The sequence below is a fragment of the Cimex lectularius genome, unplaced genomic scaffold (assembly GCF_000648675.2).
Source record: "Cimex lectularius strain Harlan isolate CLEC.00 unplaced genomic scaffold, Clec_2.1 scaffold49, whole genome shotgun sequence".
In the NCBI taxonomy this organism is placed as follows: domain Eukaryota; kingdom Metazoa; phylum Arthropoda; class Insecta; order Hemiptera; family Cimicidae; genus Cimex; species Cimex lectularius.
Genome location: NW_019392644.1, coordinates 1 through 72089, shown reverse-complemented (window position 1 = coordinate 72089; position 72089 = coordinate 1). Strand labels below are relative to the sequence as shown.

General features: G+C 32.8%; 4 protein-coding genes and 2 non-coding genes across 16 annotated transcripts in view; 4 read left to right on the top strand and 2 right to left on the bottom strand.

The window, feature by feature from the left end:
* LOC106670059 (DENN domain-containing protein 4C) overlaps window positions 1-11761 on the top strand; it is a 20696-nt gene extending 8935 nt beyond the window's left edge. For 2 of the 3 annotated variants that reach the window (XM_014400058.2, XM_014400057.2), the window contains 13 exons: window positions 104-232; window positions 307-538; window positions 601-842; window positions 3646-4174; window positions 4527-4613; window positions 7954-8100; window positions 8180-8376; window positions 8442-8631; window positions 8697-9015; window positions 9096-9254; window positions 9354-9460; window positions 10794-10945; window positions 11000-11761. In XM_014400058.2, the coding sequence (XP_014255544.1) occupies window positions 104-232; window positions 307-538; window positions 601-842; window positions 3646-4174; window positions 4527-4613; window positions 7954-8100; window positions 8180-8376; window positions 8442-8631; window positions 8697-9015; window positions 9096-9254; window positions 9354-9460; window positions 10794-10945; window positions 11000-11136 (2627 nt within the window). In that variant the 3' untranslated portion in view covers window positions 11137-11761. The remainder of the gene's footprint in view (window positions 1-103; window positions 233-306; window positions 539-600; window positions 843-3645; window positions 4175-4526; window positions 4614-7953; window positions 8101-8179; window positions 8377-8441; window positions 8632-8696; window positions 9016-9095; window positions 9255-9353; window positions 9461-10793; window positions 10946-10999) is intronic. The other variant, XM_014400059.2, reaches the window with a different exon arrangement.
* A 761-nt stretch (window positions 11762-12522) lies between these two features.
* Window positions 12523-14151, top strand: LOC106670054. Of its 6 annotated transcripts, none has more exons than XM_014400049.1 (3): window positions 12523-12650; window positions 13511-13648; window positions 13794-14151. In XM_014400049.1, the coding sequence occupies exons 1-3, from the start codon at window positions 12646-12648 to the stop codon at window positions 14113-14115; spliced, it is 465 nt and encodes a 154-aa protein (XP_014255535.1). In that variant the 5' UTR covers window positions 12523-12645; the 3' UTR covers window positions 14116-14151. The 6 variants fall into 6 exon arrangements, with proteins under 6 accessions (XP_014255535.1, XP_014255536.1, XP_014255539.1 ...); XM_014400050.1 differs by having other exon boundaries at window positions 12590-12650; window positions 13514-13648; XM_014400053.2 differs by having other exon boundaries at window positions 12591-12679.
* A 269-nt stretch (window positions 14152-14420) lies between these two features.
* LOC106670081 (neurofilament medium polypeptide-like) lies at window positions 14421-18904 on the top strand. 4 transcript variants are annotated; one of them, XM_014400093.1, is made up of 5 exons: window positions 14421-14583; window positions 14733-14803; window positions 14879-15000; window positions 16618-17450; window positions 18170-18904. In XM_014400093.1, the coding sequence occupies exons 2-4, from the start codon at window positions 14762-14764 to the stop codon at window positions 17255-17257; spliced, it is 804 nt and encodes a 267-aa protein (XP_014255579.1). In that variant the 5' UTR covers window positions 14421-14583; window positions 14733-14761; the 3' UTR covers window positions 17258-17450; window positions 18170-18904. The 4 variants fall into 4 exon arrangements, 2 of the variants coding, with proteins under 2 accessions (XP_014255579.1, XP_014255580.1); XR_001341023.1 differs by lacking the exon at window positions 16618-17450 and having other exon boundaries at window positions 14427-14583; window positions 14879-15032; XR_001341022.2 differs by lacking the exons at window positions 16618-17450; window positions 18170-18904 and adding an exon at window positions 15638-15915 and having other exon boundaries at window positions 14427-14583.
* Window positions 18905-26007: 7103 nt separating this feature from the next.
* On the bottom strand, window positions 26008-66657 carry LOC106670056 (cytoglobin-2-like; the record flags this gene model as incomplete). Its single annotated transcript, XM_024230270.1, has 3 exons — window positions 26008-29364; window positions 29498-29618; window positions 66553-66657. Coding segments are annotated over 3 exons (388 nt in total), but the record flags the coding sequence as incomplete, so codon positions are not given.
* On the bottom strand, window positions 48256-48329 carry Trnan-guu. Its single transcript has one exon. It is a non-coding gene; the product is annotated as a tRNA-Asn (tRNA).
* On the top strand, window positions 58363-58435 carry Trnae-uuc. Its single transcript has one exon. It is a non-coding gene; the product is annotated as a tRNA-Glu (tRNA).
* Window positions 66658-72089: the final 5432 nt, after the last annotated feature.

Genomic DNA, 72089 nt, shown 5'->3' with positions numbered 1-72089 from the left:
TTATTATTATTTTTCTATCTACTAATGCTTATAGCATGTTCTTTACCATCAGGTCAATATTGGTTTTGTGCTTTGATAAAAATTAATTTTTATTTGTTTCCAGATAACCAAGTTGCAGCAAATAGTGAAGGTTTTGTTGCTTTTGATAACTTTAGATCTAAGGTCGGTAGTATCGTACGTCCAACAGGATTACCTCTGTTGAATCAATCTACCAACTTTAAACAGCATACATGTTAGTCAATTGTTCAAATTTTTTAAAAATGTTTATTATTATAATAAATTAAAACATTTATTTGCGAACATTAGTTGAAAGCAGTGCTGGGTTGTTGATAACTGGTGCAGGTGGTCCTTTAAAAGAAGAAGAGTTAGACTTGACTCAATTTAATGTCGTAACTTCTCCAAATGGACTGGTTAGTTCAAATAAAAGAAGATATCGCAGTGGTTCTTGTACAGAATTCAATAATCCGTTAAGGCAACCACCTCCTACAAGCCCGCCAATTTCTACAATAAATAAAAATTCATATAAAATCCTGACAAGGTTGGAAATGTTTTTAATTGTTTTTTAAACTTACCTTTAATTGATTTTAAAAATCTGTTTAGATCAGAGAGTTTTGCTAATGATGCAGGGATTTTGGCTAAACTTCATACGTTAAAGCTTGACTCGCTTCCGCTCAGCTCTTCGAGGGATTCGTTGAAGGAAAAACCAAAGATGCTACAAGGCCATGGGAAACCGTGGTCAAAGTCTCTTTTCGGAAGGCGAGGTAGTCTAAATCTTAGAAAATTCAAAGATCAAGTCACGTCTGACAGTTATGAATCTTCAACTGAAAATTTGGGATCTACAGGTAAAACAAAAATCTTGCCCCCAGTATATTTTCATAAACCTTTGAAATTAAGAAACCTGTGAAGGTGAATCTGTTTCTTGATGATCCAGGTAATGTTATCAATCTGCCCTTTTATTTATGTGTAAAATATATATTCAAATAAGTATCCATGATCTGAAAGCAGCCGGGTTTTGTACTGTAAAAGTCATTTGTAATTTTAATGTTTGGTTATCTGATTCATACTGTAAATGGTGTAAATGCTCCTTATCTGTTTTATTAAGACATTTAGCATGTGTTATGTATTTTTTGCGTAGAAGGAAGGTAAGGATCAAAAAATGCAAAAATCAGATTTATATAAGATTCTTAAGCATTTAAGTGGATGTGACCGAAGCCACCCGATGCAAATCCAATGTCCAATTTCCCATGCACATCTGCCTGATGCCACGCAACACTACCCTACTCGCTACCCCCAGATTTTCGTCAAGTAGCATCGAGTACAGTCGAAGACAAAACCCATTTTTATTTTCAATTATATATATAATTGTCGTTACATTAATTACATACTTATTTTAATATAAACCCAATTAAGCGAGATCAAAAATACATTAGTGTTTATTTAAAAAAAAAATCTAATAGTTTGGCAGGAAATTTATCAATACACCGTAATACCATTTATTGATAGAATGAATTTAACAACAATTTATTACATGGTTTTGCTCATAAAATTTAAAAAACAATTTATTACATAGTTTTGCTCACAAAATTTAACTTACAATTTATTTTACAGTTTTGCTCATAAAATTTAACTAACAATTTATTTCATAGTTTTGCTCATAAAATTTAACTAAAATTTATTACATAGTTTTGCTCACAAAATTTAACTTACAATTTATTTTACAGTTTTGCTCATAAAATTTAAATAACAATTTATTACATGGTTTTTCTCACAAAATTTAACTTACAATTTATTACATAGTTTTGCTCACAAAATTTAAAAAACAATTTATTACATAGTTCTGCTCACAAAATTTAACAACAATTTATTTCATAGTTTTGCTCATAAAATTTAACTAACAATTAATTACATGGTTTTGTTCTTAAAATTTAAATAACAATTTAGTACATGGTTTTCCTCATAAAATTTAACTAAAATTTGTAACAGTTTTATTCACAAAATTTAACTAACAATTTATTTCATAGTTTTGTTCATAAAATTTAACTACCAATTTATTACACAGGTTTGTTCATAAAATTAAACTAACAATTTATTACATGGTTTTGTTCTTAAAATTTAAATAACAATTTATTACATGGTTTTGCTCATAAAATTTAAATAACAATTTATTACATGGTAAATTTAAATAACAATTTATTACATGGTTTTGCTCATAAAATTTAAATAACAATTTATTACATGGTTTTGTTCTTAAAATTTAAATAACAATTTATTACATGGTTTTGCTCATAAAATTTAAATAACAATTTATTACATGGTTTTCCTCATAAAATTTAACTAAAATTTGTTACACAGTTTTGTTCATAAAATTTAACTAACAATTTATTTCACAGTTTTGCTCGTAAAATTTAACTATCAATTTATTACACAGGTTTGTTCATAAAATTAAACTAACAATTTATTACATGTTTTTGCTCATAAAATTACGCCATTTTTGTCAAGTAGCATCAGAACTGGACATTCATATTTTTTGTAGTTTGTTTGAAACTATGTATACGAATTTTGTTGTTATATTAATTATAACATGATTATTTTAATGTAAACCAAATTAAATGAGATCAAAAATTCATGAGTTTTTATAAAATTATTTAATTATGATGATTAGGCAGAAAGTTTAACAAAACACTGGAATAACTTTATTTAAAACAATTAAATTTAACTAACAATTTATTACATGGTTGTGCTCATAAAATGTAACTAACAACTTATTACATGGTTTTTCTCAAAATAATGTATTAAGAACAAAAGAGGTGTTGCAATTGTGATACACGCTGTATGACTGTACGTGGGGTGCGCTTTACGTCGAACAGATGTGCACAACCTACCAAAACGAGACAATGCATCGTGTCACGTGGCGTTGCGTTGGATATTATCGTATTGTGAAACGTCTGGATTGTTTCAATAATTATATTAATCAAATAGATATGTCAGCCACAACTCTTACTCTAGGGGTGAGCTTTATCATCACAGATGTCACTTGTCCACACCTTTCACCCTCTTGGATTCCAGGTCTTTCCTTGTCAACTCTACTTGGTTTTGTTTCCACTAGTCTCTGCCCTTTCCTCAGGTTTTGACTCTCCCTGGTCTTGGGATCTTTGTATTCAGTTGATTTGGTATTCCTTTTTATATTTGTCTCAAAACAAGGGTGGAAGGAAGGAAAAGCAAATTCTTTCGGTCAGACAATCAATGTCCTTCTTGGTACTTGTCTGTACCACGCCCAACATTCCTGGGAGCTTCCCCCTGTCCCAATGTCAATGATTCTCAAGTTTAGGGGCACAAAAGCCCATCCAGTTGAGGCAAAAATTTATGAAGACCCTAACCTGATGAGCTCTGTTTGCATGGAAACTTTTTGTATATATTGGTGTGTCCGTCATATTTACAGCCTAGCATTTAAAAAAAAAAAAAAGTAAAAAATTGCTTACAAACTATTGACCTGCATTAAAAATTTTACAGTCTAATATTCTATCTTACTTTTTCAACAAGAATAAGCAGAGTAATGTCTTTAAAACAATCAAGCTGCTAAAACTGCATCTAATAAAAAAAAATATATATTCCAAGTAAGTTAATTTTATTTATTGTTATTTTTAGGTAGTGGTGCTGGAGGTAGTTATGAAGATATATACAATATAAGTACACCAAAGAGGAATAAATTAAATAACTCTTTTGGAATGAATAATAAGTACAAACCTGAAAGACATAGTTCAACCAGTAATATAGTATCTGAACTCAATGAAAATCAATGCAGTGACAGCAAATCACCGATCAAGAGTCCATCTAGGACACCTGTAACTGAAAACGATCCTTTAGGAGCACTCCTTAATGAGGGTTCTGAACAGGAGGAAGAAGAAGAAGAAGAGAAGAAGACTGTCTCGAGGGTTCCGTCAGAAATTGAGTTAGATCACACAGGTGCTCCTTTATTATTTGAAAGAAGACTACTAGGGGATTACAATTCGGTCGTGAGAAGTGCGACATTCACCAATGAGGAATCAGACGAGGAGTATGAAACAGGTGTCAGAAACAAGTCGATGCACCGATCTTCTACAATGCCTATTAATAATTCGATGGGCGAAAATCCAAACCAGCAACCCTCAATTGGAAGTTTCAAGCTACCATTCACGTGAGTTTGTTTTAGCATGCATGCCTCAATATTAATTACACAATGGGTTTGTAATTATATCTAGTTGTTTTTATGTAGCTTCCTTGCTGTTACAAACTTAAGTTTTGTAATAATTTTAATTTTTATCGTCAAGAATGAATGCTATGTTATTCTAATTACTAAAATGTAATTTCAAATCTCATTAAGAATTCTTGTTTGAATTCACTTTTCTAACAATTTTATTAAAAAAACTGTTTTTCTTGCACTCTATTAAATTACACTTTTATTTTCCAGTTTTAATTTATTTTATTTTATTTTAAATTTTCAATCATGAAAAAGTAGTGCTTGATAGTGTGTGTGTTATGATCCACAGCCGTTATTCACCATCACGATTTAGTCTTCGCAAAGCTGCAGATAGGATCAATACTCAGATGATTGAGAATGCTATAACAAGTCTCAGGTAGAATCACATTTATTTACAGTTTTATATATTTGTTCTTAATCATAGTTGCAAGATATGAAATTTGAATTTAATAAAACTGTTGGTTATTTTGTATTTGGAAAATCTTGAGTATCGATCATTTTTAATATTATATGTGTGACAGTTGATTTAACAAGTGAAAATGTTTTTAAGTTTAATGTGTTTATTATTTCAAGGGTAATGGCATGAATCCAATTATAGTCATATCCAACCATTTTTATCGCATTAATAGCATGCTGCATTTATTATCCCCTACCTCTATGTATTAAATTTTAGTTACTTTTGAGAAAACTTTTTTTCTTATTAAAATGCCGCATTTTTAAACTTTATTTTTTAAATAATAGCACTTTATTTAGCAAAATAAGGGTAAGTGAAAAACAATCACCATAGTTAAGTAAAAAATAATAAAAACTATTAAATTTATCTTCATTTTCAATCATGGAAATACAGCCCTACATTGCTGATCAGTTTTGTAAAGTTTTAAATTTTCCCTTGGAAGGTGGGCCCTTCCTCAAATGTAGCCTGAAAAATCAAGGGCAGGATGGGTGAATTTGGTAGAAGCAGTTCCACTCATCGATAGTTTATGCCTTGTATTGCATCCAAGTTTATTAAAAAAAACAAAAAAAAAAAAACACTCCACTCACCAGAGCATGTTACTTTTTCAAAACCTCGTACATAAGGTTATTGTAGTTTCAAATAGAGTTCAAAGTTGACAGAACCTTATGGAACAAACTTACAGCTGATTGGGTGTGTGCAAAGTTTTTCAGATTTTCAGGGAAAAAATGAAACTTTAAAAATATACATTTATTTTTTTTTAATCCAAAACATAATTTCCTTCATTTTCTATAACATACTGACAACATTCTGGTAGCATCCCCTTTTTGTAATAGTTTGATTGAATGTCGGATTCGAATGCAGGGCCGCTGGATTCGAACCCGGGACCTTTACCTTACAGTAATGAGCGCCGTATCAATGCCTAAATCGTTGTGGCCACCGATGCCCTTATTTGATTGACTTAGATGAGAAATCTTTAAGTCTGATTTTCAGGGAGTTTTCATTCAAAAATTCCGTACCTTTTAAATGATTGTCTAGGGAGCAGAAGTAAAAATTAGATGGGCAAAGGTCTGGAGAGAATAGAGGATGGGGCAACTTAATCATCCTAACATAAGTGTTTCTACTCTGAGTGAGGTCATGGTCGATTCACCAGGGCTGGATATTTTTCCTTCCCAAGACTGGCTAGTTGGGTGCAATATATCTCTGATCTAAAGATGTGGTTTATAATAGCTCCCAATAAATTATTCCTCAAATAACACACCAGACATTAGAGTCTATCCTACTCTTGACTTCGAAGGCGGCCCACTTCTTATCCCCAGTGACGAAATAGTAAATAAGCCCTTCCAATTTATTCTTATTCAGGTATGGAATTGAACAAGTGATGTCACTGAATTATTTTTACTAGCTCTGCTACAGTTAATTATTCTCATACTCCAATGTCACAAATAAATTGTGGCTTTAAACTTGTTAGACCTTCCACTATGATGTTGGTTTTTGATTTGTCTCTTCATTATGAAAACACCAGAACAACTGTTAACACATGTGTTAATTATTACGTTATCACCCCAAATTCCACATAAATTTCAACAGGCACCTGCCGCTCTATGCCCAATTATAGGAAGGACTGCCACAAATGAATTTTATCAGCTTCCATGTTGTACGCTGTTTATTCTAGATCAACTTATGTGATCAATTACTCCTTTTTTAATAATCTCTTTCAATAGGGCTACTACTACTGTTGAGCTAACAGGACTAGAAGGAAATAAATCACATTTATAAAGGTGAAAGTCAAAATTTGAAAAAAAAAAAAAAAAAAAACCTTTTTCACACACCCTATATAATTTGATTTGAATATAATAATTCAAAAGATCTTTTTGTTCACATTATCTTTATCTTTGACCTTTGAGATCCTGATGTATTAAGATTGCCCAAGTAAACCACATTTTTGACACATGTAACCATTATTTTCATGAAATGTTCATCTCTTCTATTTTGAAGAAAACGTTTTATTACCATCCTCGTTTCTCTCTCTCTTGTGTAAATGATTATTCACGCTGTGACAAACCTAGTTTGTTTGACGTTGATGATTGGCCTCATTAGCCCCACTGTTCTGGCGTTTGCCTTGAACTTTGCCCACTTGGAAATTATTCGAACCACCTTCGCACACTTTGCGATTGGAGAATATTCTTACGAAATTTGCAGACCTAATGTTTTAGCGACTATATTTTCTCCCGTAATGACACATTACCAGAAATACATCAAAGTAATTTTTATTAAAAGAAACCCAAAAAAAAACTAAAATAAAAAAATAATAATAATATTGAATATTAGAAAACAAACTTGAAACTTCCATGTTTAAAATAAAACACCTTTAAATAGAATAATTAATAAAAGTTTACAAATTAATTCAACATAATATAAAATAATATCAATGAATAAAATTTCAAGACATAACGGGAAACAAATTCTGTAAATATGAACACTTGTTTAATTTAACTTAATTCATTTTTTATTTATTTATATCTTGCCACTTGACATTGGGGTTTTATTTAACATTAAGTCAATCTGATAAGAAAACGACTTCAGCAAATCTGCTCACCAACAGCAGCTTCGCCATACACTGCACTGATTTTTGTTTTCTTTCTTTACTACTAATTTTTTTGAATGTATATTATTAAAAAAGAAAATCATAAATTATTTTCTATACATTAAAAAATGAAGACTGTTTATATGAATGTATTAAAATAAATAACCAATGATAAAATAATCACATGCATATAATAAATTTATTAAATAATTTGTTGACCAATTTTTAATGAAATCCTTTGAAAAAGTTATAAAAATTAAAATCTTTGCTAATGATTTTTTTTTTATTCCATCAATTAACTTCATAATGTTCTTTTTCTATGACTTGTCAATTTAATTGAGTTCTGGTTAATCCCATGAACTATTTATTCTCAAAAACTTATCAAAAATAGCGGAAATGAGCCAAACAAACCAGGGGCGGAATATGAAAAAAATCAATTGTGTTGCTGCTTAAACCTTTTTTGGAATGTAATAATTTCACTGTTCACGTTTAGTCCTTTTTAGAAGTGGAATGATTTGTAGCATAACAAGTATTTTTTAAAAATGTCCTAGATTTAGAATTTTTTCATAAATTCAATTTGTTCTTTGTATTTTTAATGCATTTTATTTTATCATAAGTTTGAACTTGTGAGGATAAAAACTTGACATTTATTTAAAATTTATGTATGCACTGTTTTAGTCCAAGTTTAACATCAAAAAAATCCAATGAGCTAATTATGGGTGGACTTAGCAGCCTTAAATCAGCGGCCACTTCTGTGGCAAAGAAAATCGATGAAATTAAAGGTGCTATTTCAGCGAATACGACTCCTGTCAAATCTGCAAATCAGTATGTTTTTATTGCTCGGTTTTAATCTTTAAAAATGAGAATGCATAAAACAATGCAGCATGTTTTTATTTTCAAAAAGCTGGGGGACGCTGGAAAGGGATGCTTGTCTTTTAGAAGATGAGAGTGAGTATGGAGAAGAATACTCAGCGAGCCGAAGAAAAATATCTATGGATTCGCCTCAGAATCGTGGTCAGTTGAGTGGTAACAACTTCACCGAATGGCTCACAGAAGGTAGCAGAAAAGGCAGTTCTGTTAATCTTGGTAATGAGTCATCAGGTTCGTATAAAAACTACCAAGAAAATAAAAGAATTAAATTAAAAATCGCTCGTTTTTCTTTGCAGTTTTTGAAGTAATTGACAAGTGGGCTAATCGGCAATGTCTATATCCTAAATTCCAAAGAGATCCTAGTATTCCAGTTGCTTTACAGATAACAATGACAACTTGTTCAAAGTGCCACAATTGTTCTACTGTCTTATACGACGAAGAAATCATGGCAGGCTGGATACCTGAAGATTCCAATTTGAATACTAAGTTCGTATTGTCATATACTACCATTTAAATTTTTTTAACAATTTAAACAATGTAATTTTTTTTAGATGTCAATTCTGTGATAAGGCAACAGTACCATTGTTGTCAGTTTCTGTCGTCGATTATAGAAATTCACCAATGCCAACATTAGTCAAAGAAAGGAAGATCTCTTCAATTTCTCTTGGGACCAGCCAGACTTCGTTAGTCTCTGACAGTGGCTTTGTGAACGATGGTGTCCAACCAAAGACTTGTGATCCAATAACAGTGCCTTACCTTAATCCACTAGTCCTCCGAAAAGAATTTGAATCGATTTTAGCTGCTGAGGGTGACGCAGCCCTCATTCAACCAAAGTTTGTCGATGAGCACCCCATTATTTATTGGAACATGGTCTGTTCTTGTTTTTATTATTGAGATATTTTTGTTACTATCTTTTTTGTTTTTTATTTTAATAACAATGAATGTTTTAGGTTTGGATGTTCACTAGGATAAATATGGATTCTCATTTTCCGGGTTTAGCTTTAGGAAGCAACGCTACAATTTCAGATCCACATCCATCGTGGGAAAATGCCAACTCCTCTAATGTACTTATTTCTACGATGTGGCATAATCATAGATTAAATGATGAGGTTAGATATAAATTTATGGTATTTTTTAAATTTTGAATGATGAAATCCATTCAATTATTATACCATTTGCTTTATTTTTAAAAGATTTTTTTATTTTAGGTTGGCGCGCCGATGTATTTATCATGGAATGTCAATGATGACCATAGTTCTCTTGTCAGCGCATTGGTAACAGATCAGACCAGGGTTTCAGCCAAAGATTTACAAAGGTAAAGTCTTATTGTGCACTATACCAATATTGGATAAGGTGTACTAAGTCCTAACACATTCTTTATGGCATGGATTTGTAAAGTCACTTCAGAAATGGAACAATTTTATACAGTATTTAAAGACTGACCGTATATAGAGAAGGTCAGATTAGGTAAACCAGCAGTATATTTTACTGTAGCCCGCCCATATGTTATGAAAAAATTGACAATTGTACATTTCCACTTACTGACCCTTAATAAATTTAAAAGATATAGTGAGGAGGTAGTATGTATTCTGAAGGTCTGCTAAAAACAAAATTACATCTATTTACAAATTCAGTAATTTTTTCCATATTTTATTAAAAATTATTTACAGAATACTTAACAGTTTACGATTAATAAAAAAATTTACCAAACATAAAATCACAAGGGAGCAATAAGTCAAAAAAGACGAACAAAGAAATTCCTCTTACGTGCTTTTCTCAATTATACATTAAATGAAGAATTTAAAAAAAAAACCAAATGATGTACCATCAAGAAAAATTATTATCGGGAAAAAATTTCCAACAGGTCAAATTAAAAAACGGTAGAAATGTGTGGTGATTAGTGACCGTTAGTCGATGATTATTCAGAAATCGTGAGATGCGGTCTGGTCCGACTCCTTATACAAAAACGTCTTTCTATACCGACTTCCTTCCCCACCCTTTCAAAATCCAACATAATACAGCAATATCTCACTGGCACTCTCAACACGACACGCAATAATGGCACACTTACGCAGAAAACAAACACTGAGTGAGTAGAAATACTCTGATTGAATATAAAAAATAAATTTTTTGCATTGTATAAATTCACTTTTTTCCACATCCTACATGTATTTGTTAAATTTAAACAATGTTTGTAAATCCCAGGTCCTGAAGATGATCTCAATAAAGATCGAAACGTTGGCACGATAAAGAAAATGTTTTTCTNTTTAAACAATGTTTATAAATCCCAGGTCCTGAAGATGATCTCAATAAAGATCGAAACGTTGGCACGATAAAGAAAATGTTTTTCTGAAACCTACAGACCGCATCTCACGATTTCTGAATAATCATTAAAAAACAGTCTTCACAGTAACATTGACAAAGAAATGCTAAACTCCTGTGAAAGAGAGTCAATTTAAAAAAAATACTCCCCCCCCACAACAAGCCTTGAATGTTCAATGTTCTGAAACGTTTTTACATGAGGAAAGGTTTATTGCATTGTTCCACAACGATTCCCATAATGAATGTGTTAACTTTTAATCTTATTGTGCAAATAATAAATAACTTTTTATCCCAAAACTACTAAATAATTTTTGTTAATGTTTCAGTATACTTCATTGGTTGCAATACTGCAATATTATTAAACCTCTTGAGTTTCTGGCTGTGGAAAGAAAGAAATTAAAAGGCCGAGGTCATTCTTTATATAGGGAAATATTATTTTTAGGTATCACTGCTATAGGAAAAGAAAACATTGACCAAGGTAATATAAATATATTGCTTGTGAGAACACCCATCACTAATACTTTTTTTCTAGTTTATTTTGATAAAGATTATAAGGCTGCTTATGAGAAAGTTATAGAGAAAGATCCCAATTTGTATTTGAGGAGTGATCAACCGTTAACACTGGCTGCGATGTGGTGTCGGCAATATTTTCGACCTTTAGAATTATGACCCATGACATATTCTGTATCTTATACCGTCCAAATGTTATATACATCCCCCAAAAAAGTGCTTTATTAACCTAGTTGGAAAAACATTTATAAAATATAAACATTATTTTGGTTGTATCTGAATAGAATATGTTATTCATGACTAACATTGTTATTTAAATTTTTTTCTTGTAACAATATAATTGAATAAATATGAGAAGGCTTTTATATTTTTATGTGTATATATATATGGATAAAAACTGTTATAAAAGGAAAGATGCAGAATTATCAATAATATATAAGTCAATTAGATTGACACTGATTCAAGTATTTGTTTTATAATAAATTTTTATTCTTTTATTTTTCCTTGTGTTTAAAAAACATTGTTAACTAGTGAAATCAGTCATAAATTGTGTCCTATGATGGTAGTGCAATGGTTTTGTACAACCTATTTGTTGTGATTTATAGCAATTATTTTAAAGCAACATAGTCTGCTAACGTTTCAATTTTTTTATTATTATTATTGTTATTATTATTGTATGCTTATTGCTTTGAAATGCCGTAAAACAATACATTCAATGCAATGCACATTTGTTTAACAACTTTTCAAGTGCCAATTGCCCTTATAAATAGTTTTTTTATCTATTGTAAATTATTATCCTTTTTTTTGTAGGGAATTGTTTTTATAAGTAAACATTTAAAAACTACTTTTTTGTTGTAAAAAAACAATATACAAAACTGCCTTTCATTTTTGTGATAAATTTTAATAAAAATAAAATGCTCAATACACCATAAATTATCGTTCACCTAAAGTGAAACATAATTATTACTAAGTAGCGTTGTGACATTTTTGTTTCAACTATCATTTATATTTTAATTTGTAAATGAACATTTTCATAATATGAATTCTAGGCACTACTGTTATAGGAATTTTTTTTGCGTTGTAATGTTCATCACCTAACTTCTGACAATTGCTTAAGGAAGAAAATAGTTTAATCTATTTTATATTGTAAGTAAAAATAAATTATTTTAAACTGTTTCACCATTTTTTAATTTGTTTTTTATAAAAATAAATCAAATAAATTGTATCCCTTTTCCATATTTTTTTTTCTAAATGAGGATATTTCAACTACCCCTCAACTTCAACTATATGAACCCTCAGGGTGCCGATGTTTTTGAAAAGAAGCCCATTTGTATGTCGGGTTCAAATGCAGGGCTGCTGCATTTGAACCCGGGACTCTGGACCTTTGCCTTACAGTGATGAGCGCCGTGTCAACACCTAAACCGTTATGGCCCCCGATGCACTTTTTACCCACATTATTTTTATAAGTGTGTATGTATGCGTATCTTTGTTTAAAAACTTGGATGCTGATAATCAGATTAATCGGTAAATATTATTAGCCTTAAAAAATTCACATGTTTATTAAATAATTTCCATATTATTCTTGTTTCCACATGGGAATAGATGATATGTGTTATTTAGAAAAATAAAAAAATGACAAATTGCTGGGGGAAATTGACAAAATAGAGGATGAGGTAAGGGATCTTTAGAGCTCCAAATGAATGTAATACACATTTTATACTGTTGTAATATTTGTTGGTCATCTGTTTCTTGATCCAAATATTTTTTTATTTTGATAAAAGCTAAAAAGGATCAGTTAACGCCTGCCCATGTGAGGGGTACAAACAAAACTGAATAATTTCACAATCTAATACTTTGGCACTCTAGCTGTTTTTGTCTAGCAGGCTTTTTGTACCGCTGAAGTTGGTAATATAGAAACGTATGATAGATAAAACCAGTGAGAGTATGCAGACCAGGATGATAAAACTACAGGTTCGCCACTCACAGACTTCAATGCAATATTTCACAATTTAAAGTACATGCATTTGTTCAGCTATTTGAAGGAGTTTGTATAAACGAATATTTTTAGTTATAAAATTGTGTGATAAATTCGCTGCTTAAAAAAAAGGTAATTCCTGTTATAAAGGAGGGGTTAACTACTCGTGGGCGCCATGGACAAGGACAAACAACTTTACATTTTTAATATTATAATTAAAACATACATGGGCTATGCCAAATACAGGACTACTAGGAGGCAAATACGAATCGGCTTAACTACTCAGCCATCACAGTCCCTCAATTTGTTGCTTATAAAAAAAAAGTTAAACAGAAACTTTTATTATTTCTGAAATATTCAATATTTTATTAAAATACAAAAGAAAAACTAGGTAAAGATACCTGTATGTAGTCGAATAAAACAGGCATACCAAAAAATGAAGTACAATTAAAAAAAAAAATTTGTTATTATATTATCATTTTGAATATAGTAGTGTTATATGACCCCAACCAATAAATGTATATGATTGCTTAAACAACTTTTTTCTTCATCTGCCAGCAGACTCATGGATAAGAAAAATTCAAACAGCCAACAAACAATTACAGATGAGGGTGAAGAAGAGGAAAATAAAGTAAAAGCCTGTAGAACTCATAGCTACTGTTATAAATATTCAAATCCTTCAAGTTATCCAATTGGGTATGTTTTCTATTAAACACATTTGAATTATATATATTTTATAAAAATATGATTATAAAGGTAAATTAAACACTATTTTAATAAAAGATTTAAGGATTTTAACTAAAGTGTAACTAGTCATATTTTTCTTTTTGACACTTTTTAGACTGCCTTGGGCCTCAGGTAAACTAAAATGTTTGCCTGGTTATTGTAAATATGATGAAAATGGTTGCAACATAGCACGCAAAAAAAGTGATATCGGTGCTAAAGTGAAAAAGAAAAAGAAGGCAAAATTCATAAAAACATTAATGGATGAAGACAGTGCTACACAAAAGGAGCTTGTTTTTCTTTCTCAAATGGCATCTTTAGCTGGTGATTATGATATTGACTTGAAGAAAAGAGTGGGTGAGATTGTACAGCAGTTAAAAAATTCAAGTGACATAAGTTGGTCTGACTCTAATAGCAGCGAAGCAAACAATGAAAAATAATAAAATACTACTTTAAATTAAATAAACAATTTCTCTCCACAGCAATTTTTTATATTCTATTATTTATACATTATTTTACCCAAATTGTCTATAAACATTTATTTTTTATGGTTATTGCATCGGTAACGGACAATGATTTAAAGTTATCATACTTTTCAAAAAAATTCCAAATCAAAGATGTAGCACGGACATATATTTTCTATGCACGCAAAGGGATTATATAAAGTACCCTCAATAAATTTGAAACTTATATTTTTTAAATGTAAAAAAATACCTTTTAGTCTGTTTCATGTTTTTCTTAATTTTAACAGTTGTGAACCAGTTGTTTAATTGATAAATATGTAGATTACACATGTAAGTGATACAAGAATGCAAGGTGCAAGTTCATGGGAAAAATGTATGCAAGTTTAAATTAAAAATTCATAAATAGCATGGCCGGACAGAAAAGCCACAAAGACAATCGTGTAGGTAAGTTGTATTACCAATGTAGTGTAAAGGATAGTAAAGAATTTGCAATATATTCACTTGTGAGTCTGTCAGCGATCGCTCTATAATCGTATTTTCCTGTATTACTCGAACAATAAACAAACTTTAAATTAAGATTTATTTTATGTTAGGTTGATGATTGTATAAGAGCAAAAGTTTAATGCCACAAAAGGAAATGCCCTCGCGGCAGAAAAAAAATGATGTAAGGAGAAACATATATTCTTTACTATTTTTATTAACTGTTGCTGTTTCTAAACCAAAATTAATATTTTTCTAGCCTGCTACCGATGCTGAAGGAGGAAAAAAAGGAAAAATGGCAAGTAAAGCAGAAAAAATAAAATTACCTTGTCCGCACAGTTTCTGCAATGAACCTTCAGATCCATCTTATTATCCGAAAGGGTAAATACTTTTACAAATTCAAACTTTAAAAGGTAGATTTGTTTAAAAGTGGTCTTCATTATGTTTAATTTTTTCTGAGTTAAAGAGCTAGTTGTTTGCAATGTTTAATTGATTATAAGTAATATATTCTATTACAATCCTAGAGGCTTTTACCTGTTGATTGTTAAAATTATAACATTAAAATTATCTTTAAATGATCTTTTTCATTATATTTTCATGAAAAGGAGAAATAAAAAGACAGCAAACTTTAGTAACTTAATACAAACCAAAAGTTAGGTGGAGATTTTTAATTATTGTCTTATATAAAGCTAATAATGTAGAATGAATCTTAAATTTATAGATAACAAAACATAAATACATGTTCAATGATAAATTACAACGGGCTGTACTCCCATATGTTTCTTTTTAAGAAATCACAAAGATGTTTTGATGAGATCTACAAGATGACAAACCTTAGTTTTCAACTGGTTTTATTTTTCGGATACCACCTGCCTAGTTTGCTTGCTAGTTTTGTCTATCAGATGGTTGAAAATTTTGCCATCTTCAGTGATTGGGCTTTATTATTTTGTCAATTATTTCCTGTCTCGTAAAAAAAATTCCATGCTTGATTTAGTCTTGGAAAAATCTTTTTGTGCAGATCCTCGGCTGAAGATGCCAAAGTGATGAAATGAAACAAGGCTGATAGATCGATTACGATTAACCCACACTCCCAAGAAGTGAGTGTCTTTGATGAAACAAGTCAATGATCTCACTCAAATGGAAATTGCCACAGCTAATTACTAAATGCCAAAGCATCATCTGGCTGATATGCTGATACTTGTTTTACACTAATAACCACATAATAAACAAAAGCTTCACTGCCCCTTTTGCCCATAAAGTACCATGAATAAAAAAATCTGAGATACAATTTAATTTTTTTTGTTTTTGTTAAATGGACAACAATACAAAAGGGTTTTCTTAGTTTGAAAATGATATACTAAATTAAATAAGAGTTCAACTATTAGTTTTGTATTACCTATACAATAATATTTTTATGTTACAACCATATGGCATTTTCAAATCATTTTTAACTAGCTAAAAATAGCAATTTTAATATTAATGTCTCAATAAGTTAAAAAAAAAAAAAATAGAGTTAACTTATTTTACATTTAGAAAAACCAGAAATTAATTCATTAATGATATGAAATATATAATATTTCAATAAATTTAAAAATAAATTGGAGTAAATTAACTAACCAGTAGAAAATAACACCTTGACAATACAAAATAATGTAAATAACTAATTTGTATATTTTTCTAGATCAGATTTATATTAATAAATATTCTAGAAGCAATTGTAAATATATTAATATCAATTGTAATGAATAATTGATTTATTATGAAAAAGAAATGAGAGTGACACAATTAAAAATAAATCTTGATTTGTCTTATCTGAATTTGATATTGTTAGAACTGTAAAATCATAAATTGAAAAAAGAAGAATTTAAATGTAATTAAAGTGGGAGTAAAATCTGAAAACATTTTCTTTGTATTAATTCAGCTTTCATTAAATTAAAAAATTAGTTTTTAAAAACAACACAATTTGCCAAATAACCAAAAAGAATGTTAAATTTTTAGGCTTCCTTGGGCCTCTGCAAAACTAAAATGTCTTCCTGGTTATTGCCTCAATAGAAAGCAATGGAAAGAAAGGGAGGCAAAAGAAAAAGCCAAAGAATTAAAAAAGAAAGAAAAGATGGCAAAAGAAAAGATGGCGAAAAAAAAGAAGAAGAAAAAGATAGATGTAGAAGACAACATTTTACTTTCTGAAATAGAGTTTTTCTGGAGATGTGTGATGACGGCTGGAGATGATCTCGCCGATGTTCGTTTCCGCGAAAGAAACGGTCTGGAACCTAGAAAAGAGGAAGATGATTCAATGGATGGAGAGAGAGGAGACAATGAAAATGAGAAAACAGATGAACCTGAGCCAATTAAATCGAGTGAACCATCTAAATCAAGAGAACCATCTAAACCAAGTGAACCAACTAAATCAAGAGAACCATCTAAAGCGAGAGAACCATCTAAAGCGAGAGAACCATCTAAACTAAGTGAGCCAACTAAATCAAGAGAACCATCTAAAGCGAGAGAACCATCTAAACCAATTGAAACAACTAAACCAAGTGAACCAACTAAACCAAGTGAACCAACTACACCAAGTGAACCAACTAAACCAACTGAACAAATTAAAAAAGAGAAGAGGAAATCCAAAGATAAAAAATAATAATTGAAAGCAAGCAAAAAATATATAATGAAAAAGTAGAATCTAAAACCTCAAAGTAAAAAACAATGATGTGGCCCACAGTCTTCTCAGTGATTATTTGCTACATTCTAATAGAAGTTAAAGAAATTACCAAGGTGCCTATAGAAAAAGTTCTGGCTGGCAAGAACAACAGCGATTGGCATATAAAACAAATGTAATAATTTAAAAATTAATTCATGAAAATAATGGCAATTTAATAGAGGCTCATAAAAATTTCAAATAAATTTAATGCATTTGAATAATTTTTATTTCAGTGATAACACTGCAATTCACTGACATATTTACATACATTAGGCTGACACTGATACTACATAATAAGAAAATAAATAAATTTAAATGAACTATTTTAAGCAAAGTCAATATGCCATAAAATGATTTGATAATCCTATGATGTTTCTTTAAAACAACCTTTGACTATGTAATAATGATTTCCATTTGTGTAATAGCATTACTTTTTTTTGGTACATTTATGCTGTTTTTTACCAAATTTAAATAAAAATTTCACATGTAAAAATAAAATTGGTTGTTATTAGTTTTCCAAAAATGAACATATCAAACAAACTGTCTTCAGCTAAAGGTTGTCGATAATATATAAAGCATCTTGAAGATCAAAATGTAATCAAAGTATATAATATATATTTCAGCACATAAAAAATATTTATGGCCGTTTAAGTATTTCTTTAATAAGACATTGAAATATTTTAAATATTAGAAAGTTAAAAGAAATTAAATCATTATAAAAAGTTATGTTTGTTACAATTTCAATTAAATGTAGTTGAAAAAGATGTGCGTTAGTATATTTTTAAATATTATTATTAGGAATAAAAATTTTAATTATATTTTTTTGAAACCAATCCTCACATTTTGTTTTAGATTGCCATGGGCCAGTGGTAAACTGAAATGTCTTCCTGGCTACTGCCCAAAAAGTAACAAGATCCCCGGTACAGAAGAAGAAGGTGAAGAAGATCAAAAAAAAGGCGATGGCCAAGAGGAAGGAGTTTTTGATGTCTTTTTAAGGGAGCATAAAAAGAAGGTGAAACCAAAGTGTCAATGCGATCATTGCAAAACTGACAGAAAGAAGATTAAAGAAAAGAAAAAGAAAAGAAAACGAGAAAAAGAATCATCGTTGTTTTTAAAGAAAATGCTATGCCGTGATGATCCTGAGGTCAATGAGGAATTAATGTTTTTCTTGAAAGTTATAATAATGGCAAATGATATGGATGAACTTGAAGAAGAATTAAGAAAAAGAAAACAAGAGGAAAGGAAAAAAAGGGCAGAATCAAGAAAGAAGAAGCAGGCTGAGAAAAAAAATGCTGAAAATTCTGAAAAGAATCCTGATGAATCCAAAAAGAAAGATGAACCCCCTTCTAATACTGATGTAAGTCAAGCCTAAAATGGGAAGCAGTGCTCGGAACCCCGATGACACAGTAAACCCTACAAAATTGATGTGCTTATTACAGAAAGAAAGAGAATATTTAAGCTCTATGAACTAAAACATAGAAAAGCTTAAAGTATGGATGGAAAAGTAACCCATTTTTGAAAAAAGTCATGTTGAAGGAAAATGGATTATTACTGTCTTTATAAAATAAACTGTCTTGTCATGTAAAATGTTCTGTTTTTGCTTGAACAAAAAACACAAAATTGTTGACATTTCTAGAGTATAATAATATAGCACCAGGTCAGTATTATGTCTCTTTAGTCCTTTTACCTTTCTTCAGTTTTTAGTTTTGTTTTGCAAATTAAAACTATCTTTAAGCTGATAATGTCCAAATTTAAACCAGTGGCGCTCAATTACATTTTGTTTAAACACATAAAACCTTACTGATGTTAACCCTTGGAAGCATAAGTTTTTCTTAATGGGCTTTGCGTATTGGCCAAGGAACGTGATATATATGATCGTCAGGTTGAAGGGTTTCAACCTGACGATGAGCTAAAGGGCTCGAAATCTGGATTGTTGCGAAACAACTTAATGCGAGTAGGAACCATCTTTTTTAAAAAGGATTGAACTCCACATTCACCCTATCATTTATAATTTCTGATATATGTGATGTGTATTATTTTTTTTTTGAGGGAAGGGTTGCATAAAAAAGAGCCAAGGGTGACAGTAGGAATCGAACTCATGACAACAGGTTCTACAGCTGAGAGTCTTTCATATTGACCACTCGACTACTGCGGTCTCCCTAGTGATTAATAGTGATAGGAGATGAACCAAAAGTTTTCAAATGACAGTGTTAGTAGGTAGCTAGTCACAAAATTACATATTCTTCGCACCAACAAAAATATACAATTTTTTAAAATATATTTTTATACATTTTTTTAATAAGAGAGTACCAAGACAGTTTCAATTTTTTAATTTTTAATTGAAAATTTCGGGCTGTTGTTCATCATCAGAACCTACAATTATCATAATACATATTCAAGGATGGATTCTATATTGTTCTATATAGATGGATTAGTATATTGGATTCCATACTGTTATTATAAATTTAACATGCTAAGATTTTTTAATATGATATACGTAAGTGTTAAAAGATAAACGATCCATCATACTCTCCATAAAGAGTGTTTTAACTAGCAAAAATGTTATTTATTGAATTTTAGGTTTCTTTTCTTTAATATTCATCCTATTCATCCATGAACATTGTTTTTTTAATTTACTGAGAATTCCAGTATTTTTGTCTTTATTAAAATTAATGCATTTCGAGCTAATTCTAATAACCCCTCTTCACCTGATAATGTTTTGGCTAACACTTTTCAAGAATGTCAGCTGAGGAGGGGTTATTGGAATCAATTTGAAATACATTCATTGCTATAAAGAGAAAAAATTTCTGGAGTTCATCAATAAATTAACACCAATGTCCAAACAAATTTTTTTTATATGAACCAGGCCATTGTAAAAAAAATTGTTTGCCTTATAAAATAAAACTTTTGTTTTGGAATTGAATTTGCTATTAAAAGTCTGCTAAGTTAAAGATGAGTTAAAATATGTAAAATAACCAAATGGTAAAATTTGTTTTCCTAAATTCTCGATTCACTGTGTAAACATTATTAATATTTTATTTAAACTCGTATAAATAACTATGATAATGCTAACACATAAATTTTATTGGTTTTCACAATCTTCAAATTCATAAATCATTAAAACTCAAATCAATTACCTATACTGTCTATTACCACAAAATGTAACAGTTAATAAAAAGAATATGGACGAAACAACAAAACTACCCGATTTCTCAAGGCGTTATATATATACTAAACCATCAATACGGACCAATTGTGCGTTATGGTCGATCTATAGTGTTTTTTGAAAATAAAACTGAGTTAAATTGATAGAAATTCTTCTTATTTTAAAAAGAGAACACATACAAATTAATAATAAATATATATAAAATATATATAATTTATAATAATTTATATATATTATAAAATATTATATTATAATTATATGTAATTAATAATAATTTATATATATTTCTATTTTTTTTGGGTGACTTTGATAATTATTGACCAGGAGGTTTACAAATTTGAAAGGGGAAACCAGCCTTTACTAACCTAATGAGCCTATTAAAGCATATTAATTAAATAAATTAAAAATATAGTTATATGAATAAATAAATAAATATGCGCTCCATATTTGATTGCCAAGAATTTTCAGGCTTAATGTCTTGAGTGCTTGGAAGCGGTTTTGTTCCCAAACAAGTTCGCTTAAAGTTGGGGGCCAACTGTTGATGAAGAGGGGTTTTAGGCCTTTTCTTGCCCTTTCAAAAAGTCCACAAGAGAGAATTTTGCGGCGCATTTGGGGCATAAAGGGCTGTTGGACCTTTTGAATTTAAAGAGGTATGCTGAGAAGTTGCCACAACCAGTCAAGGTTTGCGTGGCCCAGAAATTCGGAGACACCCACTTCACTCGTGCTCTCTCCTCGATGTTTGGAAAGTATTCATTAGTCAATCTTCCTTTAGTGCTGCTTTCCCATCTGTTTTGCCATGCAGTGTCCATCTAATTTTTTATGAACTTAGAATGCTGTTTTTTTTTTTTTTTGGGATGTTCCTTGGCCATTCTAGCTCATGCTCTTCTACGCCTTGTAGGTTTGGCCATTGTCCCACTTTAATTTTTCTGATAGCTACTTTGCTTTGGAGGGCTATGTCAATCGGCTGGGCATAGCCAATTACTTAAAGGGTGTGCATCAATGTTGTCCTGTAGGCATTTGTGCTGCTAGGATACTTTTGCTCCAGCTTTCTAGCTTTTGTGCCTAAGCTGCACCTAGGCTCTTACATGCAATTGCCAGGGCTTTTGGGCTCATTCCCCTGTTGCTTTTGCAATTTCACTTAATTTGGAGAACGTGCATTGTGTTGCCTATCTGATTTTGATGCTAAGTTTTTCTTCAAGCATCTGCATGTATCTCCTCCCTGGTCTAGATATTTGATCGGGGTACCATTTAGACTTGGAGGTTTTAGGCTTCCTATTGTCCTCTTCCTTGTGAATAGAATCATTATGGTTTTGTGGGGGTGAATAGATAGCTCCTCCCTTTTGCACCACCTGTCCACCAGTTTGAAGGCTCGTTTGTGATCCATCACGATGTTCCCACCCTTTCCACTATGGCATGGTCATCCTGCATAGCCTAGACAATAGACTCCTTCTTGTTTCAACATTTGTAAGAGTTCGTCTACCAGCGTCGTCCCCAGTAGAGGTGACACGCCTGGGCATCCCTTTGTTGTCTTTGCACGGCTGGTCACTCCGCCCAAGTTGGATGTGATTTTCCTGTTCCTTAGGCCTTCTTTCACCCATTGGCATGTCTTTTCGGTTTTTAATTGCTAAATGTAGAGAGGCTGTTGTTGCACTGTTAAAGGCTACCTCTATATCCTTAAAAAATGTTAGGGCTATCTCCTTTTCATTTATGAACTTGGTATTTACACAGGTCATCATGGGCTCTATGGATCTCCATGGTTGGTGTGTGAATGGTTGCTCTCTGACAGGTTTGTTTTTCAGTGCTGTCTCATGAATGTGGCCCTATACCAAACAGTCTTTCTAATTTCTTCAACATGAATGATCTACAACTCATAGGTCTGTATGAATTGGGCTTGTAATTGTTAGGTTGTCTTAGTTTTGGTCTGTACACTACTTGGTATGTATCACTCGTCATCTTTTCGGTACTTAGCTCCATGCTAGGCAGGCTATGAATATTTTTACTAAGTATGGCATGAGAATCTCTTGACCTTTTTGTAGTAGTGTTGGGTATATTCTGTTTATACCTGGCACCTTACATGAGCTAAACTCCTAATTGTGGCTCCTTCCACTCTTCATTTGTTGTTTTTATTTGTTTTGAACATTCAAGAAGTATTTATTTCTTTGTGGATTATTTCTGCTCCTGGGAAATGATTTTCAATCAGTAGTTAGATAGTGTTTCTTCTTCCGACTGTGTGAAGCTTCCATCTATCTTTGTGAGGAAGCTTACCTGCCTCCCTGTACCATCCGTGGATGTTTTCTTATCAAAGAAAAAATATGAAATCTGATCAGCAGCTTTTAATAAATAAGTAATTTTTATTGAAGGTCTCCATGGAAACTTAATTTTGTGTGTTGACAAAAAAAAACAACGATACCTGGTAAAGGTGCAAATAATCTGAATACCCATCTATTCAGTTTATAATCTAATTAAATACTACATTGCGCTTTAAGCCGACAACGGAACAAATTAGAAAGGAGAGATTTATAAAGAAGGTAAGGTGAAACAATCATTTTCTAAAATTTTGAAGTGCATTTTTAAATTTATATCATGATGATGATGATGATGAAGATGATGAAACCAGGCCTTCTGGTATATTGTACCTTCCTAGTTCGGTACAATCAACTCAAACCTTCCTCTGATGTAGTTAGGTCATTGACTGTTGCTGTTACAATTTCACTCCCTAGGTTTTTTTCTGTGTGCTACGTTAAATCTCGATTGAGCCGTTGCTTCGCATGTTGTGCAGATGTTTTCTCCGATGCCAGTGATCGGTTGAAAATCCTCCTCTGGCCCGTGTATCTGCTTTTTCATTACCCGAAATTCCTTTGTGCCCTGGCAAGTATTTCTGCTTTAAAGGCCAAAGTGTAATTGCCTAATAAGTTCGATTGCTCATATTTTGGGCTTGTAGAAAAAATCTTTGTCTATTTTGAGCCATCCGTATTACATATCATTGTTTCTCATCTTCTACTGAGTTGTTCCTCTCATTTACAGTCTGTTGACCTTTATAGGATGTTGTAAAGAATGTTTTAAGGATCATTAGTCAGTCCCCATTTCTAAGAATCGGTGTCCGATTTTATTAGTTATGGTTGTGTGAGTGAATTGTTTTTGGACCTTCAATGAGATTTTCCTAGCCTCTCATTGTATAAATGTTTCGAGTGGAGGTAGGTTAAGCAGAGTTTCTAGTACACTTGTAGGGGTTGTTCCCATTGCCTCTGTGATACATAGGTTTGCTAATCTCTGTATGCTGTCTAGTGATTGACTAGCTAATTTTTGTTGAGTTTTGGTCCACCAGATTAATGATCGATAGGTTATTTTGTGTCTTATTATTGCCGCGTATCACCAATGGGACATTCCCCAAGATTTGTTTAAGGATCTTCTAGTCGGTAAGGTAGTCATAAGCGATATTTCACTTTTTGCTACGGTATGCTGCATTTGAGGGTTCCAAGTTAACTTCTCATCAAAGGTTAATCCTAGGTATTTAACCTCGTTTTTTAACTGCAGCATTTCATTATGGAAACGTATTTCTATGTTTCTTTTCTTGGTGAAAACAGGTCGGGTAGTTATTGAGGTGTTAGTCCGCATTGTGAACACCGTTGTTCCTCCCTTGTTTATTGCACTTTGGGTGAGCTCTTTTAATGTTGTGTCAAACTTTCCCCTGACACTAATATGACAATTTCCTCTGCATAGCCTTCGGGATAAATTCAGCTTTCATTTATGAATCAATTTCGATCTTCATCCAATTTTGCTAAACACATTATATGTGGAGGTATGAACATGAATTTGCTAACTTCCAATAATTTATCAATGGATTACTTTGATGTGCTAGCTTCTCATGGTTATGTATCTATAATCGATAAACCAACACGTGTCAGAGGCACTTAGAATTCGATGATTGATCGTGTATTTATTAAGTGGTATCATTTCCAACAATTAAATAATTTTATTGTTCAAACATGTATTNTGGATCGATAATTCTATTTGTAACTATGATTAAGTCGGGTGTGGAAATTAAGGTTGCTTTTCGAATTTTAGAGCTGAGATGAAGAGAGCAGTGGGCAGACAGCCGGAGCGCTGGACATTAGGCTGAATTTTAACTCTTTACCTGTATTCCTATTCTACATTGATAAGAATTTTTATTTAAATTTAAATGTTTATTACAAAGACACAGAGTCGTCAAACCACAGGTGACACACACCAGGAACACATCCAAATAGACAATGAACAGAACAACCAAGAAAAGTAGGAGAGGTAGCGCACAATGGTGTGCAGTTTTTCAATTCAATTGCATCATGTTGTGACAACAGAATTTAATACTCAACACTCCCTCCAATTATGTTGTCACTTTAATTATCAAAACAAATGGATGACAACCTCCATAATTAAACACGTAATACATTTCGATACAAATTAAGATCATATAGAAAATAAACAACAAAATAAGGATAAGTTTTTTATTATTACAATTTGAAAAGTTATTCAACATTGATCAATAAGTAGTTGGCCGCCCAGTTTTCACATTTATAATTTTAAGTTTAGCTGTTCCTTTAGTTTCTCGAATCTTGATTTGGGAAGGGCTCTTGTAAAAGTGTCAGCTAACTGCTCTTCAGATTTCACATATTTTATGATTACTGATCTATCAACATGATGGTTACCATGGAACCACGGATGAAATAACAAACATCAATGTGCTTTGTACGCTTGTGAAACACAGGGTTTTTGATCAACTTGATGGCACTTTGATTATCAACATAAAGATCAACACCATTTGCACACATTTCACTTTCACTAATATTTTGAAGACGTTGGCTTAGCAATAATATTTCCTTAACTGCAGTTTGACAAATATCAAATAAAGATGAAGCGTAAATAAATATATTAATTATAATTATTTGTGGTAGGTACATTTTAAAAAGGTTTTAGAATAAATAAATTATGAATTAAAGGTGAAAACAATAATTATAAATTTATAATTTGATAATAACTTTGTAGATTTGTAGTTTGATGTTGTCTTTTGTAAAGATGAGAGGATTGGAATAAAAAAAAGTTAATTTATTGGATTGAATTTAAACGGTACTGATTGTTGTTTTCATTTAATCTTTTGAGTTAAAAACCCCTCGAGTATTTAACAATATATTCAATTTATTCAACAAACAATAAAATAATGACATGTAGTTCCAAATTAGCATTAGTTCATATAATAAAAATTAGTCCATAATGTGATAATATACAATGATGATTTTTAAAATTAATAAAACCGTAGAAGTGGATGGAAAAAAGAAAAACTAGGAAAAGTTTATATTAGACATGATATATTTCCGAGTTAAAAATCCACAATACATTTTGCATAACATTCAAATTTTACCATTTTTTTGCTTTGTTTTATTTTTTACAATATATATATTTTTTAGTAAAGTATGTTATTAAAAAATATTATGTACACTGTCACAACAATCAACAAAATTAACCTATACAATTAATTAAGGAAGCGTGAATAAGAATTCTTATATAAAGAATACAAAAGATTTTGTATTTATAAGATAAAAGAATGAAAATATGAAGCTGTAACGTTATTACAACTAGTGAATATTTTGTTAATAATGTACAGCTATTATTAAAACCTAGCTGATGGTCGATATTAGGTTTAAAAATATTTGATCTTACTTTCATAACAATTTGCAAGAAAAAGCAACACACCGTTTCTTTACAATTATTTAATTTTATATCACATAGTCTAATTACACATAAGTTAGGCCCAAAACTGACAGTGACATACTCTTTGTATGTTCACAGGGAGAAAGGCCTAACAATTTACAGTCTACATCTAATTTTCTGTTAAAGCATTACCAATAGCCATTTGAGTCAACATCAAATACCTCTGCCGTTTGTAAAACTGGTTAATGATACCGATGGTTCATTGAGTCTTGCGGCATTGGAAAATTTATTTAAAATTTAAACATTTAAAAATAACGATGCTTTTTTTCTGCAAATATTGAGAATGATGAACTTCTAGAACCTGTTTTTATTTTCCTTTATTTTATATAGATTTCTGTTACAGCTATGCATTTCAGGGTCATTTTTCTGGCTCTTCTCTTTATGGCTCTCTTCTCTTTAAATACTATAAACTGCATATACTTCAATGTATAACCTCCAGAGTTGTAGTTTATTTATGACTCCAAAGTATAAACTCCAAATTATTAGTTTATATATGACTCTAAAGTATATATTCCAAAGTAGTAATTTATATAAGTATAAACTCCAGTATAAAGTACTCCAAAGTATAAACTCCAGGTTGTTGTTTATATAGAACTCCAAAGTTGTAGTTTATATAAGACTCCAAAGTATAAACTCCAAAGTCGTAGTTTGTATACTACTCTGAAGTATAAAGTCCAAATTATTTACTCAAAAGTAGTAGTTATATATGACTATAAAGTATACATTCCAACTCCTACCGGTACACTGACATCTCCAAAACCGTCAAGGGCAGGGGATCTGGAGTCTTCGGGATAAATCCACAGACTAAAGTGGCAGTAAACCTAGTTTTAATTTTCCAATCTGAAATCATGATTGAACACTATGGTAGGGAAATAAAAAGGCTAGGAATATATCCTGGAAGATAGCCGTCTTCTCTGTCAGTCAGGCAGCACTAAACGCCCTAGCTTCATGCAAGATGAAGGCAAAAAGTATTTTTGGAACTGCACGGAAGTTAGTGACACTAATGACCTGACCCTGGGGTCCCTGGGCACTTGGGGCATGAAGGCGATGAAAAGGTTGTCATGTTGGCCAAAGAGGGGTCCATCATGGACTCTCTGGGTCCTGAACCTTACTGAGACTTAGCATCTTGCCACAAAAGAGGATACATCTTAAAATGGATCCTTAATAAGTACAAGACCTTGTGGAACAATACCACAGGCACAAGGCATGCGAAGAGATCCATAGAAGGGCCAACTGCAAAACTCACAAAGAAAATACTGGAAGGCAACCGCAACTGAACCAGAATTCTGGTTGGACTCCTGACAGGGAACAGCCAGTTAAGAATGGACATGCACCAGATAGGAGTACAGACAAACGAAACACTGTGCAGATAATGCCAGGAAGGGGAGGAGACGGCAGAACACATTTTATGATTCTGTAAAAGTCTATGAAGGTGCAGGCTCTTGCGACTAGGAACAAACACAAGCAAGGACTTATAGTAAGGAGCCGCTGGCAAGGCTATGAAGGTTAGGATTAACAACCTGAAACTGGTCAGTGAGTTACAAAAAACAGGGGAGCACAATAAATTGACTCAGGTCGAGGTGCAGAAGGCCTTGCATACTCTTTTATCCAAAGTATAAACTCCAAAGTATTAATTTATATATGACTCTGAAGTATACATTCCAAAGTCATAGTCATATATGACTCCAAAGTATAAACTCCAAAGTGTAAATTCCAAAGGCAAAGTTTATGTATGATTCCAAAGTAGAAACTCCAAATTATTTACTCAAAAATTGTAGTTTATATATGGCTCTAAAGAACACATTCCAAAGCAGTAGTTTATATATGACTCTAAAGTAGTAGTTTATATATAACTCCAAAGTATTAACTCCAAAGTATTAATTTATATATGACTCTGAAGTATACATTCCAAATTCATAGTCATATATGACTCCAAAGTATAAACTCCAAAGTCATAGTTTATACCTCAAAACATGAACTTAAAAATCGTAAATAAATTCCTGAATCCATGACGAGGGGAGCTGGAAAAATGGCCCCAGAATGCATTGTTTTAAAAGAAACATACATAAAATAAAGAAAAGGAAAACAAGGTTTCTAGAAGTTCACCATTCTCATCACTTCCAGAAAATAAAATTGATAAGATGACCAAATAAAAAGGAAAGAATAAATGTGATAACCACGCTAATTTTGCTCATACCATTATGAATATACAGTATTGCACGTGTGATAGGCCTTCTACGATACATTTTAAATTTACCCGACCGCATCTCACGATATCTGAATAACTACCGATTAACGGTCACTAATCTCTACACATTTAAATTTATCCTTTAATTTTTACTATAAATTAGACTGAAATGGTTAAAATGTGGATTGTTTGTTTGTCGTTGGATTGATAAGCTAAAATTTCAGTACTTCAATTTAAAAAATGTACAGTATGTAGTGGTATCATTAAGCACTTTTGCAAACTGAAGCATGAGAGTTAAACCTCAAAATAAAAAATTAAACCAAAATTGATAACAACTTAGATACAACTCATCTCTAGAAATTTATTCCACAAACATTTAATTAATTAATTTATACATTTATATCTAACAAACACTCTTACTACACAAACTTATATGTGCCCAATATCTTTGAACACTTAACATTGAATATGTCCATTTTTTCGTTAAAAAAATTTAAACTGTAAAATTGTTTCTTCTTAAGTAGACGTATTATATTTCAAGAGTTAAGAACAAATGTACAAATAAAAAACACTTTTTTTCAGCAAAAAACACAGCCGTCCACTAATAAATTTATTTTAGTTTTCCCCTGATAGTGTGTTAATGTATCGACTGATACTTGTAAAGTAATGAAAATAGAAACAGGCCTATACAGACTTTTCTTTTTGATTTGTATTAAGTTTTATTTATTTCGGTGGCCTGGCGAGGCTCCATCTCCTCTTGGAGGTGGAGGCCCGCCTTTGTGACTGCTATTTGCTCTCTTTGGCTGCTTCCTCTGCAGCTTCGATCATGGCCCCTTTCATAATGTAGCCGACATGAGCAAACAAAAGTTTCCAGGCATCTGCTACCTCCTCAGTCCATTCGGAGTCTAAGGATGGCTGAATCGCCTGAATAAACTGAGGTCCAACAAGCTAAACAAAAACACAAATTAAATTAACATCTGAAAAAAATGATGTCATTGAATTGTTTTTAAAACATTGCTAAAATGTACATGTTTCAAAATAAATTATGAAATGCTTATTTATAATTAAAGATTTTACTCACATCAACATATTGGACCTTAGCTTTGTATCCGTGGTGTTTCTTTCCTAATTCTTTAAGCAGTTGTTCTAATTTTTCTGGTTCATGTAATCTTGCTATTGCTTTTTGTACAAACGCCATTACCCTGAAAAGGATAATAAAACATAAAGGAAATAAATAAAAGTATTATTCGCAATTTATTAGTGAAGAAAATGCAAAAAGTGACTTGTTATGGATCTAAGTAGATCAATGAAATTGTTTATTTCATATTTGTATGATAACCTCATTTTGAGGTTATTTAATTACTTTAATAAAGTCCAAACAGGAACTGAATTTTTCAATTGGTTTTGGTAAATAGAAACAAACAAATTTAAATTAAAAAACTAAGTTTAAAAGTTCATGAAGTTAGCATATGCACTTTCCCCAATACAACAATGGAAATAGTGGTCGCGACCTTCTATCCTTCTCTATTTTTGTACCAAAGTTGGCTTTTAAGAGTGTCAACATACCCGAGATACAAAGACCACAAAATTCTGGAAAGGATTAAAATAAATGAGTTGGTTCTATCGGTACCTGTCAAAATGAAAGAAAAACTCAATTTGCCAGACCCTTCTTAGTGGACATAGATGGTTTCATGAAAAAGCCAAAATATGGTGCAGAGATGAATCCAAAATGTAACAGAGTGTAGGTGTAGGGAAAAAAAGGCTGAACTATACCATAACAAAGCTCCTTGTACTAAACCCAACATTTTTCCAAGCTGAAGTCCATGTGATACAACTCTATTCACAGGAGTTAATAATATACTGACCTATATCTATCTATACTGACCTTTCCAAGGTGTTTGACAAAGTTAATCACCCACATCTTATAGACAAATTAGCAGTTATGGCTTCCAGGCACTATTTTAAGTTGGTTCTTTTCCTACATTACAAATAGAAAACAATATTTTAAATTAAAAACCTAGTATTCTTTTCTCTTTTCTCACATCTTCTAGAGTCCCCCATGGATCACACTTTGGCCCCTTTCTGTTTAACATCTTCATTATCAATATTGCATCTTAATGACAATAACACATATTTGCTCCTATTTGCATACAATCTTAAAATATTCTACAGAATCTGTACAACAAAGTTCATCAGGTGCTTCAACACCTCAAATGCAACAAAAAAATCCATATGAACCTCCGATTCACAGCCCTTTTGTAGATATTAAACATTTTAAGTTTTTTCTTTTTTTTAAATTATATTGAAAAGCCCATTAAATTTCCTTTAAGAAGTCACCCTTATAGAACTTTCAATTTAATTTTTGGTAATAAAAGAAATGCTACATCCTTCAAAAATCGCTAAATTTAAAATTTGTAAAAAAATTATATTTGCAATCTTGTTCAAAAACTTAGATAGTAGATCTTGACAAATTTCATACAACTTAATATGCTTTCTAGTGGTATACCCCATTCTTTAATTACATTGTACCAAAATGCAAAAATTTTATGGTAAATGGAGAAAAAAGTTGTGACGATGTGAAAAAGGGGGAGTGGGGTTAATCTAGTAATTCAACTTTTTGTCCTGGGCAAAATTTATTTACCAACTAACTAAATTGAAAAGCATAAAAAGGAAGAAAAGTTTTTTTTAAACTAAAAAATTAAGTTGAAAGTTCTAAAAGGGTGTCTTCTAAGAGTAATTATAACGGTTTTTTCAAGGGTTGTTTGAATTTCCCCTAAAATTAATAGTTCAAGAATAGATTTATGATGGGAACCATAGATAGTTGAAATAAACGTAAAATGTTCACTATCAGTGAAAGGCTTGACAGAGAATCAGACCATGGTTCATTTGAGCTTTTGGTATTTGAGGTGTAGAAGCACCTGACGAACTTTGTTGTACGAGCAGCGAATCACCCAATACAAGCTCAAATCTGCACATGCATGTACATGTGCACAGTTGAGCCTGTAACTTCTCGCACTCCACCAGCAATTCCAGCTTTTATACTTTACAGTTAATTTCCAGCAGACATTGAGACTCACACTCTCTAGCTGTTGGTCATGTGGGGACAGAACCTCATCCTTATCCATCTCGGTTATCAAGAGATAGGTAATTTCAACTTCCTAAACAGTCAGTTTCTAAATCCATTCACACTCTCATTCATTCAAAATACGTTCTTTCCTATTTACATACCATTCACTCAATTGGAATGGTGAAGTACTTAATATTCCTCCATCACCCTCTACACATATCATATAATTAATCTAATTAAATGGGATATATAATATATTATCGTCTTACATTACACATTCACTCTAATAAATACATTCACTCTCAATATACACAAAGAAACAAAATGGGAGATCTATAAAGTTTATCTAAGTAAAACAGTTCTGTTTCTTCTAAAAATTGTAACAGAGGACCCTGATACTCTCTGCCATTGTCACCCTTTAATTAAGTGGGACCCAACGAACAACTTTTCTCTAAACGCCGGACATATATGTGGGTTTTTGCCCAAAGAATGGTAAAATTAATTAGTTGAAGTAGTTCTGGGCAGTTTATACGATCATCTAATAATTGATGGAGAAATTTATTATAATTGTTTTAGGTCTGGTTTGAAGTGCATGTATATTTATTGTAATTATAATTTTAGAATAATTTATAGCGAAATCGTTGAATGAAACTCAATGTACATATCTAAAAATCCTATGCTGAGCACTTTCAAGAGAATATTAATTAAGGTTTTTAGTTGAGATAAAAATGTCAGTGTCACGAGCGGGATTCAAAACCACGACCTTCGGCTAGATACGCCGCTACCCGACCACTTGAGCTATCGTGACTTCGATCCACTCGGACACTAACTTCCCATTTCAACCTCACCTTTTGAATTTTCCCTCCTTTTGGCCATTTTTCAAATTAATTGGTCAAGCGTACCACGAAAACTAGTGAATTTAATAAGTTAAAATGAAGTATATCTTCATAAAAACTCTCCGTGGCGATTTTATTTGTCGCCGAGAATCAAATAGATTTAATGACATTTGAAAAATGGCAAAAAGGAGGAAAAATTAAAAAAAAAATGGTGGGGTTGAGATGGGAAGTTAGTGTCCGAGTGGATCGAAGTCACGATAGCTCAAGTGGTAGAGCAGCGACGTATTGAGCCGAGGGTCGTGGGTTCGAATCCCGCCCGTGACACTGACATTTTTATCTCAACTAAAAACCCTAATTAATTGAAAGACATTAATTGGTCAAGCGAACCTCGAAAACTAATGAATTTCAAGAGAATGTTGAAAAAATGATAATGTGGAGATTAAACTTCAGTTTATTTTTACGCAAGATAAGAAAATAATGTGTAGGATTGTATTAATGAGATTAGATATACACACATACTTTCACAAAACTAAACGATGCTTCAAGTAAAGTAGGCCAATTTTTTTAAGAAAAACAATTCAGTTAAGCTTCATTTTAAGCACCCTTTAAAGCGCTATAATACAAATTTTCACACTAAAGAAAAAAACAAACAATTTTTTGGCTGAATTAGCCGGAGGCACTTTTTTCTCTCCAATGTCTGGTGTTCCATTCCCTCATAAAAATTCATAACTCCTCCGGATTTTATCTAAATTCAGCGTTATAACAAGAGTTGGAAATCTGAATCTCTCTTCTTTTAACCTGGGTTAACAGAGTTCAGCTTTTATGTCATTATAAGTGAGATAAATAAAATAAAGGATGAAATCAACAAAATCTCTACAAACATTTTATTTTATATTTCACGTTTTAATTTATTTACAGAGATCAAGATTTCTGTGTCAAAGAGCAGTTTATAGAGATCTAAACTTCAATTAAGTTTTCTGTACATCAGTGGAGTCGTATTTGCGATTTTCATTAAAAAAAAAAAAATTTGGAAAGCGAAAAATGATTTCTTTGTTTTTTCACCAAAATAGTACTCTTCGGTTTTTGAATGTGCAAAAAATCAATGTATACTATTTTTCTTGCTAAAAAATATTTCAACCTACTTCGCTAAGTCGCTCGGTCATAAATTATGAATTTTAATTTTTTTATGGTAAATTCCAAATCTATCTTTGATGAATCCGTAGCCCTCTCCTTGTTAGTGCAACAGACATTGATATGAATCATTTCAAAGAAAATTTTGACAGATCGTTAATTTTCAAATCAATCTTTACGCAGTTTCAGTTCAATTTTCAAAAAGTCAATTGATGTCAAAAGGGAAACTGATCGAATTAGGCGAACTTTCAGTGAGGCAAAGCGCCCTTTCCTTTTCGCCTCTTCTTCGGATGATCCTCTTTCAAACTCCGCACACTTAGTTAATTGGAGCAATTAAGCACAAGGTGGGCTCTTTACGACGGGTCAAACTTATTTAAATATATCCGATAGATAATGGCTGCGTCAATCTCAGTTAAGGGCATTTTGATTATAAGGAACTTCTTTTAAAGAAATTTTCTTAATTTTTGATGTTTAATGGTGAAGTTGTCGTCACGAGTTCCACGTACGTTCGTGAATGCCCTTTCGTCTACATCTACAGTAATATATAAAGAGATAAGTTTGTTTGTATGTAAGAGGTAATCACGAAATCTATTGGTCCGATTTTGATCAAATTTATTTAGACGCGTTCCTTATGACCATAGGAATGGCATAGTTTTGTCATGTTATTAGTGCAGTATCAAGTAAAGGTATGAAAATTTGTATGTTATTGTACATACTGCAAAGCAGATCAACGTAATCTGTTAATCCTAACCTCGTCGATGCTCGATGAGAAAGACGGAGATGTAGGGGGAAGAGAAGTAAGCAGATGAAAGAAAAACAACGCCGTTTACCGTTTTAAGCAACACACTGCTTACAGTAGATGATGGGGTTTGGTCTGCGAGTTGGCGAACTCATGTTGAACCGGCACACGGGCACTACTGGGTCTGACTTCACTCGCGGTAGTTTTTGTTTGAGTTGAATAACTCAAACAAAAATCCCGCGAGTGAAGACAGACCCAGTAGTGCCCGTGTGCCGGTTCAACATGAACACACTGCTCATTTGTACTTAGGCATAAAAATGAAAAGACTATATACCGTACTGAGGCCAGCAGGAGCACAAATCATGCTCGCAGTACCCCACTGGGACAGGCAAGAGCGCATACTATGCTCATAGTACCTCACTGAGGAATCAAGAGCGTATATTATGCTCGCAGTACCTCACTGAGGAAGCAAGAGCGCATACTATGCTCACAGTACCTCACTGGGAGAAGCAAGAGCGCATATTATGCTCGCAGTACCTCTCTGGGTGAAAGAAGTGCGCATATCATGCGCACAGTACTTCACTGGGAGAAGCAAGAGTGCATATTATGCTCGCAGTACCTCACTGAGAAATCAAAAGCGTATATTATGCTCGCAGTACCTCACTGGGGAAGCAAGAGCGCATATCATGCTCACAGTACCTCACTGGGAGAAGCAGGAGCACAAATCATGCTCACAGCACCTTACTGGGAGAAGGAAGAGCGCATACTATGCTCGCAGTATCTCACTGAGGAATCAAGAGCATATATCATGCTCACAGTACCTCACTGGGAGAAGCAGGAGCACAAATCATGCTCACAGCACCTTACTGGGAGAAGGAAGAGCGCATATAATGCTCGCAGTATCTCACTGAGGAATCAAGAGCATATATCATGCTCTCAGTACCTCACTGGGAGAAGGAAGAGCGCATACTATTCTCGCAGTACCTCACTGGGGAAGTAAGAGCGCATATTATGTTCACAGCACCTCACTGGGGGAAGAAGAGCGCATTTTATGATCGCAGTACCTCTCTGGGGAAGCAAGGGTGCATATTACGCTCGAAGTACCTCACTGAGAGTAGCAAGAGCGCATATTATGTTCATAGTGCATCACTGGGTGAAGCAACAGCGCATATAGTGCTCGCAATACCTCGCTGGGAGAAGCAAGAGCCCGATTCACGCTCACCGTTCCGAAAGGTTTAAAGCCTGCTTAAATAAACCGTAAATCGTTCAGTTATTTAGTTCACAATATTTCTTTAAGGTATTTCATAAATTTATGCCCGTTAAGTTGAAATTAGGCGCTTGTTCAACCTAAGAGGATAAACAAACAAGAAGTCTGTACTTTCTCAATTTTTTTTTCTATTAAAGTCTTTACGTGTACTTTTCCAGGCGACTGGGATTTTCAAGTCTGGGAAATGTGTTCTCAAACGGATTCCGAACCGGTCTTAAAAGGAACGCCATTGAGAAAAATCCTGTACTAAGTCTTTCAGGCACGTATGATGTGTTCCTTTTCTTTATAATCACGCTTAATCATCATTATCAACGTTATTTAGTTTAATTGATTATAGTTAATTATTCTTTCAATATTCCATGTGTCTTAACATTTGATTTTATTGATTTGACATTATGGTAATTTCTGGCCAAATCTTGTCACATTTCTTGAGGCTGTTATTTTTTTAAATCTTGTTTGCTCTACCTCGTTATATTATTCTGCCGAGTCTCTTTTTCGTTTTTCTAAGAGACGAGTATTGTTTAGGACTTCAGCGTGTCATTATGGCATATTACTCTTTACCCTTCTTTCCATTAGCACAATATTGACTGGAGAAACATATTTCTCTTTGCCAGTTTTATATGTCCAAAACAGTTTATATGTCCACCGTTGGTTTTTCTTTTACTAATTGACTTACTTCTTGTTGTAAAGAAGAAAAATTAATTTTCACGTCTGGAATTGAAATAAATCAAAAACTGGTACATCTTGTTACACTACTTCAGCCTTCTTCATTTGTTCTGTCTTTGAATGTAATTGCATTACGTCCATAGTTCATTAATTTACTCTAATCAGGAAGCAATTAAATGTCTGATTGTAATTATCCTCGGCACAGATAAATTCTGTATGATTTGAAAAAATATCTTTTATTGTTACGAAATGTTAAAATTGTTTTAACCTACACTGACAGGCAAAACATTCTTCCCGTTTGATTTTTGTTCATTTTCTCAATAAAAGAAAATTCTGCCCTTAATTTGAATAATTTTTTATCAATAAATAATTGTTTATGCTATATTTTAAATTGGGAATGTCAGTTAGAGGTAAACACACTTAATCCTTGATCCAAAACAAGGATAAAGAATTTTTCAATATTTACTTTTTACGGAATTTAAAATGTTTATTCAGTCTCATTTGAATTCTGAAACAATAAACTGTTTTTAGTTTTCATCTTTGTTTTCTTAATTTCAATTTTTAAACTTAAAAATGCCACTTGGTGCTGAGGATATTGCGCGTGGTATGGAACTTATTGATGATGGACGTTCCATCAGGTATGGAAGGCTATTCCTACCATAGAAGGTCCGGCTCCGGATGCCCTAGGGTAACAGAACCAGAGGAAGATCATTTTTTTGACTTTGAGATTTTGCGAAACCGGCACCTTACGGTTGTTCGAGCGATTCATCAGCTCCGGCAAGGTCGAATTTTTGAACGCACTGCTCGAAGAAGATTAAATTAGTATGGCCTGATGACTTTTCGCCCCGTAAGAGGACCAGGATTGACCAGAACACACAGACTTTCACGGCTTGCTCAAGAACACAGCCATTGGTTTTGGATGATTGGTCTGCTGTACTTTTTTACAGATGAGTGTAGATTTGCTCTACAATCTCCAGATTGGCGTGAAAGATTGTGGAGAAGGCGAAATGAAAGGTACGAAGCCCGTAATTTTTCCCAGAGCCAATCTTTTCGTCGTAGCTCACTGATGGTGTGGGCGGGAATTTGAATAGAGGGTCGCACAAAGTGAACTCGCTATGTGGATGAAATTGTGGAATATCATGCGTTCCCTATCCTCGATGGTACCAGCGATCCTATTCTAATGCACGATGCACATGTCGCTCGCATAGCACAAACGTACCTTCAACATCGTAACATCACGGTCTCTGCCTGGCCAGCCCGTTCTCCAGACTTGAATCACCATCTAACATTTATGGGATAACCTCAAAGACGAATAAGCGCACGTCCATCAATTCCTAACACACTCCACAATGTTGAAAGGAGAGGCAAAGAGGCATTTCCAGACTGGTAAAAAGAATACAGAGGTGTCTTCCAGATGTAATTATGGCAAGAGGAGGAAATACACGATTTTCAAATTTTAATTACAAATCTAATAAACGAATTTTATCAATCCGTCTTTGTTTTAATTTTCCTAAGCAATTTACATTTTTTTAAAACTTTTTTTGACAAAGACTAGTATTACTGATTACACGCCGAGCACTCTTCACAAATCTTATCTTTAGAATTAGACTTACGTGGGACGGACAAGACACAGGTAAGCTATTGTTTCACCAGTTTGCCACTACTAAAGGCACTGACAGCAGTGAAGTATCTTTACATATATTATATTCTTTTTTTAGAGAAGAAAGAAGAATCTTTGCTAAATTAAATTTTGACCTTTGTAGAATAGAGTCACGACCCGTGAATGTAGATAAGAAAAGCATTACGCCGTTATGAACGGATTCATAAATTACTAAGAAATACAAATATTGGGTTGTCTGGAAAATAATGCAGGATTTTGGTATTAAACAAAAAAAAAGAAACTAGTTACTTTAAAGCAATGTTCTTTAATCAAAATAATTTCCCATACTCTCAATANTGACATTCATACAAATGAGTAATCCTGTAAACGTAAACAGAATATTTTATATAGATTTTTTTTAATGAAAACTTAAAATCCTGCATTATTTTCCGGACAACCCAATACATAGGTCATACAAGGATTACACACGGGCACCTTCTAGCAGGAAAGCGACCACAAAGGTGCCCATTATGCAAAGATAGAATAACAGTCGAGCACCTTTTCAATTGTAGAAGGCTCGACGTTTATAGGCAATATTTTGGAATATCATCGGACCTGTGCGTAGTCTTGGGGCACGGCAGCGGGCACAAATCGCTACACCGGTACCTCAGGGCTATAGGGATCTTCAAATGTATACAGTTTATGTGTGTTTGTGCTGTGCTTGTGTTGTGTCTGAAGTTTTTGTGTCGTGTTTATGTTAATACATTAGGATGAATGTAATTTATTTGCGTGAAAGGAAGGGATTATTTACCCCGCCCCGAGGAATATCGAGACTCTGGGGGAGTGAATGTGACCAGATTTTTATGTTAGTATTGTATGTTGTTTATATTTTACTCTGTTGGAATGAATGAAATTTAAGCATGAAAGGAAGGGGTTATTTACCCCGTCCGAGGAATATCGAGTACTCTGGGGGAGTGAATGTGACTAGACTCCTATGTTTGTGGCGATATATATGTTATGTATTGTATGTTGTGTATATATTCTTAAATTGACAACCGTAGGTACTAAGAAGAGGCTAGCATTTTAAAATAACGACGTAATATACAAATAAAAGCAGAGAGTCAGTAACCAGATTGAGATGCTCAAATGGCTGCAGTTCAATATAAAATACGCGAGAAAGACAGGAAATACAAGGAATACACGCGTAGGGCCGGCGATGACCTCAGCTGTTTGTCGGCCCATAAACCTTCCACTTTATATATACTAAAAATACTAAGAAAATTAACAAAATCTCAATAAAAAATATTTACAAATCTAATTATTCAAAATAAGTTTAATTTTATTTTTTGGGTGGAACATCCATGCTTGATTAGACTTTTAAACTCTGCAGGATAGACTAAACCTGCACGACCTATGAGCGTTGCAGAACTGTTGGTTTATGTCAAATTTACTTATAACCAAAGCTATAATTACTAAACAAATTATAAAAATTCCTAAAGGTTCGTCAACTTTAAGTATATTATTCGGTGTATACCATTTGACACTATAAAAAAAAAACAAAAAAAAACTACTACTAAACTTATAGCGATCAGAGAGGATTAATTAGTTAATCATACAAATGTACATGTACAAATCACAAAAGAGAATAACTTTAAAGCAAAGAAAATAATTTATTTAAATAGAAAATACATTTTCTTTTTTAAGTAGTAAGCGGATGAAAGTTTTTTCCTGTCTGTGTTGTAGGTCTCCTTGTAAAGAATTATAAATTTTTTATATTGTTTTTGAAAAATTGAAGATTGTTACTTTGTCCAATTTATTGTCAAATCTATTTTGTACTATGTTTAATGTCGTTATGATGGCCACGCTTCTTTTATAAATACATAACTTATCTGACGATAATCAAGATCAATAACAATTTTATCATGTCATCTTTCAGCTCTGTATAAAGCGTTTTGTCTTTGATTTGTCAGAATGTCATCGAAAAACCTTTATGACTGTTACCAAGTCGTAGGCGTAGGTATCCTAAGTTGTTAAGGGATTGGTTTATGTACTACTAGCAATAAAAGAAATGGCCTTAGTACTCTTCCTTGAAGGAGTAACGGATAAAATCTGGTTTCTTTTATTGTTCAGGTTCTTTTCTTTTTTAATTTGTATGGATTTTTACTATTGATTTGCATATGAGCTTTTTTATATTGAATATGTTGTGTTTGGAAACAAATACAAAAAGGGCTCGGCTAATCAGGAAGCTCAGATTTTGATGGAAACACAGTGAATATGGCGAATTCGGCCACAGTGATGATAGGCAGGCCAAAACGATCGAATAGGCCAAAATCACAAAAGCGATAAATTATATTCCATAACTCTAGTATCATTGGGAAATGAACCGAGTAAAATATATTAAAGAAAAGTGAAAATTTCTTTTCATTTATATTTATATCAGCCTCATGGCTCATATTCCAACTTTACTCGGAGATTTATAATTTATTAAAATTATTTACATAAATTAAAATTCGATCGCGTGAATCCAACTTACATATTTAATTTTTGCGGTCATTTCTCGAGGTTTATGAACTCGGTGTAAGTCTAAATTAGTTTCGAGAGGGGAGAAGTTAAAGGATGGCCTTTTGGAATAGGCAAGTGGGCACAAAAAGTTGTTTAAGTCATTTAAGCACAGTCATTCTCTGCCATGCCCGGAAATATGTCCGGAAGACGTTTTTTTTCAGGTCTTACATTACCTATTGGACGTGAAAATTTATTAAAAAGCAAAAATAACGTTATCGACCCGACATCAAAATAGTCAGCAATCCAGACCATCCAGCCTGCGAGGCCATTTAACCATAACTCTTACATCTCAAATATATTTTAAGGACGGTCTTCCCGGACTTATGGATAAAATATCTGGTACATTGAAATGTGGAAAAGTCCACATCTTCGAAACCCCTGGAGTGAAACTTGCTCTGGAGGCTCACCACTCTACTACCCAGAAGGTACCACTCAAGCTGACCAAAACCATCCTCTCTAAAGCACAAAAACGCGACAGCTACGTCGTCAAAAGAATTAACCTCATCGGTAATAAAGTCCAAGAATATTTTACTATATTTTGTTTAGTAAATTTTTCTAACCACTGGATTTTGAACTTCTCCCATCGAATGTATGAACAATTAATTAAGGTTTTTAGTTGAGATAAAAAAGTCAATGGCACGAGCGAGATTCGAACCCACGATCTTCGGCTTGATACGCCGCTGCTCTACACCTGAGCAATCGTGACCTCGATCCCCTCGGACACCAACTTCCCATCTCAACCCCACCGTTTTGAATTTTTCCCTCCTTTTTGCCATTTTTCAATTGTAGTATATTAATTGGTCAAGCGGACCACGAAATTAGTAAATTGAATGTATAAAGTTGAACCAATATTCACTCTTAGTCAAATACTTCTTGCTATTTACCCATATCACATGTTTTCTTCATGCTACTGAATTTTATGAAGGTACAAAACAACAAAATATAACTTTCAGACTTGTTATAATAGAATAGTCTTTATTTCTTTAATCATAATCAAGGATTTCGATTAAGGTTTCGGTTAACGTAGGTAAAAGTTTTGTTGATAGAAGTTCCTTACTTTTAGATGTCTTTTATCAAACTACAATTAATTTTTTATGGGCAAATTCTGCACGGCTGGCAAGTATATAGCTACTAATTTAAAATCAAATTTATCTGTGTACCATCTTGGAAATATGTAAATATTTTTCTTTGCTTAGAAAAAAATTGATTATACAGCCCAAATCTGCTTTAATTTTTCTTCTTTTAGCCCATTCAGTTCAAATGGAAGGCTGGAAATGTTCAAAATGGTGATCTATGCTTTAGGGAGAATTTAATCTTTTATTTAAATAAAAAATATTAAATCCACACGAGAAACAAGCTCAATAGAGGAACACGTCTTCCTCAGAGCTGCCCTGTTGTGCTCCGGTACAATTCCGCTAGGAGAAATGAACCTTGAAAGTAAAGTTAGACCATGTCAACCAGGATCTCTTGTCAGCAATGTTTTTAGAGTAGTCTGCCTGCTAATCCTCGAATAAGCACCAGGGAAACTTTCAAGCGAATTAGAAGTTTCCCACCTCGGTGTTAACCTGCACTTACGCCCCTTTTTGAATTGTTCTCGAATGCTGCGAAAGCATCCTTCACGGGTAATTGTCCAAGCACGTCACGCATTGTGCAGAACTTCTGTAAAAACCCGTCTGATGATTTTTTCGTCAAATTCATTAAGGAAAGGATCTATTTTTAACAAGTTCAATAAATTCAATAAATTTCAATTCAATTCAATAAATCGACGGGGGCCAAATTTTCTCCACGTACACGCTGTCATTTGGTTAGTTTCTATTAATATGATCCACTTATTGTACTGAACTAAGATACATGGTAAAGTATAAATAAGTCAGAAGGCTGCTGTGCTTTGGAACATAAAACCTCCATTCTTAGCTTCTATACACCATCATCAAATATATAAAAACTGCTTAAATTTTCTAGCTTTAAATAATTATCGTGTTACAAGAAAAGGATGCAAATGAAGAAAGGTTGATCCAGGTGGGTGAAAGCGGTATTTTGTGTCAAAGCTTCTGGTTTGTTTTAATTTAATCAAGCATGAATGTATAACATTTTATTTAACAAATATCGCAAATCTAGGTCGCGAACCAACTTATTTAGAGAGTTAGAGAGAGAGAGAGAGAGAGAGAGAGAGAGAGAGAGAGAGAGAGAGTGAGAGAGAGATAGAGAGAGATAGAGAGATTTCCATTTTATTTATACAAACATCACTCAAGATTATGTCTCCAAGACCACTTTTACATGTAAAATACAGTGGTAAATTTCAATGACTACTCCACTTAATCCTATTAAAACAATTTCTTTTTCGAAATCATGAAGAAATAAAAACCATGTAATAAGATTAACTTGACAAAAATAAAAAAGTTAATTTCTCCCACTTAGAGAATTATTTACAAAAAAAAAAAAAAAAATACAAGTAGAGTTGAGCAAAAGCAGACAACACTTCTAACAAAGAAAAAAAATGTTATACGTGGTATCGTTTTACAAGTAAAGAATTATTTTGATTTACATACAACAACAAATTTTTTAGATCATTAAATTGAGAAATTTTTATACTTAAATTATATATATTTACATTCATATCAAAAAACATTTTTGCACTTTTAATTTTTTATTTACTAAATTTAATTACCTATTTTCGTGGTCCGCTTGACCAATTAATACTTTACAATTAATTAAGGTTTTTAGTTGAGATGAAAAAAAGTTAATGGCACGAGCGGGATTCGAACCCANCGGTGTATCTAGCCGAAGGTCGTGGGTTCGAATCCCTCTCGTGCCATTAACTTTTTTTCATCTCAACTAAAAACCTTAATTAATTGTAAACTAAATTTAATTTACAACTTTTAAACTTTTTAATCTGTCTTTTTTATACAAATCTAAAAAGTCAATTGATTTTGTAGATTTTTAAGATGACTATATTTTTGCATTTTTGAATATCAGTCGGTAAGTTGAGAACACTTTTGCCCCTTTAACTAAAAAATAATTAGTAAGCGTTTTAGTCTTATGATTTATAATCAGGATATGCCTTTTTTTTATTCTTAGTGTTCAGATTAAATTTGATCTTATGATATATACACTGAGGAGAGAGAGAGAGAGAGAGAGAGAGAGAGAGAGAGAGAGAGAGAGAGAGAGAGTGAGAGAGAGAGAGGGACATAGGTTGCAGACTAATAAGCCTCAACAGCATTTCTATTTTAGATTCGTTTTCTCTGGTTTAAAAATAACGATAATTAATACCAACTAGAATCTTAAAATCTGTATAAAATATAATACAGAACTAACATGCTGGAAAGCTTTCAGGCTGTTTTGCAATACTTTCTCGGTCCACACAATCAAAGAAAAGTCCAAGGGTTGAATCAGCACGTCGTATACCACAAGAGAATTAAACCCCATGATCTCCTTCTTGTCCAATTTTTTCAACATTTGACATTTTTATGTTTACTTCTGTTTTTTTGTTACGGCATAGTAAATTTTAGTTTTATAAATAGTTTGTATATCTAATCCGCTAGAATGTACAATCCTTTTTTTTTTGGAAATTTTTTTTCTTACTCTCTTATCTTTTTACGGTCCCACGACCAACCAACATCTCGCTATTTCTTCTCTTTACATTCTTAAATTTTCATTTTCTTTCTTAAATGGTGTAAGTGCTTTCCCTTGTTTTTGTTTGAACCCGAGAATTATTAACTCCAAGAAACTTAGCCAAAGCCAAAGTCTGGAGACTCTGACGAACTCTTGGCCGAAGTTGTCTCGAAGTCGTGATTCAGCTGCAGAAAAGGTGAGTCCTTCTTTGATTATTCTAGTCCTAGAATTTAATTATTTTACCTATTTTTCCTTAAAACCTCGCCACTTTGATTTTTTCTCTTTTTTTAAATAATAATATTTATTTGTATCGAGTACATATTACAATACGGCCAGTGTTGCATCCGTAGGACACGGTTATCGAGTTAAGCCTTGGTCTCGGGGTTCTCGTCGTTTGAGTCGACATGGAGGGCTCTTGGGATGGAAAGGGCTGAGCAGTAGATGGTTTGAAAGATTGTAATGAAACTTGAGAAGGCTAGAACGGATCAATTTTTTGAAGAATAGAATGTTAAGGACATTGAGGATAGAGAGGTAGGAGAACTCTTATGTGGAATTTTCATTGGAATGCTTGGATTCGTTGGATGTTAGATGGTTTGGTTGTACCCCACAGATCTGCTCTTTATGTTCAAATAGGTCGAAGGTTTTTCACTGAGTTAGTTTGTTCTTTACCAAGTTTGATTACGGGTCTAGTCTTCGTAGGTGTTTAAATAATCTATTTATTTCTTGTCGCGTGAGTCTTGTGTGAGGATTCACGTCAGTCTACTGTCTAAATGTAGCCCTAAGTATTTTATTTATGTATATTATCGGTTGTTCTTTACTGTTAACATGTAGATGTGCGCAAGACTGTTCAGTAATTTGGAAGCAGTTGTCCTCGTTCAATTTTATCTTCCGCGTTTTACACGTTCTTCAATGATCTCAAAATTTTAGATTGTGGAGGTGGGCTTGGGCAGAATTGGAGTTAGGAAATAAAATTACAGTATCGTCTGCGTAGATTGAATAGTCCTGGGATGTATCGGCAGGTCAGCAGTATAAATCGTTTGTAGGATGGGACCAAGAACGCTGCCTTGTGGGCCGCCGGCATTTATATTATTTTTTATTTCAAATTCCTTTCTTTGTGTGTTTTTGCAAATATACTCTTCGAATCGTTTTCAAACAATTAAACATTGATGATAAAACATCCAATAAAATGTGTAGTGATGAGTGACCGTTAGTCTATGATTATTCGGAAATCGTGAGATGCGGTCTGGTGTGACGTACCATTCTTGCGTGTCGTGTTGAGAGTGCTTTGCACAATTACAGAAAACAAACACTTTGAGCCTTGAAGATGATCTCAATAAAAATCGAAACGTTGGCACGATAAAGAAAATGTTTTTCTGAAACCTACGTCACACTAGACCGCATCTCACGATTTCCGAATAATGCAATAAAATGTTTAAAATAGTTATCAGGTTGGGATGAATATCTTGAGAATTAAGTTTCACCTTCTACGTTTAGTACCATTCTTCAATGAAATCGAGATGCTGTGGATATTAAATGTGGTTTGGTAGAATGGAGTTAGGAAATAAAATTACAGTATCGTCTGCGTAGATTGCGTGGTTTTGGGATGTATCGGCGGGTCAGCAGTATACATCGTTTATAGGATGGGACCAAGAAGGCTCCCTTGTGGGACGCTGGAATTTATATTATTATTTTAAATTCCTTTTTTTCGTGTGTTTTTTGCAAACATCCTCTTCGAATTGTTTTCAAACAATTAAACATTGATAATAAAGCAACTAGTCAATAAAATAGTTATTAGATTGGGATGAAAATCTTGAAATTTAAGGTACACCTTCTGGGTATTGCACCATTCTTCAGTAAATCAAAATGCTGTGGATATTAGATATGGTTTTGGCAGAATTGGACTTATGAAAAAAAATTTGCAGTATCGCCTGCCTTGATTGTAAATATGGTGTTGGGATGTATCGGCAGGTCTGCAGTATAAATGGCCTATAGGTTAGAACTTAGAATGATCCCTTGCGGGACACCGGCATTTATTTTATTTTAATTTTTTTTCCAAATCCTCACTGAATTGTTATGAAACAATTAAAAATTGATAATAAAAACTAACCAATAAAATGTTTAAAATTATTATCAGGTTGGGAAGAAACTCTTGAAAATTTAGTGGATTTATTTTTTAGTCCGTAATGCATCACAGGGCCAGGCATTATCGTCCATTTCATTCGGAACCCAAACGGCAAATTTATTAATCTAGCCTTTATGAGTTTTTTTTAATGGTCGTGCGTGAACATTAAACATTTATCTTAATCCGGCCTCGTTGGTAATGGTCATTCTTCCAGCTAGTATCACCGTCAAAGTCAAAATTTTCAGCCTAAACGGGCCAAAAAAGTACAAACGTCGGATATTAAAATTGACTAACGTAATAAAAGACAAAACAAAAACTCTCATAAAATTCTTATCCGTTTATGAAATGCTGATTACCCCGCTTTGTTATGCACAGAGGGAGTTTATACAATTTTCATCACAACCTTGTGTCTTATCTTTGCCCCTGACTGGTGTTGTATTGGCTATTTTGTCCTCTCACAAAACAATTATTTTGGTCAAAATTTCATAATAACAATCTTTAAAGCCTTCCACTATCGTTACAATATTGTAAAATTACACCAAAGTGATTCAGTTTCATGAAAACAACGATATTTCAAATGTCTATAAATTCGAATTAATTTTTAAATAAGAATATTACCAAAACCTTTTATGTTATAAGTAAGGAAATATTACAGCATGTCAAATTATTTGCGTAGTTTAAATCAAATAATAATCCATTTTATGATTTTTTGTTTGCTTTTTTTGAAAACGATATAATTATTATCAAATCTTTTTATGTTATAAGTAAGAAAATATTATAAAAATATCACACAAATGTCAAATTATTTGTGTAATTTAAATCAAATGATAAACCATTTTATGATTTTTATTTTTATTTTATCAATTTTTGCTTGTCTCTCTTTGAAAACGTGTTTCAGTTTAGAAGCCTTTTAGACATTCCTTAGATTATTTTCTATCCCCAAATTTCATAACCAGGATGTAGAGGATAATTCATGGTTCCGATGAAATGAGATCGAAAGTTTGACCTTTACACGTTACAAATTTGTTGGTCTTGAAAAAAGTGCAAAGATATTTTATTAGAAATCTGTTTGCATTAAATTTCATTGGTATTAATCAATAAAAGCATTTATCAATTTTTGACAAGGCCTCACCTGTTGCAAAAGACCAAAGCGATCAACCCAAAAATTATATTTAATTTTTCTCTCCGACTATTCCAAAGAAAGAACACCCTGCAGTAATACAAGTTGAGCAAAGAAGCCGACAAGGATGAGTCCTAGGACCATTGATGCTGTTAAAAGGCTAGCAGGAAATAGAATTGAATTTTCAGCTTTGATGATCTAACAAAACGATACAACTTTCCTCCTGGTCTCTTCCTAATAACCCTCTTTGACGTCCAAAAGGCTGTAGCTTGGTGACCAGCTCTCAGAGAGTGTAGAAAGTAATAATGAGTAATTGATCATTAATTTATGAGTTTCGGTAACCTATGTAACTTAAAATGTAGACCCAATAATAATAATAAGAGGTTTCGTTTTACCCATGTCTCCTGTAAGGTCTTGTCTCATAGGTCTGGGAATGCACGCCTACTTAGGACTAAAGGACAAACTTTACTTAAGTTGATATATAGCGAAGAACAAGTCAGTTTTATCAATGTTAATGTACAACGTATGTTTTTTGTTTTGTTTGTTCGAACACTTTGAGCAAACAAACTGCCTGCTCTTTGATAAGCTCTAATTCTTGGTTGTTGGAGGTGTCTTTGAGATCGCTCTAACAGAATTACGTCTGGTGAAGGTTGTCATGATATTACTGAGATGGAAATAAGCAGAAGAAAGTTCCCTTGTGGGAAAGAGCGATAAGTTAGATAGTATTAGAGTAGAAGGTACTTAAAGGTGTTTGAGTTTGTACAGTACCTCGATGCCAGACTCTTGAAAACCTGAGCTCCATCTAGGAAAATACCAGAGCAGTTTTACTTTTTGGTGGAGGATGTAATACCGACAACTGTAAAGCAAACTTGCAGGATTATTGATGGCGATAAAAGAGAAAGAATGATATTGTATGAATCTCGGATGGGTATTAGTAATTTTACAAGCTGTTTTTCTTGGATTTTTAAAGGTCACATGATAAAGTTGACATTTTATGTTCAATTTTAGTAGAGGAAGAAAAATAAATCATTTATGTTTAGTGATCTAAATTGCCAAATTACTTATTTCAATTAATTATTGTTTTTATGTAAGGTGTTGGTTGAGATTAAAAAGTTACTGCCACGAGCGGGATTCGAACCCACGACCTTCGGCTCAACACGCCGCTGCTCTAACCACTTAAGCTAGCGTGACAATCGTGGTTAGAGCAGCGGCATATTGAGCCAAAGGTCGAGGGTACGAATCCCGCTCGTGACACTAACGTTTTCACCTCAACTAAGAACTTACATAAAAAGAATAATTAATAGATAATTATTCAGAAATCGTGAGATGCGGTTTGGTGTGATGTAGGTTTCAGAAAAACATTTTCTTTATCGTGCCAACGTTTCGATCTTTATTGAGATCATCTTCAGTGGGCACTCACAACACGACATGCAAGAATGGCACAATTAAACAGAAGACAAACACTTTGAGCCCTGAAGATGATCTCAATAAAGATCGAAACGTTGGCACGATAAAGAAAATGTTTTTGTGAAACCTACATCACACCAGACCGCATCTCACGATTTCTGAATAATTATCGATTAACGGTCACTAATCACCACCATAATTAATAGAAATAAATATTTTCTTTCAAACATACCGAAGAATTTTAACATGGGGTTTGAAGCTTGTGTTAAATATAAAATCTTGAAGACAATTGACTGTTTCTTTGTTGGAATGTTCAATCAACAGTGTCGTCTGTCAATATTGGTTAGTGCAAACGTTTACCCACCGTAAACAGATAAGCAGCCCCTTCCCGACGGGCTCATATTTGCAAAATTTGCTCCAGCCTTTATGGGAGTAATGAGACCAAACTTCAGGACAGGCACATCGGTTTTACGGACTGGTGCTTTTCGATCCGACTGTTCACGGCTTGATGGGATTCATTCGACCGACTGAAAAACAAATCCGATTAATTCACCGACTCCCGATGCGTCATTTATCCGGCCTCGTTCCGTTTCAAGCCTCGTGGATTCTTTTGTCTCTCTGCGCGGTTTTCATGAGGGCCGAGTTTAAAAAAAAGTTTTATGAAAAAAAAAACAACTTTCTTTACGTTTACTTGATTATGAAAGCCTTTGGAATGTTGTCCGAACTAATTTCGAAACTTGATAACTATGTACGCAATTTATGTAATGCTTTGTAAAAAAACAAAAGACTTCCGATGTTATTGATACCTTCCACAGGTAGTAAACAGGGGGAGGAATTAAGCAAATGAAAATACGGCAAAAACCTTCAAAATTACAAAATAATTATCCTACAAAAATGTAACGTTAAAGCATTTCACCCTTCGAGTTCGCATGAAATGATATTTTAAAAGCATTTTAAGAATTCCAAATATTTCAGTTGGAAAACATTTCCAAGCGTTTTATGAATAGGAAACAGTTTCTTGTTTTGTGTTATTACTTCCCTTTCCTCTGATCTGTTTTGTTATATGTTTTGTTTAAACAACAATTTGTTATATCAGAATTAATGGATAGACAGAAAATTCTTTAAGACGGATTTTTTCACGATGAATAAACGATCATCATGAAATATAAATTGAATTATAACTAATTTAGCCTCTTTATCTTTACCCAAATTCATATTTTTCAATACAAACGAAAAAAAGAACCAATAAAAAAGAATGTGTGATTTAAATTATTATTTTTGTAAGTTATTGTTATTGCTTGTGTTAATTTATTAAAATGAATGTAATTTTTTAGTGAGAATGCTGTGGGTTCAACCTCGTCCCTGGGAATATCAAGTACATTGGGGGTGAACGCGTGACGTCTTGAGAGTAAAAGTAATTTATTAGCGAGAATGCTGTAGGTTCAAAACCTCGCCACGAGGAATGTTTAGTAATCTGTGGGAGTGAATGTGACCAAACTCTTATATTTGCGGCGATGAAAAAACTTTCACCTTGAAATATAAATTGACTTGTAACTAATTTAACTTCTCTACCATTCCACCCAATTGATATTTTTCAGTTAAATTATTCCAATTCCTGCACACATTTCTGAAGAATCAATGAACATCGTAAGTTTTATTTTAATTTTTTTTACAAAATTTAGATATTTTATATTTTAAAGGATATTTAATTGATCAAATTTCAAATTTGACATTACAAATGAAAAAAGAACCAGTAAAATGGAATATGTGATTTAAATTTTTTTTTGTATATTATTATTGTTTGTGTTGTGTTTGTGTTAATTTGTTAAAATGAAAGTAATTTATTAACGAGAATGTCGTGGGTTCAACCCCGCCCCTGGGAACATCGAGTACGTTGGGGGTGAGTGTGTGACGTCTTAAGAGTAGAAGTAATTTATTAGCTAGAATGCTGTGGGTTCAACCCCGCCCCTGGGAATATCGAGTACGTTGGGGGTAAGTGTGTGACGTCTTAAGAGTAGAAGTAATTTATTAGCTAGAATGCTGTGGGTTCAACCCCGCCCCTGGGAATATCGAGTACGTTGGGGGTAAGTGTGTGACGTCTTAAGAGTAGAAGTAATTTATTAGCTAGAATGCTGTGGGTTCAACCCCGCCCCTGGGAATATCGAGTACGTTGGGGGTAAGCGTGTGACGTCTTAAGAGTAGAAGTAATTTATTAGCTAGAATGCTGTGGGTTCAACCCCGCCCCTGGGAATATCGAGTACACTGGGGGTGAGTGCGTGGACGTCTTTAGCGTAAAAGTAATTTATTAGCGAGGATGCTGCAGGTTCAAGTTCAAAACCTCGCCACGAGGAAAGTCCACTATTATGGGGGAGTGAATGTGACCTTTCTACGTTTGTGATGATGTATTGTAGGTTCGGTGTGTACACCTGAAGTTTAAATGAAGACTATCTTTTTAGGATATCGTTCTAGTTTTCGTATAAAGGCATAAAAAACCCAAAAGCATTAATATAAATATTCAGTTATCGAGACGCGCAAAGGGCTGCAGGTTGAAAAAACACGCATCAAAAGATTAGTAAAAAAAGGAAAACACGCAGAGTTCCGGCAATGAAATCCGCTGTTTGTCGGCCCCTAAACTTTCCACATATATTATTTAATTTTTAACTAGGGTTTTCAACTACTAGGCTATACCAACCCTAGAGTGCCGATGGTTTTGATAAAAAGCCCATTTCTATAACAGGGTCGTTGGATTCAAACCCGGAACCTTTATCTTACGATGAGCCGCCTTGTGAACGCCACCGTTGCGGCAACTGACGCCATTTTAAATGATTATTTAACCAAAACCTAACCATTAATTATTTTTAATGCAACTTTTTTTAAAATTCCAGTGAAAAAACACTCCTTTTATGATCTCACCTTAAAATGAAATTTCAGCCTGCTTTAAACAATTCTGTTTTTAATATTTTCATGCGAAAACTACGCTCACAACAAGTATTTACTCGGGTTGTAGTGATTTTTTTATACGCCAGGAGATTGTTTTCTCGAGGGGGTTTTATTTTACGACTCCTTCATATTGGGAAAGCAATATGCAAGATCTGTCGTATGCCCTCGTCCGAAAAACACACCGAAAGACCCATTTCGCAAATGTGACGTTGGATTGGACGGCTTATTGTACGAAGAATGATAAGAAATCTATTTGGTACGAGACTTATTTATCATATCGTTTGAGAAATTTAAAAAATGCTACTCTTCATCGAGTTCAAAAGTGCAAGATAATTAAAATTTCAGAATGTTGTCCAGGTTTGAGGAAAAATAGTAATCGCTGATTTTAACATTTAGCAGTTTATGAACTAATATGGGTTCATAAATAATATGAAGTGAAATTTTGCCACTTAGATTCTACAAAACTCATAAAATAATGTATTAAATTAGACGTGTTTTTTTAATATGAAATTCTCTGCGAGCTTCTTTATAAAACAACATCTCTATACTATAAAAATTATGATTATTATGATTAATTTTAAAATATTTCGGTGCAGAAATTTTTCTTTCTTCAAGCCTAAGCTTCTCCGATTCCTAAGAAAAAAATGCTCTTAGCCAGGTGTTGTACGGGGGGTGATTTTTCAAGTTAAGAAGGTGATTTCTCTTTGGAAGGCAAGAAGACAATGTGTGCTTGGCAAACTGTAAAAGGGGAGTAAAAACCATACTCGAAACAATGTCATTTACCAAGTATATTTGGCTATGGAAAAAATATTTTTTTTAGCCGGTACGGCTTTAATGGTGCGTTGTAGTTTAGAATACTTTTCCATATTTCATACAGAGTACGTTTTACGATAATTATTTCTGTGCCATTCTTCTCCTTAACCAAAAATATATGTTTTTAATATAAATATCATAAATAAAATAAGAAATTTTATACTGAAAAATTCCAGATTATACAAAGCTCATTCATTTTTGTTGTTCAAAACGAGGGAGATTTTCTAAAGTAAAAAAATTATACGATGTCTTTGCCATTTACTTTAATAACGACGAGCAACCGTGGAAGGATATAATTCCTTGAATTTCATCCCTTGTTGTCTCTTTTATTATAGGGATCGTCTAATGGAAATTTCATACGGACGGAGAGGTCATAAAATAAAATTGCCCATCAAATAGGCTTGCTTTAGCCCTTATTTCAATAGAGTTTGAGTAACGGGTCTGGGTTTTTTTTCATTAAAAAGAAAAACCCAATATTCATTAATAATTCGATTTGAAGTTGGTTCCCTCTTGAGGCTCGTGGACTTAATCGTGTGCGGGAAGGAAGAGAGGCAAGTGTAATTTTCGCGTCCCATATTGAGATATTGATTAAGACGGCTCTTTTTCTAAGTTGTATCCAAGGGAGAAAATGAAAACAGGAATCGATCATGACAAGTACCTACCACAAAACCTTACAAAAACAATTTGTATCACGTAATATTTAAAAAAATCTTCATGATGCTCAACTTTGCCATCTGAAAAAAAATTAATACATGCTGCTAAATTTAATGTCCTGTTTTTGAACAAAACTTACTAAACCCCAGCAGCATTTTACTAGAGAAATATTTTATAAATAATTAAATGCTTGAAAATTATTGAGTTACACTACAATAAGGTCCTGAGAAAAAATATTTCACATTTGAATCTATTCTCATCCAGGGTTATAATGGGACAGAATAAAGTTCGCAGGTTTTACAATTTGATAGTGCGACTACTTGAGCGTTTCTTATGCAATGCTTAAGCATCATCTGCACGTTGTTCATAATGCTTAAGATACAAAAAGGAGCAACTGCTTTTTAATAGTTTCATGTTTCAATACGACAGACAAGAATGGCATCTACACGGAAAACAAACACTTTGAGCCCTGAAGGTGATCTCAATAAAGATCGAAACGTTGGCACGATAAAGAAAATTTCTAAAACCTACGTCACACCAGACAGCATCTCACTATCTCCGAATAATCATTGTCTAAAGGTCTACACCACACATTTCTTTTTTTAATGATTTTATTGTTCTGTATGTGACATCAACCATGAATTGAATATTATATTATACTGCCATGCCACTTATTAATGGTTTTCTGCGGGCATAAATAAAAAATACTACTACTTGATGACTCCTAATTATACATATCTTTCCACCCTTCCTCTCTTCACTCGGCCATTTTCAAGATCCAAAAAGACTTAAATTCAATCAAGGAATGGGCACATAAAAATTCTCTAGCCCACAATCCATAATTATTGGGTGCAGGCAACTCCTAATTCCTTCACCAGCATCCAACCTCTCATGTAAAATAACCATCTCATTCCATTCTGCTCCTCGGGTCAAAACTTAGGAGTAGTCTTTGAACAAAACCTTTCCTGGCATCCTCAAATTTTCCGCCATTGTTTTGCCTCCCTCAGCCTATTTCACATGCCTCCCTACCTTTCTCCACCCTCAAACTCATTGTATGTTCCCTTTCCCTTCTTCGATGTCGAGCTATGTGGCATACGGTGGTCCCTCGGAGGGACGTGCGATTAAAGTGTATTATGAATTGTTGCGTAAGATTCCTGTTCAGACCCCACGGGGGTCCAAGGTGTCGGGGTCGTATTCCCAACTTTCCTGGCTCTACCCCTCTTTCCGCGCACAGTATTTCCTAGGTTGCTTTCTTTTTCAGTCCATCTACACTCGTCGTCCTCCTTACATCTTCCAATCGCTCAAATTCAACTCCTCCCATGACACTCGTAACACCCGCTCATTCCCAATTGACCTTATCCTTCCGCAACATATAACCCATACCTTCGAAAGATCCTTTCTGATCCGAGGCCCTAAACTCTGGAACTCCCTTACTCTTTCTATTCGTCATGCGAACTCCCTTACTCTTTTCTTCCTTTAAATCGCACCTGTATAATCTCCTCTCCCTCCAAACAGAAACCTTATGTTATTAGTTGATATTTTTGTTTAATATTCTTGTTATTTTTTCTTACATACAGTGAATACATTGTGCCAAGATTTTTATTTAATTTTATTTCTAATAACATAGAAGGAAAACTTACTTTATTAATTTCATGTATATTATTCTTAGGAGACACCAGTCCCAGACTAAAGTTATTTTTCTTCTGCTTCTTCTAAAAATATGTTAAACCGGTTTATTTCTTTCTGGGTAAGTCTTGTAGAAGTTTTTGCACAATCAAATCTTGGCAGGTGTTTTTTCTGTTAAAAGCATTTTTTTTATGTAAGTAAACTTCAAATACTAAATGTAATGTCTTTTATTAATTATTATTTAGAGATCGTGAGATGCGGTCTGATGTGGGGTAAGTTTAGAAAAACACTTTCTTTGTCGGGCCAACGTTTCGGTCTTTATTGAGCTCATCTTCAGGGCCCGGGATTTATAAACATTGTTCAAATTACACAAATACATGTAAGATGTGAAAAAATGAATTTTTACAATGATAGAATTGAATCTAAAATTTCTATCATTGTATAAATTCACTTTTTCACATCTTACATGTATTTGTACCTTGTGGTTTTGAACCTACAGCATTCTCGCTAATAAATTACTTTTACTCTCAAGACGTCACACACTCACCCCCAACGTACTTGATATTCCCAGGGACGGGGTTGAACCCACAGCATTCTCGCTAATATATTTCTTTTACACTCAAGACGTCACACACTCACCCCCAACGTACTTGATATTCCCAGGGACGGGGTAGAACCCACGGCATTCTCTCTAATAAATTACTTTCATTTTAATAAATTAACACAAACAGAACACAAACAATAGTAATAATGTGTGGTGATTAGTGACCGTTAATTGATAATTATTCAGAGATCGTGAGATGCGGTCTGGTCTGATGTAGGTTTCAGAAAAACATTTTCTTTGTCGGACCATCGTTTCGGTCTTTATTGAGCTCTTCTTCAGGGCCTGGGATTTATAACCATTGTTTAAATTATACAAATACATGTAAGATGTGAAAAAATGAATTTATACAATGATAGAATTGAATCTAAAATTTCTATCATTGTATAAATTCACTTTTTCACATCTTACATGTATTTGTGTAATTTAGGCAATGTTTATAAATCCCAGGCCATGAAGATCATCTCAATAATGATCGAAACGTTGACACGATAAAGAAAATGCTTTTCTAAATCCACGTCACACCAGACCGCATCTCACGATCTCCAAATAATCAACTGTCACTGAATACCACACATGTCTTTTTTTAATTGCAAGTTCATGCCGAACCGGTAGGTCTTTACTCGCGGGTTTGTTGAACTACTTACAAGCCTTTCTGCATTGTGTCATCTTCAGTGAGGAACTGTCTGTCACTTTATCTGAGTAGGGGTTATATGTTGGGTCCTTAGGCTGTCGCTAGGGGCGTTTGAGGTATGGGGCGTGGTTATTGTGTTTATTGGGTGATTTCGGTTATGTCCGGTGCCAGTAATTATTTAAGCGTTGTTACTTTTTAATTTTTGTCGTACAGATTTTTATATTGTTTTCTTCTGAACGTTTTAGTTTTTCTATGTTGTGTTTTTAGAAGTGTGTGAAGGTGAGTTTGTGCATTTATAAGTTTTCCGTCTTGAAGTGGTATTTGTTTGTATATCTCTAGGTTGTCAAGTCCGTCAATTTTTCTCCTTTTTGTGTGTTTTGTATTAAAGACAGTAATTCCTTTATTCTGAAGTTTGTTTCTCACTTTCTGAACTGAATTCACTGCGATCCATGAATCTTTTAGCCTTTTAAGTGTGTTCTTAACAACTTTTTATTGGCCGTAAAGTCCGTGAATGTGGTGGATCTCTTATTGATCTTAGCTTCGAAGTTACGACTACTTTGTCTATTTTAAGATTCGTGACTTGTTTTATAGTAGGAACAAAAATCTACCACGTTAACTCGATTTGTATTTTTTTTTAATAAAAAAACCTTAAAAAATTGAGAATGTTTATTATATTGGATATTTATTTGTACGTGTCATCCCATATTTTAATTTGTAAAAATTTGATTTGAGTAGGATTCAATTACGCTCCTACGTCAAGTTATAAGCTTCAAATCCTTTCTTTTAATAAATTTTGGACAGGATTGGTTTCACTTAAGTCGGCCGATATTGTAAGGTATTGAGACTCATTTTGTCTGTCCAATTTGCCGGGGCAAAGGGTCCACTTTTCTTATCTCACTTGGGGGCAAGAGCTAAAAGATTTATGCCCCAATCGCACGAAACCTAAATATCACAATTAATCCGGCCGAACGAAGGGTTTGGTTGGTTCTTTGAACAGCTAAGGAACCGGAATGTCAAATAATGAAAAAGACCGTCTCTTTTGTTCAAACGATTTACGTGTTGAAAGCCGTTTTAAGACTTAATCGGTTCAAGTTTCATAACAACTTGTTCAATCTTAACTGTTGAGTCTCATCAAGAGAAATATTGGATTCAACATGCGAACTTATTGAACAATCCGTAAACCCTTGGCGGATCGGCGGAAAAGATATCACTATAGAAATGTCCGATAATGGAAACAATTTTATGTTTGTACGGAATTGCTTATATTACGGTTTGCCGGTAAATTGATTCCCGGATCTCGTTATCTGAGACATTTAGGTTTGGTCAGGCCAAGACCTCAAACTTGGCCCCTTCAAACATATTCGATTTCAAGGCTTTACTCTCATAACTTGAGTTATTACGTTAACGCAATATAATAAAACGCTACGAAATACGCCGTGCAATTCTAGCAAAAATAAATACTGTTTGGATAATGTATGACAGGGTATTGATTTTCTAGGAAGAATTTCTCCGCGTTAACTTGAGACAAACCTCTCATTAGTAAATAATAAATTGACGTCTAGGTGTCTTCGAGGCTGTTGTAAATTAATTAAGAAGATGAATTTGCTTTTAACCAGTGTGAATGAGGTAAATTTATGATTGTGACGTTTCCCGAACAATAATTTGGGCAAAAAAATAAATTACTCTTTTATAAATTATACTTTTTCTTGCTATAGCAGATTACAATTTAAAGGGGAATTCTAGAGTCAAGTCCCCATAGTTTTTCATTGAAACAAAATAGGTGTTTTTAGGAGGTTTATTTTTAAATAAATAAACTTGGATTGATCGAACAAAAGGATCCTTGATGTAGTCCGTCCGGCAAATTGGGTGAGGTGCTTGTACCTACTACTTTCTAACAATGTCCTGAAGGAAATCCATCAAAGTTGTTACAAAGTTCCTAAACAATTATATTATAAATTGAAATTTGTAAAAAGTAAAATAACATCGTGTTTTTTAAATGAGACAAATTTCTTTCTCTCACTTTTGTTATAATTAATTTTTATGTAAGGAATTAAAATTTTTTTAATTAATCAAAACAAATAAACAAATAATAAAAATATAATTAATTAAAAATAAAATAAATTAAATAAATAAATAAAAAAAAATTTAAAAAATTGATCACTAATTTATAATTAATTTTTTACAGTATTTATTAACATTCAATTAATTAAGGTTTTTCGTTGAGATAAAAAATTCAGTGTAACGAGCGGGATTCGAACCCAAGACCTTCGGCTAAATACGCAGCTGCTCGTGGCTTCGACCCACTTTATCACGACCAATACCTTACATAAAAATTAATTAATTGAAAGAAGTTCTTTGTTCAATTCGACCACGAAGTTTAATAGATTTAATAAGTAAAACGAAGTATATCTTCATTAAAGCTCTCTGTGCCCATTTCATTTGTCGCCGAGAATCGAATCCTGATTACACGACATTTGAAAAATAGCAAAAAGGAGGGAAAATTCAAAAGGTGGGGTTGAGATGGGAAGTTGGTGTCCGAGTGGATCGAAGTCACGATAGCTCAAGTGGTAGAGCAGCGGCGTTTCAAGCCGAAGGTCGTGGGTTCGAATCCCGCTCGTGCCAATGACTTTTTTATCTCAACTGAAAACCTTAATTAATTGTAAGATATTAATTGGTCAATCGGACCACTAAATGTAATGGATTTAATTTTATTATAATGTTTATTTGTTTTAGTCTCTTAATCTTTCTGTTTTTAAAGTGCCTCACATTCCTATCCTCCCCCCCTGGGGTTCCCTGGGACCAGATAAGTTTTACAAAATTATCTCCTGTCAATTGAATGATAAGACCCATAGTCACAGAAAATATCGATTATGGGTGTGAAAGGTTTGAGGGGTTCATCACATTTGTGTGGTTCTTATCTTAAAAGACGCAGTCAGTGAGAATCGATTGCATATAAAACGAAAATAAGATTTTCCTGACAGAAGTCAGATCCAGAAAAACTTGAATCACTTTGGCCCATATCTTTGTGTGCTAATTTTCAGTTTTGACTTTTTGTTTTTCTCAACTCCAAGGTAATTTTTATATTTTAAGAATATTAAATTTGTCCGCATTTTCCCACTGCTTATTGCTTTTATATGGAACTCCTTTATGGTGTTAATTTTTGTTATAAGTTTTACTCGCGTTTCAACTAACATCTCATGGCTTTTTTCTCTTGTGTACATTCTTTTTCAATTTATTTTCATATTATTTTTCAGGCTTTTGCGCAAACTTTTGTATGTATTTTTCTATTTGTTCATATTTGAAACTCGGTTCTTTTTTGACATTTCTTCTTCATATTTGTTTGCTTACCATTTGAGCTTTTTATCCTTTAAACTCTTCTGTGCTCTTACTCCAATATTTTGCCTTCTGATTTCTCCGCTTTTACTTATTAATTTAATTATACAGGATTTCTCATTAACAGGCGTCATTACCTTAGAAGGTTATTCTACATGCATATTCCCCCAAGTAAAATAAAATTAAAATGTTCAAAAAGTCAATCTTCTTGAAGAATATAAATTTGAAATCCTTTTCTGACAGATTTTACTGCCCTCAACAGATCATCCTGCTTCTTTTTTTTCACGACGACACAGGATTCCTCAATCCTTTCCCTGAAGTTGACCTTAGTTGAGCCAGGTATGGAATATACGTAATTTTTAAAAGTTCTCTGTATTTTTGTTCTTTCTTAAGTTCAATTTTGCACCAAAGAGTTATTTTTGTTTACGTTGCATTATTTATATTATTTTTTAATAGAAGTTTCAACATCTTAATGACAAATTTTTTAAACCTTAAAATTTGGAACCAAAAATTTAAATTTTCAGAAATCAAATGTTCATTTTTCACTGCTGTTTAAGAAATTTAGTACGTGTGTTGAAAGCTCGTTCGTAGCGGCAACGTTTTTGCATGTGCCGTATCTGTGATTATTTACAGAGTCTAATAAATAAATTATACAATTTTAGATAAGACGTTTTAGACACGTTGAAAACTCGTAAAATGTTATGTTCTACCTAATTTGGTACTTTGTTTACTTTAGGTTACAATGAAAAAACAAATGAAACTCATACCATTTTTAATGCTCTTTTTATTAATGTAATCTAATTTACAGTAGGATTTATAAGATACGGGATATTTTTTTGGAAAGGTGAAAGGTTGAACTAGCAGAAAAGTGAAATATCTTGAATAAAATTCAGAATCAGACTATAGACATTTAAGACGGTTTAGTCCAATTTGACAGGTAGAATAACCTCCTTAATATTATATTCAGTGGAGTGAGTGTGTCGTTCATTCTTTTTAAAAAGATAGTTCCCACACACAGTTGTTTTCAACGATCCGGATTTCGTGCTTATAGTTCATCATCACGTTGGAGGAATTTACAACCACGCTTCTCGACATGAATTGTAAATGTACCAATGAAAAGCTAGTTTTTAATGCCGCTCAATTTTGAACGTGTGAAAAGCGGGAATTATAGCACAAAACAAATATTATATTAATAAATACTTAAATTCACTATTTTTCGTGGTCCACTTGATCAATTAATATCATTCAATTTATATAAATAATTAATTAAGGTTTAACATTCAATTAATTAAGGTTTTTCGTTGAGATAAAAAAGTCAGTGTCACGAGCGGGATTCGAACCCACGACCTTCAGCTTGATACGCCGCTACTCTACAACTTTAGATATCGTGACCTCGATCCACTCGGACACTAACTTCCCATCTCAACCCCACCTTTTGAATTTTTCCCTCCTTTTTGCCATTGTTCAAATTTTAAATCTATCTTAAATTTTCTTAAGGTTTCTTATTTGGTCGACCATTGTGTTTCCACGAGTTTGCTTTATTTTGGTTTTTTTTCCTGCGAGAGGTTAGATCAGTGTGCCCTGTACCGAAACAGTACATCACTACTTCTTTGTGCGTCTTATGAAAAAAGTTTTCAAGTGTTTTTCTTTTCTTTTACAGCATGAAAATAGTTTATCTTAAAATTTCTTGCAAGAGGTTAGATTAGTGTGCCTTATACCCAGTTGGTACTCCAATACGTTTTTGTGGGTCTTTTGAAAAATTGTTTTCAAGTGTTTCATGAGTCACGATATCTCAAGTTGTAGAGTAGCAGCGTATCAAGCCGAAAATCGTGGGTTCGAATCCCGCTCGTGACACTGACTTTTTTATCTCAACGAAAAACCTTAATTAATTGAATGATAATAAATACTGTAAAAAATTAATTATAAATTAGTGATTAATTTTTTAAATTTTTTTTATTTATTTATTTATTTTATTTTATTTTTAATTAATTATATTTTTATTATTTGTTTATTTATTTTGATTAATTAAAAAAAGATAAAATCTAAAATGATACCTTAATAATAGATTAGTAAATTAATGATAAAATGTATAAAAATTAAATTAATTAATTAGATTATTTTGTACGTCTAATATTATTTATGCACATATTTGAAATAGGAGGTATCTCAAAATCTATTACAATTTTACATTTTTTATGTTAAAATTTTTCAAACCAATCTAGTTCCCTCCCTTTGTTGAAACTATGTAACACTTTTATTTAAATTTAAATTTAAATTGCGTTTTGTTTCTTTTAGATGGTACTTAATTTCCGATTTGGGCAAGTGTTCTTGAACTCTCGTTTTTATTTCTGTACCTCTTTGGCTTATTTATTTAATGTCGCAATCATTACAATTAAGTTGTCTACTAAAATACCCCATTTTTGCCAAGTTGTCTACATTGTCTTTAGGTTTTGAGAGGATGTTTTTTAGGGACCCCGTACTTCTATAAGCTATTCTAAAACCTTCTTATTTAAAATTTTTACTAACTTTTTCCGATAGTGCACCAATGTATGGAAAACAACAGAAACCTTATGATTTATTTATGATGGGGTGGCTGAACCCTAGTTGTTTCTTTTAATGTTATTTTTTTAAATTCTTTTAACTAGCAACCTATCAAAAAATATTTCTTGATATCTATTGTTTTTCGCTAAGGTTTTAATAGTTTCTAATTATTTTTTATTGTTAATGGGAGGTCTAGGAACCAAATGAAACCAGCAGCCTTTTGAGTCCATAGGTGAGAAGAATCCGCTGGTATCATTGTGTCTGTGGTTGTGGATTTTTTATATACGTCTATTTCAATTAGGTTGTTTATTATGAACAATTTTAGGACTAATAAAATTATATTCAGTATCTGTTCCACGGCTTTCAATGAACAAACAACTGAAACAAATGAAATAATGTGTTATGGATTTTTTGATGAAGGAACAGTGATAAAATAACACAAGCTTACACATTACGAACTTCAGGTTGAAACAATTGCATAATTGAAGTAGTTTTACACGCTTAAACACAAGGAGGTTTCTCGTTTTCTGTTTACATAGGCGGAAATCTTGTTACTGACTTGATAAATATTGTAATGGCGTGTAGTTCATAAAGGAAAGAGTTAAGTTGTGAGACAGCCTGTGATCTCCCCATTCTAAACCCATCCAATTTATCGGTTTAGTCATGGCTGATACCAGCTAACGCTTGATACGTGACGTTACACCACCATGTCAAACCATAGCCCTTGGCCTCAAACAAACCACGGAGGTTTTCCCGTTCAAACCGACGGTTAAACCCTTAGATGTACAAAGTTATTAGCGAATATATTCATTGTTAAACAAGGAGGGAAAAAAACTCGATTTCTTTTTTATATAGATTGGAGAATAAATGCGAGCGCGTGAATTTCCAGTTCAGTTCACATGATAACGCCTTTAAGTCTGTATGACGGTTCGTTTGTATTAAATTTAATCCTAGAATTAAATCCTTTGATGGTAACAGGAAAAATCGTATCAAATTAAATCTTTGACGCCATAGTTAGTTGCCATGCTACTTTAACTATCAAACGACAAAAAAATACGATAAGATAAAAGTACTTTTTGTAAAATATTAATACAGGCGTTGATAACATCAAAGCCTATGTTTATCAAATAAAAGTCGTAATTTTTAATAGAAACGTTATGCTTACCTACTTTCCTTATTTCTTGTATGTTTATATAATTTAATCACTTTTAATAATTGATATCGCAAGGATGAAATTACCTTGATGTATTTTTTAAACATATTAATTTGACAGATCATATGGATAGACTTTCGTCGCTATTCTTTTCACATCAGGACTCTGTAGAAATTATAAATGATGGGGTGAGTGTGGAATTCTATTAACGAATTTGTAAAAAATGATATAATAGAACTCTTAAATATATGCCTACTATCTAATTATTGTAAATTCAATAATAAATTTTACCAAATTAAAGGGTTACCAATGGGGTCTCCATTATCCCCACTTTGTGCCGAAATATTCATGGATAATTTCGAAAAAAACCTCTTCAAATCAAAAACAAATTAATTAAATTTGTTCATTTTTGGAAACGCTATGTAGAAGATATTCTATGCATATGGTCGGGAACATTAGAAGATCTCGGAGAATTCCTCCAACTAATTAGTTCTCTACACCGTAATATAAATTTTACATTGGAAGTTGACAAAGATGCTTGTTTGAACTTTTTAGACCTAAAATTGTCCATAATAAACAGCCTAATAGAAATAGACGTATATAGAAAACCCACAATTACAGACACTATGATTCCATTCTGGTGGATTCTTCCCATCCATGGTTTCAAAAGGCTGCTGGTTTCATTTGGCTCATAGACCGGATGTTAAAACTTCCGCTAACACCTGATAACTATAAAAAAGAATTAAAAACTATTAAAACCTTAGCAAAAAACAACAGGTATCAAGATATATTTATTGATAGGTTGCTAGTTAAAAGAATAAAAAAATTAACTTTAAAAGAATCAACAATAGGACTCAGCCACCCCACCATACATGAATCATTAAGTTTCCGTTGTTTGCCATATATTGGTAAATTATCGGAAAAAGTTAGTAAAATTTTGAAACAAGAAGGTTTTAGAATAGCTTTTACAAGTACGGGTTCACTTAAAAACATCCTCTCAAAACCTAAAGACAAAGTAGACAACTTGGCAAAAAGCGGAGTGTACCAACTCAATTGTAATGACTGAAATATTAAATATATAGGTCAAAGCGGTAGAGAAATAAAAACGAGAGTAAAAGAACACTTGTCTAAGTAGAAATAAATTTTCGGAATTTAAGGACCATCTAAAAGAAACAAAACATAATTTAAATACAACAGTGTTACATAGTTTCAACAAAGGGAGAGAACAAGATTGGTTTGAGAAATTTGAAATTAAAAAATGTAAAATTGAACATGGTGATAAATGCATTAATAATATAACATATTTTGATCTTCCTCAAATTTTAAATATGTATATAAATAATATTAAAAGTCTAAGTAATTAAACTAATTATTCTAATTGTTATTATTTTTATAATAATTTAATAATATTAAGGTATTATTCTAATTTTTGAAAATATTTTATCTTTAATCACTAATTTACAATTAATTTCTTACAGTATTTACTATTACAAGAGTTATTTGTGTTATTATTCCCGCTTTTCGCACGTTCAAATTGAGCGCCATTAAAACCCAGCTCCTCATTGGAACGTCGCGTTGGCGGGGGTATCAGCGGGTTCACTTCTACAATTCATGTCGAGAGACGTGTTTGTAGAAACACTTTAACCTGACGATGAGCTAAAGAGCTCGAAATCCGGATTGTTGCGAAACTACTTAATGTGAGTAGGAACCATCTTTTTAAAATCAGGACTCTGTTGTTGAAAATGTGTGGAAATGACCGCATCAGAATCGCTTGAGAATCTTTTTCGTCTGAAAAAATCAAGGCGGTGGTTTGATCATGGGATTTCAGCCGTGTACACTTGATAAAGTATGGGAGACAAAACACTACCCTGAGGTACACCAGATAAGATAGTTTGGGAAGTAAAGGTCAGTGTGGCAACTGCTGAACTTTATATAAGAACACACAGAAGAAGAACTTTATATAAGGGCACTCTCAACACGATACACAAGAATGGCACAATTATACAGAAGACAAACACTTTGAGCCCTGAAGATGATCTCAATGAAGATCGAAACGTTGGCACGATAAAGAAAATGTTTTTCTGAAACCTACATCACACCAGACCGCATCTCACGGTTTCTGATTAATTATTTATATAAGAACCAATTGTTTCTCATTGTCATGTTGTTTCCTTACTGTTTCTTTCATATCCTAGTTGTAAATTAATAGTGAATTTAATTTAAAAAAATCAAATTTGTACTCAAACTTTAAATCTAGCTTCCTTTCATCTCATGTTTTATACTTACATAAAGTTTCTTTAGTCAATTATAACTTAAAGATGATAAGTAATTAATAAAATTACTTTTTCAGGTACATTTGAATATCACATTTAAGATTAATTAAGCTTTTTTTTTAAATTGTACTATACATAGATAACTTAAATTAAAGTGCTAACTTCTACCACAAGGGCATGTACGTACGTGTAATATACATATAAGCATGTACTTACATGTATGTTTTAACCGAGATACTGAGCTTTACCTAATTTTGAAGCCCTGATGATGACGCTATAATCGTTGAAAGCTCGGTAGAAACTTAATAAATTGTCGTGGTGCTTAAGTTTCTACCTCACCGAAGTTCATTTTTTCCAAGTCGAATATAACTGTTTAATTTAAAGATCAAGTAAAATACAAGACGATTTTATGAGTTACAATGCAGGTGACCACGTGTTAATTTTATTTTGTTAATTTATAAAATAAACATTTTCTAATTGGGCAAAGAGCAAGGAAGCAAATTTACTTTCACTTAAGGTTGAGGAGGTAATTAGATCGTCAGTTCCGCGATTATGATTCGCCCCCTTCACCCTAAACCGAATGTAACCGTGAATTCCATTCTTGCCGTTAAATTTTCCCCTCAGAGAGGAGATAAGAAGGAATATGTCTTACACGCAAGAAATAATATTTATCAGTATTTAAAACTTTTTCTAAGTTTGTATAAATCCGGACCGGGCTATTGCCTTTCTATCATTCAATTAGTAACATTAGATGTGGTTAGTTTTAAGCTGATACTGCCAGTTAATAAATAATCCATAAATAAAAGACATTTTATAGTATGGAACTTTATATAATTCGAAATTTTGAGAAATAAGCAAAAAAGTTATATGACAAATTTATCGTATTTTTAATCGTGTCTAATATAGCCTTAAGAAGATTTGATTCTTAGAATATGACCTACGATCTATTCTACAAAGGTAAAAATGGAATTTTGGTTAATTCGATCAGTCCCAAAGAATTGAACTGTGTCATACCTTGACTATACATAGTGAGTGTGTAAGAAAGTCACCCAACATGGGAATCATAAATACATGACCGCATGCATCTGAGTCCTATTTTAAGATATTTGGAAAAAAAAACCTCCAATAAGTTTTAGATTTTTTTGTGTTAATTTCGACTCTTTCAATGAAATTATTAGCGCGAATGTCGAGAATGTGATGGAATAATGCATTCAACGTAATCATCACTTGAATTAGTTTTTATTGCAATTCCAACACCCCGCAATTTTCAGGACATCTTTACCTACTAATTAGACTGTCGAACCGTTGGTTTATTTTGAGATTTAAATTCATAAATTGAGCATTTACTCTTGCCAGTTTTCTCTTTTTCATGTCAAATAATAGATGACTCGACAGTTAATCGATAAACTACTTGTACATAGATATTTGAAATAGCTTACCTGAGGGCATGAGCACGCAATTGCTTGCTGTGTTTCAAGTCTTCCAATTCTATTCCGTTAAAGGGCATAAAAACTTGCTGAACGTCTGGATGGGTTTCAAATAAACTGAAACACGATAAACAATAATTAAACACTCATCGAGTGTGAAAACAATTCAATAAAATTGTACCATTCATTCAATCCCAACCAAAATATTCAGTTTATTTATTATGTAATAAAATAACATATGCAATAATATAAATAACCAATAGTTAATTGAATAATGAAAATAGTTTTTTTTATATTTATAATTATTTTACTGTAAAAGTTACAACGGTCAAACCGCGTTGAAGCAAGTATGAAATCTTTAATAATATAATTTGCCTGTTCTATATAAAAATGTAAATTAATTTTGTTTTGATGTTTTTAGGTTTGCTATATTCTTTTGTGAAGGTTGTCAAGTGCATACACCGTGAAATATAATGGAATGCACGCTGGAACCGTTTGTGATATTAAATTTCTATTTATACACAAAAGAGCACTGCGTAACTAAAATTAGTTTCGTTTTCCTACAAGAATACACGTTCTGTTTTAAAAGCTCTAATCTATATTAAAAGCACTTGTTTATTAAAGAAAATTACATTTTCTTTATTACTTAAAAAAGAAAATGTATTTTCTATTTAAATAAATTATTTTCATTGCTTTAAAGTTATTCTCTTTTGTGATATTTTACATTTGTATAATACATAACTTTCTTTGTCCGCATGTCGTTCGTTCAGATCGCGATAGGTTTATTCTATTTTAAATTTTTTTCATAGTGTCTAATTGTATCTAATTGTATACAACGAATAATATATTTAACAAATTGTTTAAAGTTGACGAATCATATTCCAGGAATTTTTATAATTTATTAAGTAATTATAGCTTTGGTTATAAGTACATTTGTCATAGGAAGTAAAAACCAACAGTTCTGCAACGCTCATAAGTCGTGCAGGTTTAGTATATCCTACAATTTAAACAAGCATTAAAGAATGTTCCACCCCCAAAAAATTAAACTTATTTTGAATAATTGGATTTGTAAATAATTTTTATTGAGATTTTGTTAATTTTCTTAGTAATTTATGAACCTTTAAAGGCGTAATGCTTAATTTTTATCGACACTCACGGGTCATGACAGTTTACTCTATTCTACAAAGGTAAAACTGTAATGCATTTTTCTTCTCTAAAAAAAAGAATATAATGTAAATAAATTTGACATAGGGGGGCATAAACCAACAGTTCTGCAACGCTCATAGGTCGTGCAGGTTTAGTCTATTCTACAGAGTTTAAAAAATTAATCAAGCACGGATGTTCCACGCCAAAAAATAAAATTGGACTTATTTTGAATAATTAGATTTGCAAATAATTTTTATTGAGATTATTGTTAATCTTCTTAGTAGTTCTTAGTAATTTATGAATCCGTAACGCGTAATGCTTTTCTTGTCTACACTCACGGGTCGTGACTGTTTACTCTATTCTACAAAGGTAAAAATTTAATTCAGCAAAGATTTTTCTTTCTTCTCTGAAAAAAAAATATAATATATGTAAAGATACTTTACTGTTGTTAGTGCCTTTAGCAGTGGTTCGGACGTGAAACAATAACCCGCCTGTGGCCTGACTGTCCCACATAATTCTAAAGATAAGATTTGTGAAGAGTGCTCAGCGTTTAATCAGCTTAATTAGAGTTTATTCCGGTATTGAGAAAAGACCAAAAAACCGATTTTGTTTTACTACTACCATTATTTTAATTTATCTAAACGTAATTTAATAATAAATATTGTTTTTCAGAATTAAATAAGAATTAAATTCCACTCACTTGTAATATAGCTTGATTTGTATATATTTTTTATATATTAATCAAAGTTGCCGTTATTTAATGTTTTTAACGATTAATAATTGAAGCTTTGTATACAAATAAAAACAAAGAAAATTGCTAAGGAAAATGAAAAAAAGAAAATACAGACAGATAAAATATGTTCGTTTAAATTTTTAATTAACATTTCAATATCGCGTATCTCCTCCTCTTCCTTTAATTACATCTCGAAGACGCCTCAGAAAACTTTCTACCTGTCTAAAAATGCCTCTTTGCTGGAGGTTAGCCCATTCTTCACGAATAGAACTTTCATGACCGTGGAGCGTATCAGGAAGTGATGGACGTGCTCTTATTCGTCTTTTGAAGTTATTCCATAAATGTTCGATGGGGTTCAAGAAGGGAGAACGGACTAAGATTTGATCTTATGCTGTTCAAGGTACGTTTGGGTGGACATCCTTATCGTGCATTAGAATAGGATCGTCGCTGATTTCATCGAGGATAGGCAACTCATTATGTTCCAAAATTTCAACCTCATAGCAAGTGGCCGTCAAAGACGCGCCACTTACAACAACCTTTATGCTTAATAGGTCTCTCCATTGAAATTCCCGCCCACACCATCACTGATCTACTTTGAAATGGTTGACTCTGGGAAAATTACAGGCTTCGTACCTTTCATTGCGCCTTCTCCACACTCTTTCACGTCCATCTGGAGATGGTAGAGCAAATCTACACTCATCTGTAAAAACTACAGTAGACCTAGAGTCCAAGATCAATGGCTGTGTCCTCCAAAAATACGAGCCGTGCAACTCCTTGTGTTCTGGTCAATTCAGGTCCTCTTACGTGGCGAAAAGCCATCAGACAATACTGATTTAATCATCTTCGAGCAATCCGTTCATAAATTTGGACACCTGGAGCTGATGAATCGCTTGAACAACAGTGAGGTGTCGGTTTGTAATATTTTCTCCAATGGCAATAGTCGTATATAGGCAATACCTGATGGAACGTTCATCATCAATAAGTGCCACACGACGCGCAACATTCTCAGCACTAAGTACCATTTGTAAGTGTAAAAATTGAAATTAAGAAAACTAAGATGAAATCTAAACAGTTTATTGCTTCAAAATTCAAATGAGACTGAATAAACATTTTAAATTAAAAAAGTAACTATTCTTTATCGAGCCAACGTTTCGATCTTTATTGAGATCATCTTCAGGACCTGTGATTTAGAAAATGTTTTTCTGAAACCTACTTCACACCAGACCGCATCTCACGATTTCTGAATAATTATCGATTAACGGTCACTAATCACCACACATAAAAAATTAACATTAAAAAATCCTTTATCTTATTTTGGATTAAGGATTAAATGTGCTTTCCTCTAATTGATATTCTGAATTTAAAACATAGCATAGACAATTGTTTGTTGGTAAAAACAATGAGACAAATTAAGGACAGAAATTTCTTTTATCGAGAAAACGAAAAAATCAATTGGGTGGAATTTTTTGCAATATATAATATATTGTATATCGTGTATATAGTATATATACTATATACTATATACTATATACTTTATATAATGTATTGTATATAGTATATATATATTCTAATTTATTTTTATTCCTTTTGCGTCTTTTTAATGGGATTTTGTTAAGTTTCTTACTAATTGTTCGTTTTTATGAATCACGGATGTTACACCTCCGTTGTTGTGGTGATGCGAGTAGTCGGATTGTGTATTTATAGTGATGTCGGTGGGTTTTCTGTATATTTGGATTTCGATTTTATTATTGGATCTGGCGAATGTTAAGTCCAAGAAGTGATGCTGCCGTTATTATCAGTTTCTATGGTGAACGTAATGTTTAGATCTCAAAGTACGTTTTATATCGTCGACGTATCTATAGATCTAGTATCTATGAATGTAGTATTTTATTCTCAACCGTTAGTTTTGAGCAGTGGTTCTCTTCGAGGTTTTCTAGAAACAGCTCTGCAAGAATGGACGATGTTGGATTGTCCGTCCCTAGAACCTCTTTTGGGGTGTATTAAAATTGTTGAATTAAAAGTAGTTTTGTTTAGTAGTTATTTTGGTCAGTCGTGTTAGTTGTTTGAATATTCGTTGTCGCAGTTTTGGCGTAGTGTATTTGTTAGCATGTCAATAATTTGACTGGGATCGGTGGATACTATACAGACCCAAGCCAGTTCAGCGTGAATTTAGAATCTCGTGGAAATGTAAAAATTGTTCGTAGTGGAAGTCACTACCAGCGAGAAGTGAGCGGAACAAGCGCCTCTCGACTTCTATCTGTGGTGGCATGTTAAACTTAATCAGGTTGGATTGATATAGATTTTAATTATTAAGGACTAAAACATGAAAAATGCAGTAACTTATACAAAACATTCTAGTACAACTGAGAGAAACTCTATATAGTTGTTTCAGTTAATTATGCTTTTATCTGAAGTCTTGGTTGAAATGAAAAAGTGTTATGAACGGGATTCGAATCCACGACCTTCGGTTCAATACACTGCTGCTCTTGAGCTATTGTGGCTTCGGTCCACTTGGAAACCAACTCCCCATCTCTTTTCGTATTTTCCCTGTTTTTGGATCGAAGTCACGATAGCTCAAATGGTTTTCGTGACACTAACTTTTTCTTCTGAAACAGGACTTTAGATAAAAATATAATTAACTGAAATAATTAAATAGGTCAATTATTACTGCTAAACATATAAGAGTTAATATTTATCTAGATGGTTGGTGCAAAAAAAGGAAACTTTAACAAAGTGTTCTGTGGAATAAATATTTCTTAAATTTGCATGTTTTGAGCTAATTGGCTCAGTTTCAGAAGCTTTTTCTATGGTTCGTGGAAAATAGCGTTAGTCTTTGTTTAAATTAATATTTATTTTGCAAAATTGTATATATTTTTAATGAAATTTTCTTCATTTCCGTAGTAATTATTGGTTTTTATTTTTCCATAACGGCGCACAAGCCCGACACTTCTGCAACATTTAGCAGTCGTGCGGGTTTAGTCTATACTACGTGGGTAAAAATTTAATCAAGCTGCTACCTACCCAAAAAATATATTTAAGACATTTGTCTGCAATTATGCAAATATATTTTAAAGGGATTTTTAAAATTTACATATTAATTACAACTGTACTTATAAAATTTTCCTACCGGTACTGGTAACCAACAGTCGCAAAAACGCCATGGGTTTACTAATTTTTTTTTTACTTAATTTATTTTTATCTACAACTGTAACTGTATTATATACAAGTAGCAGATCGGATTTCAATTTTTGATTATGACGTTAATGGCATTACAGAGAAAGCTACCCATTTGCAACCGTTTTGGATTAATAAAATGGTATTAATTATTTAAGAGGTCTCTTATTTATATTATTTTCAGTCGTTTACGTGGTAATTGTGGGATATGGAGTAATCGTATTTGTGTGTTAGTGAGATTTTATAATTTACTATGAACACGTCTGTTATATGTTTTGGTGGATGAAAAAACTTTAAGCATGTGAAGATTTCTGTGAGATCTGTTATTGTTTACGTACAAAGGGGCAGAAACAATTAGTCCTAAAATTTTGGATTGAAAACATTGTAATCTATGAATATTGGAATATTTGGCCCATCCATAAATTTGGCCGCACGTTCAAATAGGCATGTGTATGTCGAATGTTTTGATTTTAATGATAATTTTGAATGTCGGCCG

Coding starts and splice junctions, on each gene's coding strand:
- LOC106670054 (XM_014400049.1), top strand. Junction 13,649..13,793: donor CCTTCAAGTTATCCAATTGG/GTATGTTTTCTA, acceptor GACACTTTTTAG/ACTGCCTTGGGCCTCAGGTA.
- LOC106670081 (XM_014400093.1), top strand. CDS start 14,762: ATGCCACAAAAGGAAATGCCCTCGCGGCAGAAAAAAAATGAT. Junction 14,804..14,878: donor CGCGGCAGAAAAAAAATGAT/GTAAGGAGAAAC, acceptor ATATTTTTCTAG/CCTGCTACCGATGCTGAAGG. Junction 15,001..16,617: donor CCATCTTATTATCCGAAAGG/GTAAATACTTTT, acceptor TTAAATTTTTAG/GCTTCCTTGGGCCTCTGCAA.